The 72089-nt window shown below is 38.4% G+C and overlaps 1 pseudogene; it reads right to left on the bottom strand.

Annotated features, from left to right (window-relative positions):
* Nucleotides 1–49939: 49939 nt before the first annotated feature.
* On the bottom strand, nucleotides 49940–71341 carry LOC134381612 (protein FAM204A-like; annotated as a pseudogene).
* Nucleotides 71342–72089: the final 748 nt, after the last annotated feature.

The following is a 72089-nucleotide window of genomic DNA, read 5'->3' as shown; positions in this document are numbered from 1 at the left end:
TTTATAATTTCAAGTTACTCACTCACCTGATGGGGGCTGTTCTAGGAGGCGCATGACCTCAGATAAGGCTGCACGGTGCTGTTGAGGCCAACCCTGTAGGTGGAGAGAGCTGGGGGTGTCTGCTGACCACAGTCTCCAATGTTGGGCAGTAAGTCCTTCTATGAAGGGAGGTTTGTGTGGGGCATCTCTGTGTTAGTCGCAGATGCTCATTTTTCGCATATTACCTTTGCTCATATTGGTAGGATAAATTCTCAGAAGTGGAATTGCTGGGATACAGCATGAGCATTTTAAACATTTTGATATTTATTGTTAAATGACCATCCAGAAAGATTGTATGCTTTTCTCCCACAAACAGTTAATTTCATTACTAATGCATAAAAACATGACAGTTGTACTGTTTTATGTTTTAAATATCGAAATGTACCTCAAATTCTTTCAAAAAGTAAATACAATTTTTTGAAGTTTTATTGTTGTGAATTTCATTTCAAACTGCTACAGCAGGCACCTTTCTCTAAAGAGCTGTATCTTCCCAGAAGGATAAAACTCTGACTGATTTTAGGAGGCAAAGAATTTTTTTTTTGGCATTCTGAGTTGTAAACCTGCAACATTAAAGAGACTGAGCAATGGCTGGTGTCTGAGCTGACTTGAAACAGAATTTGCAAAACCCTACAGTCCTTTCCATATAACTATTTGAACATATACATGATATCCCCATTTATTAGAAAAAATTTGACAAGCTACTGTTAAGAGAGCCCAAAGGGAAATAAGCATCATTTATTGAGTGCCCACTCCATGCAAATAAATGCCCTGGGATTTTACATCCACCATCACATTTATTCTCATGGTAATCCTTTGAAGTAGTTATCTCTAACATTTTTCAGATGAGGAAAGTGAAGCTCAGAGATTCTGGCAACTTGGCAGCCTAAAAATCGTTTAGATTCCAGGGCCAGTGCAATTCTTCACATCCTGGGCTGCTGCCCCCAAAGCTGAACGTCATCATTATATAGTGCCAGCTTTAAACACTGTATTTACCTATTAACTACAGTAACAACCTTCATGAAGTGTGCTGAATGTGTGTCCTCCTACTGGACTGGGAGTGCATAGGGTTCAGCGTCAAGAATGATTTTTTTTGTATCACTTATAACATCTAGCAGTTTACACATATAAGGTATTCACTATATACTTAATAAAACAGTTCTTGAATAGCCAGAGAGACAGAACTATCTTCCCATTATTTTTCATCATTCCATTCTCTTTTGGGGTTTGGCCTGATCAGAGTGTAGCCAGGAGACAAAGACATGGCCCAGTCAATGGCCTCCCATTTCAGCTGGAACAATTTTACTCCCGAAGCTACTCAGCTTTTCTAAGAAGACCCACTGATTACAGACAGTGCCAATAAAGAAAGGGTTGGGCGGAAATAAATCTAACAAAAACCATCACCTCAATATGGAAGAATGTGGGTAAAGTCTTTATTTAGAAGAATAAATGGATTCTAATCAAGCCTTCCTATCTAACTTCCAGGGGACAGGAAATACAGAGAAAAGAGAAATATGTTGGACACCACAAAGAAGCCATAACACATCCAGAAGACAGCCTGGTTTCCTCAACAAGACAGTGTCATTCCAAAAAAGTGGGGAGGGGAGAGAAAGAGGAGGCTCTACCAGATTAAAAAAAGAGGTAATCAAGTGCAATGTGTGGTCATTAATTGGATCCTGGTCTAAGTCAGCAGTCATTTCGGGGCCAGCTGGGGAGAATTTGAACCTGGATTAGGTATGGATTTGTAAGTAGCTTTAGCTTTAGTTAGATGTATAAATGGTATTACAGTTATATAGGAAAGTGTCCTTTTAAAAAAGAGATGTATATTGTTACATTTAAGAGTGAAATGTAATATCTATCTTTAAAACTCTCTAGCAGAAAAGGTGGTGAATAAATAAAGCAAAGTGTAAACAATTGTTAAGTACAGACGCAAGCTTTTAGGTATTCATTATAGTCGTCTCTCCGCTCTATGTTTGACTTTTTCACCACGAAAAGTAAACAACCAACCAGAAAAATGAATAAGAATAGGGGTTGCTTCCTTCTCAAGACTGTTAAGAACCGATCTTTATCTCCCTCCAAAGGTGAAGTCATCGCCTGAATAGGGAACATTGAGTGAGGTCCCAGGGAGCGTCGTCAGATGAGCGGGTACCTTTCCCGAAAACTCGATTTGGCCGCAGGTGTGTGCAAAGGGTGGACGCCCTAAACCTCCCCGGGCGCCTCCCGCCCTCTGGCGCTGCGCACGTACCGGGGCCGCTGCGGACACTGTCCCCTCGCTGCCCCGAGTGCACCCAAACCACGAAAGACAGGAGTTTTGACGCTCAGTGCGTGAGCGGCCAACTGGCCTGAACTGGGAGGCGGCAGAAAAGCAACGTTTCCCTCCGCTCGTTCAAACTCTTTTCGGCGAGCCGAGGGTTGAGGAGTAGGTACCTTCCGCCTCAGCCACCTGGAGGCCGGCTGGGGGAAGCCGGTTCCAAGGCCACTACCCTCACCTGCCGCCAGGAGGGGCGGAGAGCTTGGGGGTGGGGACGGCCGCGCCCCTAGCGACTGGGCCCGGCCGCAGGTGAGGGCGGCGGGCCGGGCCGGGCCGGGCGGCTGCGCGTCTCAGCGGGCCGCTCCCCCGCGGGAGAAGTTTCTTGGCCGGGAAAGGTGCAATTGTGTGCAGCTATTTCTGGTATGTCAGGCGGGCCGGGCGGCCGTGAGCCCAGAGGGCCGCGGGAGAGGGAAAGCAGCCAGCGGGCGGAGGCGGGAAGGATGCGGCGGCGGGGGCGCATGCCCTCGGGGCGGAGCCGAGGCCCGGGCGGGGGCGCGGCGCGGGAGCGGGAGCGTTGCCCGGGCCCAGGCCCCCTGCCGGACGGTGGCATCTCCCGGCCCAGACAGTCTGACTACAGAGGCGGCCGCGGCCGGGAGCCCCGGGGAGCCGGGGGAGAGCGGACGGAAGCGGAGACTCGGCGGGCCCGGGGTGGGCGGCGGGTGGGCCGGGGCGGGGCCCCCGAGGCGAGGGCGGCGGCGGCGCTGCGACTTTTGAAGTCCCAGCTGTCGTCCGGGACGGGTGCCGCGCGCTGCCTCTCGTCGCCGCCTTCACCTTCCGCGCCCTGCTCGGGCCCCCGCGTCCCTTGGGTCGCTTTCTGGAGTTTAGACAAAACAACGTCTTCAAGTTCTTGTAGGTCCGAAACCGTAACACGCTGCAGAGCACAACAAAGGGAAAGAGAGCGGGGCGTCTCGGCCCCGGAGCACAGGCGGCGGCCCGGGACGCGTGGGGACAGCCCGCCCCTCCGCGCACCCACTGAGTCCCTCTCTCCCTGTCTTGCCCTAGTCATGGAAGGGGTGGAGGCGGCAGAGGCCGACTGCTCCGTAGCGTTCGCCGAGGCTCGGAGATGGGTGGAGGTGAGTGCCCTTTTCTGCTCTCCTTTCCGCACAGTTGGCAGCCTCGGGGCGGGCGTCGCGAGGGGACGGCGGCCCCGGCCACCCCGCGCGTGAGCTGCCTCCCGTGACCACGCGGCGCGAAGCAGCCGGCTGGTTTGCACGGGCAGTTTGGGGAACGTGGCAAGTTTTGCTTCTCTTACTTCTTACTGTCCAGCTTAGCTTAGCGCGGCTCCCCAGAGCGCCTCTGCCAGGGCGGAGGGGAGCGCTCGCCCACCGGCTTCGGGAGTCGCGGAGCCCCGAGGACCAGCCCAGCGCGGCTGCCGCGCGCCCGCGACGTCTCTGCGCGGCGCTGAGCTGTGTCCTCGGGTGCGTTTCTTTGGGGTGCCTAGAAGTGGGGAAGCCCGACACACACCTGCACAGCCAGTGTCTGGGGCGGGGGGAGGTGGTAAGATGATTTCTCTAGGACGCCACCTGAGCCCAGGGGGTGAGGGTCTGGGCATGAATTTCTTAACCTTCGACATTGATGAGACTAAGATGTCTTGGGGTCACTCACTGAAAGGTTGTTAATTTCCCAGCTGTGCCTCCCAGACGAGATCTTCTGTTCCCTTCCTTTCTGTTGAATAGGGCATGGTCTGTTCATCCACGCCTTGAGGTTTATCTGTAGAAGGTTAACACCAGGACTTCTGGCCGTTATTCTACTGAAAGAAAAAGATGACTTTTAAAATGAGACAACCCCCCGCCAACCCCCCCCCCCAAAAAAAAGCCTTTTAAGCGAATGTGAATCACGGACAACTGCTTGTTAGAAAATTGTTGCCCGCACCAGCCTTGCAATCATTTAGGAGTTATTGATGCCGCGTGCTAGTTTATTACTGTAGTTAAAAGATCGAATTAGGTTTAAAGATTATTCCACGGAATACCCCAACATATTCACCAAAGCAAAGAGTATTTAAAAATAGTTCAGTTTTCTGTAAAGAAATACACGTTCGAGGGTACTTCAAAAAGTTTGTGAAAACAGAGTTGACAGATAATACAAATCTTTCTATGAACTTTTAAAAGTGCCCTCGTATATTTTTGGGAAAAAAATAAAGAGAATAAACATTAAATGTTACATTTCTTACACTAAATGAAGGAATGTGAAATGTGAGTAGCATTACCCACTAGACAGTAGGAGGTCTAAGAAAGGGGCTCTTGGTGTCCTTTTGGACTGAAACCTTGAGTTGATCTGAAGGTGACTTAGAAAGGTGTGAGGGGAGGGGTGGGAGGTTGGGAGCAGAATTAACACTGTATTTTAAATTGAAATGAGAGTGGAAGAATTCCAGCAATGTAGTTAAGAGAAATAACTTTCCTCATTCATAAACTTTGAAAAGCCAAGGCTTCCAACAGTAATTTTCCATTAGTAGTGTTCGTTCTGCATAATTTTAGAAATTAAATTTACCATCTTTTGTTTGAGTGGTGGGGATAAAGAGGGGGAGAAGGGAAGAAATATGGGGACTTTTTTTGGTCATACTTGGCTCCTATGTGGAGTTTGTATTTGCTTTTTATTTGCTTCAGGATATTCGTGAATATTAGATGACTTCACATCCTTTTCTTTTTTAGTATGTAGATCTTGGAAGACTAGTATGCAGATTTTGGGAAACTAAAAATTCCTTGTTTGTCATAGCTTGCTTATAATTGTGTAGGGTTTCTGTGAGAAATTTGTATATTATGAACTTGGGGAAAGTGTACTGTGATAAAAGGTATCACTGAGCGTGGTAAATGTGCTCATCTTCCCACTCCCATACCGCCTTATCTAAAGGTGTTTATCAGCAGTGATTTGGTAACTCGAATGTTTTGTTCATCATTAGCAGAAAGCCGAATCTTTCTAAAGGTATAGTCATATCCTTTTAATATAGTTATTAAAATTAAAATTAAGTGATTTTTTTTTCTCATGTCACTCAGAGCAAGGCAGTATGTTTGCATTCATTGAAGATAGGTGAATAATTTACATATTCACATACTTTCAGAATACTGTGGGCATTTGAAGTGACAGCAGTGTGTTCACTGTTAGGTTTGTTTTATTTCTGCAGCTTGTGTCCACATTTATCTTTCTTGTCACCAGAGCACATATTTGAAAATGCTGTTCTTGCCAGAAGAAGCAGAATGAATGACTCTCTCTTTGCCACAGTCTCTTAATTCTAAGAACCTCTAATTTGAAGAAAAAATATTGATTCCAAAGCATATTTTATAAAGTATTTAGGCAAGTGAGGAAGATTATAGTGTAAGTCTTTCTCCTGCTTGCTAGTATTCTTGGCCATTTTGCCCTTTCTATAACTTTCCTCCAAGTATTATTGAAGCATAAATGGATCATTCGTATAGGTATATGTATGTACATATGTACACATATATGTGTTATAACATATATTACATGTATATAATATACAATATATTCTGCCACCTTTATGCTCAGCTGCAGCTTTGAGAATTCTAAGGTCAAGAAACATTGTAAAACTTTGATCGATGACCAGATTCCTTGTCAGTATGTCCTTGCCATTTCAATTTTCCATCTGTTGTTTTGAATAGCTAATGTGTTATTTTCATAACCAAAGTTAATTAAATTTATTTTTTAATGTGGGGGACAACGAGTGAGGTGAGGGCTAATGGTTGTTCTGCCAATTATTATCTTTTTATGAATTTTCTTTTTATTCATTTCAAATTGTACTTAGATACTTAAGGGTATGCATATATTAAACTGGTTTGTCTACTCAGGGGCTAATTTTGCAATTCAGAACAAATGTAGGGATGCTACCCTTTAAGATAACTCAACATAATGATATTGGATTATTATCTGGTTAGAAATGCTGTTTGAAATATTAATAATGTAGCAGGGCTAGTTTATGATTAAACATTGATTTAAAACCAAGTAATGTAATAGTTTGAAGGCAAAGGTAAAGAAGAAGCTTGATTCTAGCAAGGTCATGGAATGGTAGAAAATACACCTTGTACCCTTTAATTTTAGTCCTCTTTTTCAACACCTTTTAATTTTCTGTACCTAATAGTTGCCTCTGTGTCTCTGTTCTAGGGCATTGAAAAGTCTGGTAGTAAACAGACTAAGTACCAATGAGATTGAAAACTGGGTATGTCGCTCACTGCATTGGCTGGATACCAGTTTCCAGTCTGAGTGAACGTTGCCATCTAAGTTGACTTTTAAATACAATAATAATTTATCTGGCTGCAGTAGAACAGACTGACTTAATTCACCACCTTCCTGCTCACCTGCCCTTCCTGTTATCTCTGGCTTTGATCCTTTCAGTATCACTGTCATCCTGTAAAAGGACCTAAGAGGTGCCAACTCAAACTCATTGCCAGCTCTGGCAGCAGAATGAGTCCTTCTCCGCTCACTTCTAGTTGGTCTGTTCCTCCACCTGCCCCCATTTTTATCCTCCAGGTTTGTGCTGGTCGCCACCTTTTGACTTCCTTTGTTTGCCTTTGGTGCTAAACATTTTAAAGAATTGTACTCTGTGGGTTCCCCATTGATACTAGCAAAATCCTTCTAAATGGTTTCCCCCATTCTCCAAAAACTGCTTTCTTTTCTGCTAGTGGTTGCCAACCTGTGTTCTGGTCTGACGGAGTTTGCCTGGGGTACTGAATCCTCAGTGCATACCAGCATTGTTTGTAGGTTAAATGAAGGTCTCATGGATTTGTACTACTGCTTTTCAAACGTATGTAGAGCAGCAAAAGCATTCATTTGAAAATGTTACTAAATTCCTATATGCATTTTTGGTGATTGTATATAGTTTCAATCAACAGATACTAAACATGAGAATACTATGATGGTAAAAATTTGTTAAAAAATTGTATATTAGAAAGCAATTCTTACGCTTGCTGGTATAGCCAAATTCACTTTTTCAAAACATAAACTGGATTTTCTTAGTTCCTTATTTTTTGGGGTGTCATGAAAATATTTAAAAATTCACAATCCTAAAGGTAGCATTCATTACCCTTTACAATCTGGTCACCGCCTATATATCTATCTTTATTTGTGGTTATTTTCTCCATAAATACTTGTGTAGTTGCCAGAGAGCATAGCGATTAAGAGCACAATTTTATAATCAAGTCATTGTTCAAATCCTGGCTCTGCTGCTTAAATCCTGGAGGCCTCAGTTTTCTCCTTTTAACCTTCAATGGTGGTGTGCCAGTTAAATAAAATGCTGACTGTAAGGCAATTAGTGCTCCCTAATTGTTGCTTGTGTTTCCCCATGTACAAGATGCGGTTTTCTCACCTCCCTTCTGTTGTGCATGGAATGCCCCTTATTCCTTGTTGACCTAATGAACTCCTCCTCCTCCTTCTATATTTGAGCTAAAATCAACCTTTATGTGAAGCCTTTTCTGAACCTCCAAACCTCCATCTCCACCTATTCTTTTCTGCCCTCTGTTGCTCATGTAGAACTCTTTTTGCACTCTGTGGTATGTCTGTTCATCTTTCCACCATATTAGACTGTGAGCTAAGTGAAGGCAGGAATAGTATCTTACCTTTTGCTGGAGTATTTGGTATGGTGCCTGATCAATGCTTGCTGAATGAAAGTACAATCTTAGGGCTATAGCTTTAACAAAATTAAAAAAGTAGAATTTTATTTTTTTTTCTTCCAAATTTTATTTTATTTTGTCAATATACAATGTGGTTGATTATTGTGGCCCATTACCGAAACCTCCCTCCCTCCTCCCTCTCCCCCCTCACTCCCAACAATGTCCTTTCTGTTTACTTGTCGTATCAGCTTCAAGGAATTGTAACTGTTGTGTCTTCTCCCCCCCGCCCCCCAATTGTTTGTGTATTTATTTATTTATTTTTAGCTCCCACAAATAAGTGAGAACATCTGATATTTCTCTTTCTGTGCCTGACTTGTTTCACTTACTGTAATTCTCTCTAGGTCTGTCCATGTCATTGCAAATGGCAGTATTTCATTCTTTTTTATAGCTGAGTAGTATTCCATTGTGTAGATGTACCACATTTTCCATATCCACTCATCTGATGATGGACATTTGGGCTGGTTCCAACTCTTAGCTATTGTAAAGAGTGCTGCGATGAACATTGGGGAACAGGTATACCTTCGACTTGATGATTTCCATTCCTCTGGGTATATTCCCAGCAGTGGGATAGCTGGGTCATATGGCAGATCTATCTGCAATTGTTTGAGGAACCTCCATACCATTTTCCATAGAGGCTGCACCATTTTGCAGTCCCACCAACAATGTATGACAGTTCCTTTTTCTACGCAATCTCGCCAGCATTTATCATTCACAGTCTTTTGGATATTAGGCATCCTAACTGGGGTGAGATGGTATCTCAGTGTGGTTTTGATTTGCATTTCCTGAATGCTGAGTGATGTTGAGCATTTTTTCATATGTCTGTTGGCCATTTGTATATCTTCCTTTGAGAAATGCCTACTTAGCTCTTTTGCCCATTTTTTAATTGGGTTGCTTGTTTTTTTCTTGTAAAGTTGTTTGAGTTCCTTGTATGTTCTGGATTTTAATCCTTTGTCAGATGTATATTTTGCATATATTTTCTCCCACTCTGTTGGTTGTCTTTTAACTCTGTTAATTGTTTCTGTTGCTGTGCAGAAGCTCTTTAGTTTGATATAATCCCATTTGTTTATTTTTCCTTTGGTTGCCCGTGCTTTTGGGGTAGTATTCATGAAGTCTGTGTCCAGTCCTATCTCCTGAAGTGTTTCTCCTATGTTTTCTTTAAGAAGTTTTATTGTTTCAGGGTGTATATTTAATTCTTTAATCCATTTTGAGTTGACTTTAGTATGTGGTGAAAGGTATGGATCTAGTTTCATTCTCCTGCATATGGATATCCAGTTCTCCCAGCACCATTTGCTAAAGAGGCAGTCTCTTCCCCAGTGTATAGGCTTGGTGCCTTTGTCAAAGATCAGATGGCTGTAGGTGTGTGGGTTGATTTCTGGATTCTCTATTCTATTCCATTGATCAGTGTGTCTGTTTTTATGCCAGTACCATACTGTTTTGGTTATTATAGCTTTGTAGTATAGTTTAAAGTCAGGTAGTATTATGCCTCCAGCTTTATTTTTTTGCTCAGCACTGCTTTGGCTATGCGTGGTCTTTTGTTATTCCATATAAATGTCTGGATAGTTCTTTCCATTTCTGAGAAAAATGTCATTGGAATTTTGATGGGGATTGCATTGAATTTGTATATCACTTTGGGTAGTATGGATATTTTCACTATGTTGATTCTTCCAATCCAAGAGCATGGGATATCTTTCCATCTTCTTGTATCCTCTCTAATTTCTCTCAGCAGTGGTTTGTAGTTCTCATTGTAGAGATTTTTCACATCCTTGGTTTACTGAATTCCTAAGTATTTTATTTTTTTGGTGGCTATTGTAAATGGGCAGGCTTTCTTGATTTCCCTTTCTGCATGTTCACTATTGGAGAATAGAAATGCTACTGATTTTTGTGTGTTGATTTTGTATCCTGCTACTTTGCTGAAATCTTTTATCAACTCGAAGAGTTTTTTTGTAGAGGCTTTAGGCTGTTCGATGTATAGGATCATGTCATCTGCAAACAGGGACGGTTTGACTTCATCTTTTCCAATCTGGATGCCCTTTATTTCCTTCTTTTCTCTGATTGCTCTGGCTAATACTTCCAACACTATGTTTAATAGGCGTGGTGAGAGTGGGCATCTTTATCTAGTTCCTGTTCTTAAAGGAAAAGCTTTCAGCTTTTCCCCATTCAGGATGATATTGGCAGTCGGTTTATCATTAAAAATAGAATTTTAAAGATTAGAACTCCCTTCTTATAGTGGGCACTAGCTTCAGTATCAAAAGCTGAGTTTGTTGTAATTGTTTTGTTTGGAAACGTTGCAGGATATGTCTTCACCTGGGTGACAATTTGATTTTGCCTATTTACTCAGTATTTCCTCTTATGCTCCAGTCCTGTTCCTGAGGCATGCCACTCTACTCCTGACTTCCATCTGATGGTTTCCCTCATAGGGACTTGCTTTTAGTCATCCAGAAAATAACTGCTGTGTGCCCACTCTCCACCAGGCACTTGCTGGGTTTATTGATTCAATTCCCAAATTCTTAGCCCCTTACCTGGACCTCCAGAGAGAGGCATACCCCATGAGTAGCAGACATGCAGACAAACCCAACTGTGCCATCAGATAATTGCTATACTAGAGTTTGCATCGTGTGTGGTGATGGCATCAAAGAGGCAGCCCGAGTCTTCCTAGTGGGTTGGGGTGAGCTCACAGAGCAGGCAGCATCTGAGCCAAGGCTGAAGTGGGACTAATGCATCTGCCCACTGGGCTGGGGCATTGTGGCTTTTATTTAACCTGTTATGAGATCTTGAAGTTGCTTAAGCATAACTTCCAGGAGTCGCTCAGAGTAATTTATTCTCACTGAGGTAACTTTTACATGCAGTGAAGTGCACAGATTTTAAGTGTACAATTGCAGGAGTTTTGTCCAATGCTGTAACCAGCACCCTAATCAAGATATAGAACATTTTTTTCACTTAAAGAAATTTCCTTCTAGAAAGGCACATCAGTCTCTGCCACTTCTATAAGCAACCACTCTTCTGCTTTCTAGCACTATAGATTTCTCAGGGTAGTTTTGAACAGCCAAGAAATGTCTTAATGCCTAGTCCTTTTCTCCTATTTTTTCTTTATGCAGCATTTTACTATTTATTGAATACGATATCTTTATTTGGCAAATATGAAAGGATCCTAGGAAAGTGAGGGTTGTCAAGATATGAAGGAGTTCATAAAATCATCTTGGGAAGGAACTGATTTACACAAATATGAACCAGGGCAGGGATACTGTTGGAACAGCCTGATCCAGGAAGTGTAAACAGCTATGTCAAGGTATTTCCTGAGGAACTGGGAGGGTTCCAGTGCAGTTCCAGTCATTCTGGATCCTTCTAATGTACTGGTACACTGAAAGCTAGAAATGGCCCTCTTTCATAAAGTGGGGGAAAATACAAAGAACTTGTACCTTTAATAAAACAGAGTGTCCTTGAACCAGTTAGGGAAGTGCACCCACTGGGTCAAAGGGAATGAATGATTTTATGGTTCTTGATGCACATCCTCATGTTACCCCCTAAAAGCTCTGTGCTTAGTTGCAACCATGAGCAGGGATTGAGGGCACTGGCTTCTTCATATTCTGGCCAGAATTGAACATCGTCATTTGTGTTTTCCCTTTAAATAAGTAGATGAAAGATGCATGTTCTGCTTTTTCTCAGATTGCTAATGATATTAAACATTTATATATCCTATGACTTATTAGGTTTCCTCCAATGAGGAAGGACAAAGCTGAGACAAGGAGGGTTCTGTCCCTCTAAATGAAGCCACAAAGGGCTCAATGAAGTCATAATTGACCATTTTGAGGGAGCAGAGCACTTTGGTGTTTCTTCAGACATTTGTAAAGCACAGAAATCCTTAAAGCTTCTCCCAGGCTTAGAGGAATAGTGTCCCAAGTGTGTGGCAGGGACTATGCTGATTTATTTGGTTTTCTTTGGTTCTTGTCCTTCTGTGCAGTGCTCTAACTCTTTCTCTGGATGCCAAGGGTGCTTTGTGCTATAAGGGAACACTGTTGAGACTAACTGGCTCCTTTTCACCTCCCCCCTTCCTTTTAAAACTGCTTCTCAACATTGCAGCAAAATCAGCCCAACCCTTCTAGTCTGGAGAAAATACACGTTGTAGGTGGACTATTTCTTCTAGTTATCATCTACAGATTGAATTGTTTATGTTGTTCCTGTGCCCTGCAGTTCCTGACAGAATATTCTCAAATGCTGGTTGACTGAATGAATGTTTTATGCCCAGTCAAAAGGCTGGCTTATTTAATTGATGCTTGCAGATCTCCTTAAGCCTAACTATTGAAAATGTGTTTAAGCCTGGGGAAATGATAAATTATGCGTACCTGTGCTTACTCTTTAGTTTCTGAAGGTAATTATTGGGTGTGTTTCTTTAAAAACATGTTTGATGTACTCAAACCTCTTAATAAGGATAATAGCTGTCATATGCACAACTTTGAAACAGAGGTTTAGCACACTCAGTCTGCTGTTTTGCTCTAAAGAGATGGGCATTAGCAACTCCTACAGATGAATCACAGTGCGGCCCCGTAAACAGGCTTTCTAAAGATTGTAAAATACCCCCTGATAAGATGCTCAAAGACTGGTTCTAATTCCTGGGTAGAGAATGCTCAATTTGGTGCTTAAGTGCATTTTGGTGTTGGTACACAGCACTAGAAATTATGTCTGTCTTCAAGGACAATGGAGATTGTCACACAGGAGAGAGGTTAGAAAACTTTTGGATGGGTTCAGAGGGCAAAACACAGAGATGCTTTTGACTCAGTATTTTGAAGACCCTTCTTAAATAAAGAAACTGTCCTACACAAGAAAGAGCTGGCTTGAATAGTGAGTCAATACTAGTGAAGGTTTTACAAGAGAAGGTGAATAATTGGCAATTCAAGCAGCTATGTTTTTGAGTTTCTACCATGTGCAAGACACATGGCAAGTATATTATACCCACATGTCCTGACAATGAACAACTATTATTACCTGAAGATGTTTTTTTCAGATGAGGAAAAAGAGGGATGAAGGATAAAATAACTTGCTCAAGGAAATACTAAAACCAACCAATTTGACTCCTCAGCCTGCCCTCTTAATCACTATACTCTACTGCCTGAGAGTGACACTGGCCAGTTGATCGAGGTAAAGGATTTTATAATCCAGAAGAAAATGGTCTCTCAGTCCTCATTCCGTCTAAAACTGTAAGATTAGCTATTTTTTGTATATGATAAGTCCTTTACAAGTTTTGTTTACCAGCACAGGTTCTATCTTGTGAGAGTAGTGCCTAGAAAGTACATGATGATCAAGTATTTTATGTTATAGAATTGCCTATAAACACTCTTGAGCAATTGCATATTTTAGAGTTACATGTTCAAATATATGTATGTAAGTGAATTGATTACTGCTTAATAAACCATTTCAAGTATTACAAAAGGGGGAACATTGTTTTATTATGATACTGAGTTATACTTTGGGCTAGAGTAGGAGATAGATTATATCTAACTAGTTTATTCTAAAAGACAACTTATAAAAGTATCAATTTCCTCTCTTACATGACCTATATTGTAGTAGTTCATGCATATCAAAAATTGAACAGGACAGTGCTTTGAAATATGTCATGTTTTTATTATTATTTTAACATGCACATTGTAATATATGTCATTTCTTTTGATGAAGATACTTTCTCATTAGTGTTATTTTTGTTTTGTTTTGTTTTTGTTTTTTGGTGGCTGGCCAGTATGGGGATCCGAACCCTTGGCCTTGGAGTTATGATAGCACCTTGCTGTCCCAAGTGAGTCTCATTAGTGTTTTAAACTTATAAGAACTGAAGTTGAGAACATGATCAAAGATTTTGCCTTCTTGACTAGATTGAAATTTGATCTAGATGTGTTAAGTGGGAAAGAAATATCTGAATTTTTTGTTATACCACCATTTGATAATATTCAGAGGAAGGGAGGTCATTGCCGACCTTATTATAAACTTTGATTCTGGAATTCTTTTTTCTCCTGAGTGTTTAAAGTCTTTCATTCTACCTGAAGAAGGGGAAAATAAGCAATCCTCTTGCCTTTACTTCTTGAGCAGTGTCTGTTCAATTTGGAATTTACCCTATTGTCTGAAGAAAATATCAGTCTATCAAAAGCATCAAAACATTCAATTCAATTGCCCTCTGGGTTTTTCTCCTATTTCACTTGATGTTTCCTTTGCTGAATCTTCCTAATTATTGTCAGCAGTAAATGTTAGAGTGTCCAGGGGCTCATCTTCCCATGTCTGCTCTTCTTTGTCTACAATCTCTCCCTAGCAGATGTTATCAAGTCCATAACTTTTTATATCTTTTCTATGCTGATGACTTCTATAATTATATTCCTGGTCTCGACCTTGTCCCTAAACTCCAGACTTGTGTATATATAACTACCTCCTCAAGATTTCCCACTGTTGGCCAGATAGGCCTGTCGCACTTACTGTGTTCAGAATAAAAGTTGTAGTTCCTCCTCCCCTCCGCCCACCTATGTGCTCATCCCCCCCACATTTTCCTCCTAGCAAATGGCACTACTGTTTACCCAGTTGCTCAGGTCCTCAAATTTAAAGTCATTATTGACTCTTGCTCTTTTTTCCAAAATCACACCACACATCCAGTCTGTGGAGAAATCCACCTGGCTGTGTCTTCAAATATATCCAGAATTTGACGACTTCTTGGCACTTCCACCATCACCTCTCACTTATGCTTTTGCAACAGCCTGGACTACCTGTTTCCAGAGTAGCCTGATTCTGCTTTAAAAATGTAAGTCCGAGACTATACATCTAACTCTGCCTTCCCCTCTCCTGACGATGGCTTTCCATTACATTTAGAATACAATCAATTTTTAAACCACCATCTGTAGGGCCTTCCATGATCTCATCCCCACTTGCCTCTCTAATCTGTGCCCCCCCCAATCTGGCTTCCCATTTTCCGTCATACTGACTTCCTGCCATTCCTCAAATGTGCAAAGAAGGTTTTTATTTTAGTGTCTTTGTGTTGCTATTCCTTCTGCATGAAATGGATCCCTAACTTATTTAGGTCTCAACTTAAATGATACCTCCTTGTGCCTCCCTCCTGTCTCCCCGTAAAAATAGCCTCCCTTGTCACTCCATACTCATATTTCTTACCACTGTCATATGTGTGTGTATATATATAGTTAATCTGTTTGGCTGTTACTTTCACTAGAATTTAAGTGCCTAATGTGCAAGGACTTACTTTGTTTTCAAGCCTTGAATAGTGCCAGGTATTTAGTTGGCACTCAGTACATATTTGTTGGATAAATACATGGGTGAATGAACAAGTGTCTTTTAATTTTTTATGCTTGAAATCTTTTTACCCTGAGACTTGACTATTTCCTGGCTATGCTTTACTCAACAAGAGAAGCTGGGTTTGTTGTATTAGGTTTTTTATTTTTTTCTGTTTTCTTCAAGTTCAGTTTCAGATTGAGCAAGTTCCAAGCATGCTCTTGAAAAAGCAAGTTTAAAACATGAGAAATTGACTTTGTTCAACCAATTCTAAAGATGCCTGAAAGTAAGCAACTATCATAAGATAAACACCCAAGAAAATTTGAAGATGAGCCTTCTTAGCTGAATATCCCATGCTGAGGACAAAACATCATCATGAAACTTTGGTATACTATTCATGAAAAAGATCTCACATCTTGCTGATTGAATTATGTCCTGCAGTTTGAGCATAGTCTGTACCCCGTCCTAACTGGAGGCACAGAAGCAGAAAATAGCTTTATCTTGTTTAGAAATAAAAGAAAATAATAAAAAAATTCATTATTTTTTAATTTTACTTTTTAAAATAGATTATTCTCACTTCTGCTCCAACTCCAACATCAGAGGCCCATCGCATGCTTTCAGAGTTCTGTACTTTATACTAGTTTTTTCAGGAATCATTCTGAAATGGTGCATAAAACTGAGGGTGGAAGCTTTCAAAAGAACTTTGTTCAGAAATGAGGGAAAAAGAAAAGCTGAAGCTCCTGGTCTCTTTCGAGACAAACTGACTTTCTCTTGTTCTTTTCTTTTTTTTAAAATTCTTCGTGGCTATCACGTGGATTAAGAGATATTGTTCTTTTTTATCTTTATAATTTTGTTTTTGTAAAGAGAGGTTCAGAGAAGTTAAGTGTCTTCCCCAGCACCACAGAGCTGATGCTGGTAGAACCAGTACTTGAGCTTTGATTTGTCTAACAAACTCAAGCTCTCAACCACTTTATTCATCTTCCTCTGTTTATTTTCCTTTCTTATAGCCCTGCCTGCTCTTTTGGCACCTACACACGAGGTTATGCTACAGGCTGTTCCATATATGTGCCTCAGTCTTCCTCATCTTTCTTATTTCTTATTTTCTTCATAATTTGAGCTAAGTTAAAAAGCGTAGAAAAGTGCTTAGACTTAATAGGGAATGTAGTGTACATACTCTCAAATAACTAGTTTCCTGATGTTGGGATGGAACAGGGGCTTAGAGATCATTCCATGTGTGTGTGGTGAGGAAGGGAATGGTGAGGATACTTGCTGTCCTGGCTCCTTGTGGGGTTGTCATAGGCAGCATAGGAATAAATGTGAACATGTAGGACAGCAAATCTGCAGGAAGTTTGAGGATGAGGAAGCTACTAGAAAAGGTCCTTCTTGACCTGAACCAGAAAGATGGTGGGTGGAAAGTAATGTGGAGGACATTTGAATTGGGTAGGGGTGGTGCTAGCATGAGCAAGGACCCATTGGATCGTCCTATTGGCAGGACAATAAAGCAAGTAGTGGTAACTTAGTGTGGAAGGTGCTGATTTGAAGATAATGAGAATTACAAGACCAAATCATGGATAAACATTTTGTATTTTTTTAAAATGCCATATCAAATGATGCTTGAACCCATGGAACAGGATGGACCAGTGGAGGGGAAAGACCATATTGTATAAGAGGACCGGGCCTTGGAAATGTGTTCTGTTAAGAAGACAGGAAGAAGGGGAGATGGTGGTCAAAAAGCTAGGCAGAAAACCAAGAATGTGTCAGGGGTGGTAAGAGAAGCACTGGTTTCATGAAAGATATGTAGAGAGGAAGAGATTTACCGACAGTGTTCAGGACTGGGTGAAGCGATCAAAGGAAAAGAAAATGGGAGCAAGATCGTTGAATCTGGCAAGAGAGTAGTCTCTCACTTGGTGAAAGATTGCTTTGGAGTGTTGGTGTTGGAGCCAAACCAAGCTTCAGAAAATCTTTCTGGAAAGTTAGGATACAGGTAGGCACTCCATTGAGAGAAGAGGTAGGAAGAGCTATCTGAGAAATAAACATTCTTTCAAACAAGCTATTTATTTCTATTAACGGAATCATCTCTACTACCCTCAACCTATCTTATTGGATATATTAGAAGTACAAACCCTTAATATTTAAGGGAATTATACTCTAAGACAGCTCTGAATGAATCATTGTGGTCTGCTGTATAAAGTACTGAGTTTCAAGTACACTTTTCTATTTTAGAAAACTGTGACCTTAATACACTGACGATTGTCTGGAAGTCACATTAATCTTCTTCTGACATTTTTCTTAAACAGGGAAAGATATCCCTCCTGTTCCTGGGGATTTTTAGCTTACAATAATTTGGTGAAGATATTTTGTTTTTAAGATTTAGAATGAATGTATATGAACGGGTTTAATTTAGTGCCTCTAAGGAGCTTAAAGTCATAGAAAGGAAATGAATCCTTTCTAGATTTTAAGTATAGATCTACATAGGTGCCATCTAACTGAAAGTGTACACATTCAGCATGTTGTTTCTTTGTTTCTTTTCTGTGTTCTAGCATGATGCAATGGCAAGAGTGGCAAGGTTTGGGATGATACTATGTAGGCATAGCTCCTACAGGACAGATCCCAGAATGAAATGTGTGAGCACAGACAAGTCATGTAGTGTCCCTAAGCCTAAATTCCTACAACTGTAAAATAAAGATTGCAAAGTAATGATAAGGTTTAGGAAGAAGGAAAAAAAAAAAAAAAAAGGATGTGAAGTGCATGTAGGTACTCAACAAATGGTAAGTGCCCATATTAGTATCATTATTCTACTTGACTATGTAATCAGAAGAGAGATTATTAAATGACTTTTTTCTTTTCTAGAATGGCTAATTTTCAAGGTTATTTGTGTGTGTGTGTGTGTGTGTGTGTGTGTGTGTGTGTGTGTCCGTGTCCCCCACAATGAATTTAGATAACTTGCTGTTTATTCTGACCTTTGATTTGTGAATATGGATTTTCATTAAGTACTTTCTATATTGTTCATAGGCTGTGATAAAAACTTTTTATCTATGAGAATTCGAGGTTGGAATGAACAAATGCCTTTTTGTTCATTTTGTTTCTAGACACTTCTGTCATCTTCTTCTCCTCAGAGAGCCTTGTGTTCATTTTAGCTTTTCTTTGCCATTGATTCTTTTACGTTGATGAACTTATAATTAAAACCTAAGGCTAGTTGACTTGCCTGAGACATTTTACATTGAAGGAAAAGAATTCCGTATTTATCACACTATCAAAAACACTGTTGGGCCGACCCTGTGGCGCACTCGGGAGAGTGCGGTGCTGGGAGCGCAGCGACGCTCCCGCCGCGGGTTTGGATCCTATATAGGCCAGTGCACTCACTGGCTGAGTGCCGGTCACGAAAAGGACAATAACAACAACAACAACAACAACAAAAAACAAAAAAAAAAAACACTGTCATATGTTCTTGTACTCAATACTACTATCTATTTGAAGTTTCTGGTTAGAGTTACGTATATAGATTCCATGTATTTAGTTTCTTTTTTCAAATAAATTGTTTTTTCCATGTCTTTATATGTTACTGCATAAAGACATATGTCTTTATCCAGCTATTCTTTGTTCTTCATGCATCTTTTTTCTTCTTTAAATTACTTTCCATATTTTCTGTGTGTGTGTCTTTGAGCCATCTTATTAATTTAGCTCTTCTGTATTCAACTTGGAAGAGGCAATTATAGCATCTTTCCAAGAAAGAGATTTAATTTTAATGATGTCTTACTAAAAATGAGACTAATGAGCTATATTAGAAAAGAGAAGCTTTTATAGTTTCCATGAAGGAAAGGAAATACATTTTTAGGTGTTTTATTCAAAGGATAAAGTTTGTACAACTGTCTGTTTTTAAGCCAATTTGCAAACATTTTAAGACTTGGAAAATGCTTGAAAGGTATAACTTGCCAAATTGCCGATATTTTTGAAATTTGGACTAAGTTCTGGTAAAAGAATGTGGTTGAAGCCACACTGCAATTTACAGTAATCCTTTCTGTGTAAGGAAATGATCTACTTGGCTTAATAAATGCCAGATGAGTTTCTGGCTCCTTGATTATTACCAAGTTATTTAAAATTCAGGTTTCATTATTCAATATAGTAACGGCACCCATCTCTCTGTGCTTGTGATGGCCAGTACTATGTTAAAATACTTTATAAAACTGAAACATTTTGGGAGAAAATTGCATTTTGGGCAGGCCATTTTGGGGCACAAGCTTATGATTTGGATAGTGCCTCAGCATTTGGCATGATCTGGGACTAAACAGTGTCAAGCATCCCCTGCTTGTGGCTGGTCTAAGCCTTAAAGGAGATCAAGTTGAAGATCCATAAGAAATTGTTAGTGCCACAAAGGAGAACTTTCTTGGAAGCCCACCTCAATATTTCTACATTTCTAATTGATTACTCCTATCTGTAAGAGAGTCTGAAAAATGTTTTTGGCTGGGTGTGTCACTACTTCCAACAATATGGGCTTTCGTTACTGAGGAAGAAGAGTTGGGTTGACAATGAAGTCTCTGCCATGCTTGTTTTCTGATTGTTCCTTTTCATAGCATTTTGCTTTGTTATGATTGCAATCTGTTGCCTTAGCTCTTTGAGAATATTATAATATTATAGATTTTTTTTGTCTTCCTACATTGTCTGTTTCTTTCAAATTTTCTTTTCTTTTTTTTCTCCCCCTTTTGGCATTGGTTTCTTAAGTTGGATGGGTCTTTTAAACTTCTGGTGATGCTTTCTGCATTCTCTGCTAATCTCTGTATATTCAGCCATGTTGCTCACTACCTCATCTCTGCTGAAGAACCTGTTGCTTCTATACTGAGTCTATTCTGGGAGAACTTTCATGCTTTGCTTCTGTAGTATTCCTTTGCAGGTCCTGAAGTTTAAACTTCATTCTGCTTGGTCAGGTATCACTCCTTCATCTATTTTCCATCTTCTGAAAGTTTATTGGGCACTTTCTTCTACAGTTTTTTTTCTTTTCTGAGTCTCTTTGTCCTTGTGGGTTAATTCCTATGCTGTCATTTTGGTGAGGTTTAGAGAGGCAATGAAGAGAAATGTGTAGCCAGTTCATTGTGTCTAACCAGAAGTCCAGTGCATGTGTGTGTGTGTGTATTTTATTTTATTTCATGTTTAGGTAGAAAATTATTTTCTCAACATAGAAATGAAGGAAAACATCACAAGTTAATTTTAAAGTCAATGGATAAGGAACATATTTAACACAAAGATTAACATCCTTAATGAGAAAAGAACTCAAATGAATTAGAAAAATCTAAGCAGAAATTCGGTGAAGGACATGAGCAGGTAAGTTATATACCCCATTGAAACACACGTGGCTAATAAGTACATTCTAAGATGTTGGGGGGTGGGGGGGGAGGAAGAAGGGGGCCCCCATCTCCGGACCCTCAGGAACTTCTGACTCTGCCTCTGTTGCCAGCCTGCTTGTTTTGGCAGTGGGCAGGGCCGAGGCCCATGGCCTGCTGTTGTCTTAGTACCTGGGTGGGTGGAGGGGACTTCTATTTTATTTATTTAATTAATTTATTTTTTGGCGGTTGGCCAGTACTTATTTTAGATGTACATAATTGGAGAGAAGAGTAGAAAAACATGGATTGAATAAGCGTTACGGTTATTGCTGAGCCATAAGTTCATAATTCTTGCCACCTTATTAAAACGAAAAAACAGTCCTACCTTATTATAAAATTGAGAGGGTTTATATAAATCTTAAATCTACACAATGTAATGAGGCAAAATTTACATCATGAGAAAGGGCTAGTGAATATGGGACAAGCAGAAAATGAACATAAGAAAGATAAACTGAAGCCATAGATGAGTTAGAATTCTTGCCATATATTCCAGTATCTGGACTAATGATAGGTCATAAACTTAATCTTTCTGGCAGTTGATTCAGACATAGTCACAGCCCCCTCCATGCCTCTCACAGCCTGGCTTTTACCCACACTCTACCATTCGCCTGCAGGGAAGAGTATAGGAGAAAATGAGCAGTGCCCATATAATATGTACTCAATAAATGAGATTTTCTTTTCCTTAAACTTCTGAAAAAACTTGCCCCTTCAAGGGAAAAAAGGAAGCTAACATATATTGCTTATATAAAATGTCTAAGTTTCAGTCACATCGTTTTGTTGTTTCTTTTTCTCCTCTTCATCTTCTATCTCAAAATCTCTGATACATGCTTAGTTATGCTTATTTCTCGAATATTTCCTTAGGCCCTTTTTTGGGTTAAAAAAAAAATCTGAATCTTTGCAAGTATCTGCTATCTGACAGGTGGATGATTTCTTAACTGACTGTAGAAGTTTTACTTTGCAGATTTTATCCCTCTGAAGTGTATAGAGTTTGTTCCACAGTCTTCTCATTTCCAACATTGTAGCTGCAAAGTCTGTAGTAACTGGTTCTTCTTATCTCTGAGCTTGTTATATTTTTTTCTTGTACTAATTTCCTTCATCAGAAAATGTCAGGTTTTATCTGACTCAGTGACATTTTATTCTTTTTGTCTAATTATAATCTCACTTTTTTTTTTTGCAGTTCCTTTTGTTTGCATTTAGATCTTCTGCAGCTCTCCCTGAAGTCTCCTCATGATTCCTGTCTCTTTGTAGTTTTACTCTGTGGTTGATGTTTCTTTGAGGCCTTTAATCTTGGTAGTGCTGATGCTTTAATTCATCTGCTGAGTGTTTTTGTTCATGGATTATATATAATTTTTTTGTTTTAAAAGATTTTTTTCTTTCAGTATTGACTTGAATTTCCTGAGCTTCTTGTTTTTGCTCAAGTTGTTACCAGAAGCTCTAATTCATTAGGAATTTTTCTTGTTTGTTCTTTCTTTGGCAGCCAGACCCCTAGGTATGTGATCATTTTTCCTTGTTTCATGATTGCAACTGAGGTTCAGCTTCTGAGCTACCTTGTATGGTGGAGGCTTGCTGGTTTTTATCCATGTGGCAGGCAGTGAATCTGCAGGCAAGTCCTTGTTCCATCTTTAGACACCAGCAGGACATTTCTCTGCTCTGAGGTTTCATTATGCTCTTCTCCCTTTGTGTGGAGGGGAAACACCCCTACCTGCTCTCATCCTGGAGGCTGTGGAAGCTGATATTTTTGTTCCATTAGAGATCCAGGTCTACCTGTGGGTCACTTATTTCCAGAAACCACCGTGGTCAGATCCTTACCCTGGAGCACTTCTACTCTTGGTTCCCTGGTTCTCTCTTGCTGTAGGGGAGATAGTCCTACAACAGCTCTCTTGTTTACTCTTTGGAAGCCTAATTCCTTGTCTGGAACTGTGGGACCAGGGGAGGTGTATGGCTTGTATTTGAAATTGGGAGAGGAAGGAAGACTGTATTTAATATGCTACCACCTCTCATTATGTTTAAAAAATGCTTTAGGCTTTCTATCAATATTATCATGTTTTTCACCATTTATCCAGCAATTCAGACTGGTTATTCACCTTTGAAATATGTTTTTAAAAATATTTTAACTTCAGCATTTTTCAGTGCATAAAGATGTTTTCACATTTTGAAATGTGACATTTTCTCTTAAATTATGACTCTGTAATAAATATATGCATATTTGGTGTACGAAAGGGTTGTCATAGTTACAGTTTCTGAGATGACATGATTAGCCTGTGGTTAGTAGACTGTAGAAGGTTTATAGTTAGAGCCAGTGGAGAGAAAGCCTAACCAACAAGTTTCATTTGGATGTGAAATGAGTGGCTCTTGGAAAGGTTACATCAATTCTGTTGGCTATGAAAAAGCTTAGTTCAGGACTGGCAGACTGGCAGCCTCTCTGAGGACACCATCCTGTGAAAAGGATTAGACTTCAGGATTCTTCTTCTCTCTTCTATTGTTGAGTCAACAATCCAAGCATGAGCTAGGCATTATTCTTTAATATTACACTGTTCTGTGTGCCGCTTCCACCCCCCACCCAAAGATATGTTGAAGTTTTAACCCCCAGGACCTCAGAATGTGACTTATTTGGAAATAGAGTATTTATAGTGGTAATGAAGTTAAAATGAGGTTATTAGAGTAGGCCCTATTACAGTATGATTTGTGCCCTTATAAAAAGAGTAAATTTGGACACATAGGCAGACATGCTTAGAGGGAAGATGGCCACATGAAGATGCAGAATTGGAGTGATGTATCCTCAAGCCAAGCAATGCCAAAGACTGCCAGCAATTCACCAGAAAGTAGGAAGAGGCAAGAAAGGATCCTTCCCCTACAGGTTTCAGGGATAGCATGGCCCTGCTGACACTTTGATTTCAGACTTCTAGATTTCAGAACTGTGAAATAATAAATTTCTAATGTTCTAAATCACTCAGTTTGTGGTACTTTGTTACAGCAGTCCTAGCAAATTAACACTCACCATCACTGACACTGTCTGATTTGGTAGTTTTTTCCAATCTCATGGGTGTAAAGTACCTCATGCATGGGTGTGTGTGTACATGTGTGTTTTATTGACACCAGCAGTCAATTTAATGGTGCAGCAAAAGAATACCTCAAACATAGTACTCAAAGTCCCAGACTATAGTCTTTGAGCAAAACAAGAACTCTCAGATTTTATCATCTAGATTCCTATTTGGTAGAAGAGAAGAAGAATCCTAACCCACACAGTGAATTAGATTCTCCTTAAGAGTGACACAGTATCCTTCAAGGATTATCTCATGTTGTTTTAATATGGGTTTCTCTAAATAAGTGAAGGGTGAGCATCTCTTCATATACCTCTTTGGGTTTCCCCTTCAATGAATGTCTTTCTCATATCCTTTTTTCCTTTGATTACTGCATTTCTTATCCATGTGTAGAAGTTGTTTGTATATTTTAAATGTAATCCCTTGTTATATTTAGATGTTCCAAATGTCTTCTCTAAGGCCTTCACCTACATATAGCTTTTGTTCTGTGATATCTCTTCTTGAACAGAAATTCTTTACTTTGATGTTACATTCATTCATTTTCATTTTATGGTTAAGAATTTTGTGGTTCCTTAATCATAAAGAGATTCTTCTGTATATCTTCTAACACCTTTATAATTTTACATTAATATTAGGTAGTTAAGTAATTTGGATTATGTTTGTATGTGGTATAAGGTAATAGTCAACCTTTCTCAGCACTGTTTTTTCTCTTTACTTTTCCTGGTATCATATACTGAATAATTCATTCTTTCCCTCTTTACTGCTTTTTTTAAAAATCAGGGTTTATGTATACATACATAGTCTGTTTTTGAGTTCTCTGTTATTTGTATATTTGTCTATTGCTACATCAGTATCACTGTTTTTATTGACTGCTGCTACTCTGTATGGTTTCTTATTCAGTTACATGTTCTAATGCTTTATATAGAAAAATGTTACTGGGCCGAGCCCGTGGCGCACTCGGGAGAGTGCTGCGTTGGGAGCGCGGCGAATATATAGGAATGGCCGGTGCACTCACCGGCTGAGTGCCGGTCACGAAAAAGACAAAAAAAAAAAAAAAAAAAAACGAAAAATGTTACTGAAGTTTATCTTCTATTCAGGAACTTCATTCTCTTATTAGTTCTAAGAATTGATTGATTTTTCTCTATAGATGATAAAATCATCTCTAAATAATCACAGTTTTATCTCTTCCAGTCTCATATTTTTTTCTTGTCTTACTACATTGGTCAAGATCTTCAACATTCTTTGTCATCTTTGGCTTGCTTCTATCTTAATAGGAATGCATGAAAGTTTTCTATTTTCAAATATTCTGTGCTATAGTTTTTTTGTATATATATTTCAAAGTATCAATTTAAGGGCACTTTCTTCTATTCCTGGTTTTGAGACTGTCAATCAGATGTTGAACTACATCACATGAATTTTTGGCATCTATTAATATTAGTGAGTTTTTTGGAATAAACTCTTTGTGATTACGAATTTTAAAAATATGCTTTTACTACTTGATATTTTCCTAAGATTTTTTTTTTCTCACTTATGTTCATAAATGAACTATTCCTATATTTTATTTTTGAGGCTTAGTTAGGTTTGGAATCAAGATTTTATTAGCCTCATGAAATAAATTGTTTCACTTTCTTATTCTGTCATGTGTAAAAACGTTCATGTCTGGGACATACTTCAGGGGAGTACTGATTAAAAATCTGTTTCTTCTTGCATTTATTTTAGCATTTCATATGTTTCTGGATATCCATTCTATTTAGATTCTTAATTTTAGTTAATATGTAGTTCTTAATGTTCTGTAAAACAACTTTGTGTGTTCATTTAAAAAATGCTCATTGAGTACTTACTATATTCTGACTATGTAGGTGCTGGGGACACATCAACAAACAAGTAGAGAATAGTCACTAGCCTTGTGGGAAATACTTGCATTATGGAGGGGGAGATTAAAAAAATAAACAAGCACCTTAGCTGACATTGTATTAGGTCTTTGTTTATGATCTTATTTTACTCTGTATTTTGCTCATTGTAGTTTATCTTTCAAAATAATTTTTTATTTTTATTTTTTTTAAAAGATGACTGGTAAGGGGATCTCACCCCTTCACTTGGTGTTGTCAGCACCACACTCGCCCAGTGAGCTAACTGGCCATCCTATATAGGATCCAAACCCGTGGCCTTGGTGTTATCAGCACTGCACTCTCCCAAGTGAGCCACGGGCCGGCCCGTCAAAATAATTTTTTAAAAATCGCATCAAGTTTCTATTTAGCGGTATGTTTATCTTATTGATCATTTCAAAGAGCCAATTTTGGTTTAATTTACTTCTTTTTTGGTATGTGTGCCTTTCTTTTTAATGTCAATCTTCTTTCTTGTTTCTTGGTTTTTACTATTGCATCTTCCAACTTCTCGATTGGCTAGCTGGCAGGGGCGCAGGGTTTCCAGTTACTGTACAGGAAAACTTGCTGCATCTTGTCCCTTCTCTCCTCTCAGGGTCTTTTCTTTATTCCTTTTGCTTTCCTTAGATCCCTCTGCTCACCAGTAGTAGGGGCATCTTGGTCTCAGGAGGTTATAGAATAGGTCATCTGCTGTACCATGAGTAGAAGGCACTTTTGTTCCTAAATGTCACTCCATTAGTTTGTCATGGTTGCTCTCCTTAGAAACCTTTTCTCTTGAGTCTTTGAGATTTTGTTTCTGAGTCCCCCTCCTGAGTAATAGGAGGAAGGGTGCTTTTTACCTTGTCAGGAGTTTTGGTGGGAGGTAGGGTTGACTGATAACAGGTACTTTGGCAATGGAATTTAGAATGTTGGTAAGGGAGTATGTAGTCATCAGGAGTGGAAATAGTAAGATAATGCAGGGCCACAGACATTTTTGCAAATGTATAATTTCACATTTAGTCTTCTCACTGTTTGCTTTAGGTCCCTTGTTCTAAGAAGTTCTGATAGTTCTTTCTAGTAGTAATTCTTGGGGCTGGCTTGTTACCTCAGCTGGTTAGAGTGTGGCCTTGAAACACTAAGGTAAAGGGTTCCCCAGACCTGCCAGCCACCAAAAAAAAAAAAAGAATATCTAGTAGTAATTCTTCCTTCTACATATTATCCTACTACTTTATTTTTACATCTATTGTACATATCCATCTCCTTTAAAATAGTGATTTTTGCATAGCTTTGTCTCCCATCCTAATGTGAAAACACTTAAAGGGCTGAGGCTGGTTTTTTCTTTTTTGTGTTTCCCATAGTACTGTGTACGTACAGCAGGTGCCAAAGGAAGGTTCAAGTGTGTTAAACGAAATATTGTCAAACATTACTTGTAGACAGAGAAAATAGCTTCCTGACATTGGAAAGCCAAGAATAAAATTCACATCTATGAAAGTGCTTTGTAAACTGCTGAATGTTGCTATGAGCAAGTTAGTAAACTTCTCTGTGCTTTAGCTTTCTTATTGCAAAGTGTTAGTAAAACCTGCTTCGTGGGGTTTGGAGGATGAAATGAGGCAAGTAAAAAGCTGTTTAAATTGGAGCAATAAAGAAATGTAAAATGTGGACATCCAGAGGAAAAGGGCCAAAATCCAGAAAAGGTAGCTAAGTCACTATTGAAATGCATGTAAGAATGAACAGTCACTGGTAGGTAACTAGACATGGCTTCCAACTAGTGCCACCGGTTTCTGGTTTCTCTTCCTTATCTCATTGGTTGAGTATAGGAGACATGAGAAATGTCCCCTGTTGCTTTCTGTTGCTTCGTCCCCCATGGATTTGTTACCCCACTTCCCCTGGGTGATGGAGACACAAAGGATTACTCAAAGCCCGTCTCTTCTGAGAAGTGACAAGCCCTGAAGCGGTTAACTTCCCTTGGAAATGCTCAAGTGAGAGGCATCCCTTCCTTGGGAAATTAACCCTGAATTGGTGTTCTCTTCCTGCATTTATTTTCCAGACCAGGAAGTTACAGGAAGAGAACATAGGTGGGGTTATAGTTTAACAATATAGGCTGGTAACTTTCAGTGAAACAAGCCAGATGACATTCCAGTAAGGCAATTAAGTGGTCCTATCAACAAAAGCTTGATCTTAGCAATCATTCCTTCTTACTGCAATTTCTCAGTATCCTTACATTTCAATCAGTAACTAGTCTGCCCTTGAGCCAGCAACCTTGCTATGCCACAAATCTTTATCTCACACCAGAGACTTTATAGCCTGAGGAAAATTTCCAGTCCTCCGCAAGGTCAGTATTTGAAACTGCAAGGCTTTGGAAAACCAAGCCCTGTGAAATACACTTGCTTTAAGAATCATCAGTCCTCACCTGAAGTAAATTAAAAGGACTTGCCATGCTAAATGATACTAACTTTGCTTTAACAAAATGCTTTTTGTCTTAACTGTGCCAACCTGATCTATAGCTTTTGCTTTTGCTTTTAAATAAATAAAATGGAGGGAGATGTAGAGGATTCTTAAAGCAAATGTACTTCACAGGGCCTGGTTTACCAAAGCCTTGCAGTTTCAAATATTGACCTTGCAGAGGACTGGAAATTTTCCTCAGGCTATAAGTCTCTGGTGTAAGATAAAAGATTTGTGGCACAGCAAGGTTGCTGGCTCAAGGACAGACTAGTGACTGATTGTTATGTAAAGATACTGAGAAAATACAGTAAGAAGGAATGTTTGCTAAGATCAAGCTTTTGTTAGCCTTACTGGAATGTCATCTGGCTAGTTTCACTGAAAGTTACCAGCCTATATTGTCAAACTATAACCCCACCTATGTTCTCTTCCTGTAACTTCCTGGTCTGGAAAATAAATGCAGGAAGAGAACCCCAATTTGGGGTTAATTTCCTGAGGAAAGAATGCCTCTCTCAGTTCCAGTGGGAGATTAACCACTTTGGGGTCTCTCACTGCTCAGAAGAGATGGATTTTGAGTAATCCTTTGCATCTCCATCACCCAGGGGAAGTGGGGTGACAAATCCTTGGGGGGCAAAGCAGCAGTCCCTTGCACCAGAACCCTGATGTTCGGAGGGCCTCTGCATGAGAAACTGGGGTTCTTGTCTCCTCCTGTGCTTTATTTTAATTTTATTCATATTCTGACAACTTTATTGAGGTATAATTTGCATGCCATAAAATCCTTTGCTTTATTAAAGATTCTTAAGTATTCCCCTGCACTGTCTTGATTTTTTTTGCATTTGAATGGTTCAACTAGTTTTATAGTTGAATGATATTAAATTGTAAATGTTTTATATAAGGAATTTATAACTTCAGATTCTTATTTACCTCCCATTTAAAATTTTTTCTTTTGCTTTTAAAACTTTCACTCGCTATTTTAATGTTAAGTAAAAAGTGACAGTTTAACTGAAATGCTACTCACCTTTGATGCTGACTCAGATTTACTCTGTTAAACTTTTACTTTTTATAGTTCAAAATTTTTAATTTTTTTTCTGACAATGGAGCTTTTGATTTTGTTCATTCTGTGGTATTCAAAATTCTCATGAAAGCTATTCTTTTCTCCAAAAAATGAACATAAGTACCCATTTTGCACATAATTTCCGTGGTTTCATGAAACCTATGAGTTTCATTTAGTGGGGTAAAAACTGTCTCTAGCACAGATGTCATGTCGTTTTCACTTTGAAACAGTTTCTCAAAGTGCCAAGAGTTTTTCTGTGTGGTACTCCTGGAATTTTTAGAAACTGGTCATTTAACCAGCAGTATAATTTTCAGCTGCTTTTTTGCTTTCTTATTTACCTTTACATTCTTGAAATATTAGACAGTTTTTACAAATACTCTGTGAAGGCCGTCAAGGAGATAATGATTAACCCGTGCAAGAGAACTGTGGGAGCAAAGATGCTGATTTAACTGTCCTAGGTTCATGTATCTCGTATTGGTGGTTTGGGCATATAAAGTACTTTCCTTTTTGTTCTCATATGATCCTTCCAGAACTATGGTGTGTTAGGAATGGCAAATAAGTTCTCATTTTACAGATGAGGAAACTGAAATCCACTTAAGGGATTTATATACAGCTTCTAAATGGTAGAGCTGAGAGCCTCAAATTTTTAATCCTATTTTATGGATTAAATATATATTCCCATGGGTTGGTCTAGTTGCTATAATTAAAAGTAAAAAGTTTTTTCATATTCAGTTTAATTCAGTGAGTATTTAGTGACTTTTCTGGCATGTGCCTAAGAGAAAGGAGAAAAATACATCCTTGTGAAGATACCGTCTGGCCGTGGAGAACAAAACCAAGCCCTGACTCTGTTTATATGAAGGGGAACTTTTATTAGTTCTTTTAATTATCCCACAACTATTTTTTCCTTCTGAAGTTTTCTGACTTTGATTAATGTTGAGAGTTTAAAAAACTTGTAGCATTTTTTAGCTAAATAATGTCTTTAAAGTGACCAATGTGCCAAGTTTTTATTTCTTTTGATGCTGATGGTGTTAGGAGAAATGTTGAAATAATATTCTCATAAGCCTGCTTTGTTCTTGAAGTAATACCTTGTCCTTGAAATTATGTTTGCTTGCTCCACTAGTCTGGCTATTAATCACTGCTTGTATTTTTGGCTTTTGTAACAAGAGCTCGCTTATCCGCACAGACTGCTAGCTTAGTGAATGCTGAGAAAAAGAAAAAAAATATGCAAAAGCCCAGGAAGTGTCTGCTTATAAGAACTGTGTGAGATCTGAGCTCAGGGTCCAGATTTTTCAGGCATTAGCCTGTCTGGACCCGCTAGCATAACAAACTCCTGACTCTCTAGCCTTCCACGTGATGGTTGCTTTCTTGCCGAGTCCATTTCCACAACAGTGGTAACTGAGATGACTAAAGTTATGTAGGGGACAGGAATATTGAAGATTACTAATGAGTTTTTGAAATGTTCTTCATAACTGTTTATGAGGGTACTTCAAAAGTTCATTGAAAAATAGAACCAAAAGATAGTGTGAATCTTTCCATGGACTTTTTGAAGTATCCATGTATATTGATTATGACAAATGTATTATGTTTGTTCAAATTGCTAAATATAAGACTTAGATATCTAAGAATTTTCACTGACATATCTATATTTTAAATTCAGATTTGTAAAATAGTCATATATTTTTTTCAAGTTCAGGCATGATTTTATCCCTTTTATATTACACGCTTCTTTAATCCAATTATAATTTTAAGTGTAGTTTTGGAATTTGAATGCATTTTAAACTATCATTTTAAGAAATCTGGAATTAAAATAGTGTACATAAGAATACTGAAGTTACTAAAATAAAGCCCTGATGTTTTTATTTACCTCTCTTGGTTAATATTTTGGTTGGGACTAGTCCTACCAGTCTTAGCATGGCTGGGGTCAAATGCTATCTGTAAGATAAAATGGGCTTAGATTTACTTTTAATTGTCTTTAAGCTAAGCAGTTACAAAATGTTATGCTGAGGGACACAGGATAATGACATTGCTTACTACTGAAAGTTAACAACAACAAAAGATTATTTTTTTCTGAGGGATAATTAAAAAAATGACATAAATTTGTTGTACTATAAATTTAATTGTTACCTGTTTTTTTCTTTAAGAATCCAAATAGTACCTCCAAATGTTGAAATAAAAACCTTGTAAGTTTCAAATTGTGTGAAGCATTAGTATTAATAGTGAATATTGGTATGTTTTAGTGTTGGGCCATTTCTGGTCTTTATGTCAAATGTTTCAGATACAAAACACCTCTGTACCATTTCTCATAGTATTGGAAAGATTTGCATGAATAAAATTTTTTATATAAAATAAATCAGTAACATAATGATTATGGGAAACATTAATATCTTTGTCCCCATGTATTCAAGTCTAGAACTTAACATTTGCCAAATGAAAATTTTTTTTTTTTTTTTTTTTTTGTGACCGCCACACGTCACTGCACCGGCCATCCTTATATGGGATCCGAACCCACGGTGGGAGCACTGCTGGGCTCTCAGCACCGCACTCTCCCGAGTGCGCCACGGGGTCGGCCCCCAAATGAAAATTTTGATTTTCTTTTTCCTAACTCTGCATGATTCATCTGGAATCAAATAACAAGGTTGATTTTAATTTAGATAGCTTCTGGTTCTTAAAGGGATATTTCTTTTTAAAATTGAAACATAATTGATTATACATATTTGTGGGGCACAGAGTTGGGTATCAATACCTCTGTACAATATGTGATGATCAAATCAGGATAATTAGCATACTCAACTTTACAAAATGTGATAATTCTTTGTGACCTTTAACCAATTTCTTGCTAACCTTCCTATCCCTTCCCCTTTCCCACCTCTAATAACCACAGTTCTGTTCTCTCATTTTGAAAGTTTAGTGTATTACATATGGTCAGGAATGGGGAAACTGTCTTTAAAATGATAAATTATCAAGAGAAAAGAGCTCTTTTCCTGTGCTTTCAAAAATTCAGTAATAAAATAAAATCTTCTTAAAAATCTTTAAAAAAAAAAAAGTTCAGTGCATTATTATGATTGTTTCTCTCTTTTTTTTCTTTCTCTTGAAAGGATATTTCCAAATATCCTTGTAAGACAACAGCAGATATATGTGTAGTCCCATGATTCTGCTCATAATTTTTTGGGAAAAATTTGTTTTGTAATTGAGGTTATTAGCTGCAAAAGTATTGTTTTCAATTAGAAAAATAATTTATGTGCCTATTTGTTTTCAGTTACTATGGAAATCTAAAAGTAATTTATGACTTTTAATTCTTATCAAATTTGACACATTGATAGAGAAGAATTAGTTCATTTACTTTACTTTGAAGATATATATCTATTCTTTAGGGATGACTGTTTTCTAGACTGTTAAAAACTAGTCTTCTTTCTAGAATTTTCCTTGATTCTCTTCCCTGTGCTAAGATTCTTTTTCCAGTGCTGCTTTGTGTGATACTTTCTCTCTGTTCTCCAATAGTGCCTCAGATTTTTTCTTTATTTTTATATTATGTAAATGGGATTTTGGGATAGAGAAAGGTGAATGAATGTTAAGAAGTATATCAGTGAATTCTTAAGTATAGTTTTTAATCTAAAAAGTTACCTTGATTTTAATTTTGTTTTTTCAGGTTGGCTAAGTGAACATAGAGATGTGGCCTCTTCTAAAGTTGGGCTCTTTGCTCACTATAAAACTACAAAGAAAAGTTTTCTAGTCTTTTAGGTCCACCTTATTATATTTGAGCATTTAGAAATATGTGGATTTTGTATTTATTGACTTCATTAATCCTCATGCTTTACACATTCTGCATTTGTTTGTGTAAGATCTGTGAAAGGTAATATTTCTGTAGCCAGCTTGCCAAGCCTTATTTATATGATCATCCTTGAGGGGCCCTAAAGCTGGTAAAAATGCACTTTCTATTATCTAGTTTAAATTATATAATGCTATGAGGGTCAGTATGTGTGCATGTGTATAGAATAAAATTGTTTTAGTACTGTTTATTTTTGAGAAAATAAAATGACTGCTATCAGTTATACTGAATGCTTCATAGTTAGTTTTAAGTTTGTTTTCATGCTCTTACTCTTGGTTGGAATATCCTATTAGATTTTTTGTTGGGGTGGGGGACAGCTGGCCAGTACAGGGATCTGAACTCTTGACTGTAGTGTTCTCAGCACCACACTCTCTCAAGTGAGCTAACAGGCTAGCTCCTATTAGATTTTTAAGTAATTTCTTTAGAAATTTAAATCATTCAGAAAATTTTCAAATATTTTTATTGAGGAAAAATTTTAGAAACAATTAATGTTCAGAAACAAATCTGTTCTGATAGTTTATTCTTTTCTTTCTTTTTTATTTTTAATTTTTTTTAATTAAAAAAAAATTTTTTTTTTGTGACCGGTAAGGGATCGCAACCCTCAGCACGGTGTCATCCGCACCACGCTCAGCCAGTGAGTGCACTGGCCATCCCTATATTGGATCTAAACCCGTGGCCTCGGCGCTACCAGCGCCGCACTCTCCCGAGTGAGCCACGGGGCCGGCCCTTTTCTTTCTTTTTTAAAGGCTTTTTAATATAATGAACTTTTGGAAGTAGTAATTTAGATTTTTTTTAAACTTTATATGAGAAAAGAACAGATTTACTTTTGGATTCTTATTTTGTAAATTATTAAAGTTTTAGTCTGAGTGAATTAATGAACTTGATTGTGTTCTAATTCAGAGGAAATTTCTGTCTCCTTGGTCTACATTTTATGTGTTCTATAACTGCTCAATATTGGAGTCTAGGGACAATGGGATAAATATATTAGGGATTTCTACAAGTGTTGGTACTTAAGTAAATATGTGTTTTCTATTTAAGATCCTATTTTCTAGGTTAGGAAAAGGAAAGTGTTAGAGGATATTCAGAAGAAAAATTACAAAGTATTAGGATTTCCCTTCTCTCCCAAGTAATGTTTGGCATTACTAATGTTTTCTGATTTCAGATGGAATCAAAGAAAACTTTTTAACATGGCAAATTTTTTTTGTTTTGTAATTGTGTTGATATAAACCATGATTTCAACTTACCCCAAGAAACATTTTAAAAATTAACAATAAACTGGTTTAATTTGGAAATTGGATGTTACTATGACTTTTGTAACTGTAATCTTTTTCTTGCAAGTGAGATTTCCCTGATGCCTTAATTCTTTATGTTAGGATTTAGCAATTTGAAAAAGTGGAAATCTTCCTAAAGTGTTCTCATTTCTTCTCTAGTCTACAATGAGAGGGATGGGGGATGATGAACTTTAATTTGGGCTTGTTGAATATGTAGCCAATGTGGAGATACCCACCAAGTGATAGGTTTTGGAAGTGTGAATCATAGAGGTGTGGCTTGGGCTGGAGATAAGGATTTAGGACTTCTAAGCAGTGAATAAGTAAGAGTGAATAAGTAAGGAGGAATGTTTTGAATGAGAGGAATGGCCTGAATTCATAGCTCTGGGGAACAGTTGTGATTAAGAGGTAGGCACAGAAAGAGGCACCCAGAAGGGTGTTTCAAGAGATAATTGGAATAATCTGTAAGAGAAAGTTGTTACCAAAACCAAGTGAGTGGTCAGCAGTTGTTAACCTGGAATCTATTGACCCATTTGGTCCAGGGGGGTTTCTGAACACTCTGCAGAGAGAGAGAGAGAGAGAGAGAGAGAGAGAGAGAGAGAGTGTGTGTGTGTGTGTGTGTGTGTGTGTGTGTGTGTGTGTGTGTGTGTGTGTAGGGGGGTTTCTGAACACTCTGCAGTGTGTGTGTGTGTGTGTGTGTGTGTGAGAGAGAGAGAGAGAGACAGAGGGTTCATAGCATTCATCAGATTTCCAAAAATGTTTGCGACCTGCAAATAGTTAAACGTTGAAATAGACAATATTAAATTAAGATTTTTCAGAAAAGTGAAAAAAATCTGTATTTAATGTGCACAGTAGGAGTTCATTAGTAGTTTAGAGCAATTACAGAGTGAAGATGGAAAAAAATTGGACTCACCGAGAAGTATATCGGAGATGCAGAGGTAAGGATAGAGAGTATAGAATTCTGTCTCAGGAAGCCTGGATGATAAGGTGAGGAGCGATCGCATGATAGAGGGGGGATAAGATTAAGAAAAGCACAGCAAGACCCTGCCTGGCCTCATCTGTCGCAGCCAGTTGCCATACTATCTGCTTTGTGCTTGAGTCTTTTAGTTTGCGAAAGCTGCTCTTGTAAACTCTATAGGCTGCCTGCGTGGGCTGGCATGATTGCCTCCATACCTTCTGCCTGCAAAAAGGTACTGAGCTCTGTGACTACAGGGACCTATTTTCCTCTTTTATTTTTGGTGGTCTTTCCCAATAGCACTTTTTGTTGTACTCTGCATGTAGTAAAGACTTAAGGTGGCTAAATGGCAGAGGTTTCAGGTTATGGGATAGGGACATGATCTGGTGGAAACAGTGGTCCCAGTGCCAAGGGTGTAGAGATCATCTCTGATCCTAGGTCTCCCTTACACTTGTGCCTGCATATTCTCATGTCCCGGGGGACATTGCAGGTTGCTGTGTGCTACAGGCTTGACTTGCTAACCTTGTCCTTTTATAGGCCTTAATAGGAGAGAAAGGCCTTAAAAATATGTCCAGGAGTAGTAGGGAAGTATGGAATATATATATATATACGTACATATATCTTCCCCTTTTTTGGGCCTCTTGATAGGAGGGAAGTTTGATTAGATGGGAAGACATTATGGGAATCAGAAAAGTAGACCGAAGCAGGGGAAGCTGAGATTTTGTAGCTTTTTAAACACATCCTGATGTCCTTAAATTAAAGTTGCAGAATATCTCTTGTGGCTTATTCCTATTGCTGCTTTTATTTTCTGACACTGTGAAGTACTTTCCTGCCTCTCTGTGTCCCCTCCTTACCCAAGCCAATTAATAGCAAAAATTTATTCTTGTTCCTTCTAGCCTTTATGAAGCTGCCAAGTGTCACTGTGCTACTAATATCAGGTAATGGTGAAAATATTTGATTAGAGACTAAGTGAGAGCTAATTTCCCACCAATTTTCACATCTTATAATAGAAACTTGTCGAAAAATGAATCTATAGTTTGTTAACTTTGTGGTAAAGACATTTTGGACCCTGCCCTTCTCCAGCTCTTTGCCAAGGAGTGAAATATATCAAATCAGCCTTGAGCTCAAGTTCCTTAACAGCTTACCTTCGTTACCTTCTTTCTGTAAAGGCTGTGTCATCTTGAGTTGTCACTGCTTGTTGATAAAGTATGTTTCAACTGTACACAGTAAAGGACAAAAATATCCAAATGGCTTTGAGAAATCTGAATACTTAGGACATTCTGCATATTCCATACATTGCTTAATTAAAAAAAATACAATAGAAACATAGTATATGCACTTTTCTGTGGTTTTCTTTCTTAATATTATATAGCTTGAGTGCCATTATATATTGCCACATAAAGGGTTTTGTTTTAAATTTTTTTTTTAGTTGCATTGTATGGATGAACTAGAATTTCTTTAACCCATAGTTAGATATTTTTGGTAGATATTTAAGTTTTTTCCCTAATATTTGTAATTATAAGCAATGCTTCAGTGAATAACATTAGGCTTAGGTTATTTTGCACGTGTGCAGTTATACTGTGGGATAATTCAGCTGAATTGCTGGTTTTCCTCTCTAGAGGCTCAACCAATTATACTCCCATCAGCTCCCCATGAAAAGATCTGTTACCCCTCTACTTGTTCTTTGTCAATTAGAAAGATGAAGATGGTATCTTGTAGTTTTGATTTTGTATTTTTCTGATAGTTGATCATCTCTTAAAATTTTTACGTGAAATTTGTGTCTTTTCTGTTAACTCTTTATATCCCTTCCTCCTCTTTTTTAGAAGCTCTTTATTATAGAAATCACCTCTTTCCCTAATATGTGAGTTGTATTTTATTTTATTTTTTTAGGTTTGTGTTGTGTTTTTTTTTTCTATGAAGAAACTTTAAAAATTTTTATCTAGTTGAGTTTATTAATCTTTTATGATTTCTAGGATTTGTATCACAAAGAACTTTCTCGTTCCTAGAGTATAAAAAATCTCCTAGTTTCTTGTGGATTTACTTTAAAATCATTGATCTACCTATAATTAACTTAAGGGTAAGGCATGGTCTATGGATCTAGCTTTATTTTTCCCTCAGATGGCTACTCAGTTGAATTCACCTTTTGGTTTTTTTTGCATGATCTACCTGTGGCAGATATAATTTGTCCACCTGATACCCATTTTCTTCTCTTCCCTATTTGAACCCTCGCATTTATGAGAATGTTAGTAAATTCTGATAAAACTATGTCTTCCCAGACACTCTTGCTACTGGGGGTAGCCATGTGTCACAGAGGATTACTGAGTCTAGCTTCCTAGAGAGCCATTACCTCACTGGCAAAGAGGGACAGACTACTGGCATAACTCTTTGGTCTTACCCTTTCCCTCTTTTCCCGCATAAATGAGGGTATAGGGTGAAGTGCAGCAACCACTTTGCAACCCTGAAATGACAAAGCATGATGATGAAGACCAGCAGGCTCAGAATGGAAAGAACCTGGGACATTGATGACATTTTTGGGCTGGCTTACAGCTGTGGATTTCCTGCTACTTGGAACAAAATCAATCATTATCTTTAAGTCACTTTTAACTAGGTTTTCTGTTGCTTGCTTCCCTTATGTGTCCATATATGATCTACCTACCACCTTTATTGTATAAGAAGTTCTTTTATAAGCTATAATATGAAAGGTAATTTTTTTCCTGATTATAAAGGAAATATATGCCTATTGAGGAAAATCCAGAAAACAATGAAAAGGAAATAGAGAATAATAACAACTTGTAATCTTGTAACTGTTATAACCAGTTCTGTGTGTATATTTTAATGCTTTGACATCTTTTTCTGTGATATCAATGTATTAAATATACTAAAGAACTCACTCGTAAGTCAAAGTAACAGGAATTTAAATGGTATTCCTAGTTTCCTCTTTGGTTCTTAGGCAATTTTAAACTTTCAATTGGATTTTTTTCAGAATTAGAAACTTTCCAGCAAAATGATCTATTCGTTATTGAATTGTAATTTCATAAATTTGAATGCATGACTTAATGTCTTAAAATTTGTTTGCAAATTTTAACAGAATAGAAGAAAATGACTTTAACAAAACTTATATTTTTGTTGTTTTTATATCATTTTGGGAATCTAAACCCTCAATCTTGGTGTTATAACACCGTGATCTAACCAACTGAGCTAACAGGCCAGCCTACATTTTTATTCTTAAAGAAAATAATATTTAAATTTGGAAATACTATTGTGGATCAGTGTTTCTGACTTCCAAAAGTATATTGATAGATCTCAATTTTAGAAACACCTACTCATTCTGTAAAATATCTTCCAATTTGAATGAACATTGCAAAAGTATTGCTTATGCCTTGATAATTTGTAAAAAGTTTAGAAGGATTATCATCAAATGAAAGTATGGTGTTAAGAAATTTCCTAGCATTTCCTAGCATCAAGGAAATTGTTTTGGATTACACTTTCAGGCCCATCGCAATGGATGCCATGAATTTGAAAGAAAAACTTAATTGAAGTAAAAACACTTGTGGAAAAAGTTCCAGTTTCTGGCAGCAGAGGTCAGAATGCTTCTGTGTGTATGTTTGTAGGCAAACTCAAAGCAAAAGGTGAAATAAAATGGAAGAATGCAACTTAATGGAAGGACTGAATTGTTAGTTTTATTCCTAATAAAAAGGTGTGTTGGCCTTCCCCAAATTGTACTTGAGGGTTGGAGTGTACACAAAATTCTGTTGAAATACGATGGCATCTCAAACCATATGTGTTGTTTTTCATACTTGAGTATTAGTAAGAAGGTTTTTGAAAAGCAGAGAAAACCTGATTGAAGGAAATAAAAAAAATATTCATTTGAACAAAATTCTACTTAGAGTAATGGAATAGTTTTATCCAATCTTTGAAAAATAGGAATAAAAATTAATTGTAAAGAAAACACAGGTGATAATTTATTGAAGTTACTGAATTAAATCTGCCAGCAACAGCAAGTAGTTTCAGTGAGTATATTGTTTCAGAGTTAGTTTCAACTGCCTATCTCTGTTGTTTATAATTTTATCTTCACATTCAATTATAACAAGAATCTTTAAACATATTTGTACTATGTATTTCCTTTCAAAAATCTTTTGTAAACCAAATTTAAGCTAGGTCCCATGATTATAGAATGGGTATTTTCACAAAATAATATTTAAAGAAACTTGTTTAAGGAATTGGGCTTTATTTTCACTTTTTATTTCTCCTCATCTTAGCATTCTTTTTAATTCCAAGAGAAAACTGGATACACTCTTTTGGAGTGTGGTATTAGTGGAATTCTGAGCCAATAAGACAAATCCTAAGACATCTTTGTTGCTACAGGCAAAGCTCTGAAGTGGTGGGTGAGCTTTCTGAGAGAGAGCTCTGTATCTAAATGTTACCCAATCGTTCATTGTTGGAATGCGATTTTTTGAACAAAGAATGGCAGTTATTAACTTAGTTGAAGAAATTGGTCAATTAGCCATGATGCTTGTAAAACATAAAATTGAAGAACATTTTATAAATTGACCTCCCTGTTTGTAAATTTTTCCTTCTTGTAAAACACACACACACACTTCATTTACACAGTGATTTTTAACTTAGCAGAAGCCAAATAATTAGAATACAAGGGGAAATTTTGTAAATGTTCTCTAGAACTGCACACATTTGTAAAATAGTTCATATGCAAATCAAGTTACTCATGAATATACTCATATATATGGAAGGAATCCTTCAAAAAGTTTGTGGAAAAATAGAATTAAAAGATAATCTTTTCACAAACTTTTTGAGGTACCCTTGTATGCATATGTGTGATGTTAAATGTAGTCAACATTCCTGTTGAAAGTATCCTCAGCATCCTGCCTGAAGCATAGTAGATGCTGAGTTAATGTTGGTTGAATAAAGTTATGTATAACATATTAATTTTATGTATGTGTCTTTCTCCAGAATGAATATTTGGCTGACTTGATAAATTAACAGTGCCCCTTCCTACTCATTAATCTTTATGGTTGTTAATATACTTACAGTAAACAAAGATTTTTTAGTGCTTGCCCTTCTGTATCTAAGTTATACACAAAGACACCAGGCACTCCAATGTGGCTTCTTTACATTGATATGAATACCACTGAGCGTCTTTCAGCATAAGGAAATGGACGTTCCCAGTGATTTAGCAGGTAATGTAACACCAAGGTGGGAAGCAAGCAAGAATTTGTTAGGTGTTGATTCTCTTTTGAATTCTGTGAATGTCTCTCTCTTTGTGTCAATCCACACCTGAAGATTAGGTTTGTTCTGCTCTGGATAAAACATTCCTTATTTAATGCATTCCACAGCAGTTACCAATTGAATGTGAAATTCAAACCTCCTTTCACTAGCTAACAAAGATGAGAAAGTATTGCATTATTAACAAAGCTTTTGGTCACTAAAAGGAGTGCTAGGTAAATGAGTTGACGACCCTCCCCCATTGTTTTTTAAACAAAAACAGTGACTCGGGGGTAGTACCTTTATGTAATAAGGTGGTAATTCTTTGATTGCACATAAGGCTCTCTATCAAATGTTTAAAACTGTAGCCTGGAATTACAACTTTATGTCTATAATTGAAGCTTTTAGTAGTATGAAAGCTCTGAAGTTTTACTTTTGGATCAAATCCTGGTAGTACAACTTTTATTTTTGTGCCTGAAATAAGAACAGCTTACCTTTCTTTCTTAGAAAATGCTTTTAAGACTTTATTTATGCTATGGAATGAGCTCAAGTAACCCCCCCAGCCCCCAATTCATTCTTCACAATTTTATTTAATTTGGAAGAGAAATAGCTAATTAAGCACTAACAAAGACTGGCATATTTGGAGTGATGGCATGGCTGCTGGCCAGAGACATGGACCATGGAAAGTCCTCTACAAAAATCTACTCTAATATTTGGACTAGTTAGAGTTTCGTATACTTAATGGTTTTTTAAAATTGCGATTATTCTCTGGGAAAGTTAACCTTCAATTTCTTACCAATATCTGTAGTCAGAATGTGAATGGACCAGAGATATGTTGTATATTGCTATTTATAAGCTACGTTATGTTCAGAATTTCATTCCTTCAACAAATATTTGAGGACCTACTATATGCCAGTGACTTTTCTAGGTGTTTGAGATATATTAGTGAAAAAAAATCACAAAAACATGCAGAATAGCTGTTAAATTTATTACATAATCCAGCCAAATTTACTGAATATGCTGAAAATCTTATAGTGGAAATAAGCAATATTTCTTTTATTTTTATTAAAAAAAATTTTTTTTTGCATTCAAAGATGTGGAGTAGTGGGAGGGGCAGGTGGGAGAGGGTAGGGAAGTAGAGGTGGAGGTGGGGGAGGGGCTGGCCCACAGCCAGCTCCTTCACTGGCCTGGTCGTGGAGGGCAGGGGGGGCATGGCTAAGGCCTGCAGGCTCCCCCGACTCTGGCTTGGGAGCCTGGGGGGCTTCTGGTGGCAGCGCTGTTGTCACCTGGAATAAGCCAGATTTCTTGTGTGTCCTATAGGAAGGCTTTGCATTTATTCCTGTAACCTTTTTATTATTTTTTTATTGAAGCATAATTGATTAAACATATTTTGGGTATTGACTATCATTATCTGTGTACAATATGAGATCATCAAATCAACATTATTAGCATATTCATTATTACAACTCGTAATTATTCTTTGTGCCCCTTACCCAATTTCTCCCTAACCTCCTTCTCCCTCCCCCTTTCCCAGCTCTAGTAACCACAGATTTGTTCTCTGTGTCTGAAAGTTCAGTGTATTATTGTGGCTGTCTATCCTTCCCTCCCTCCCTCCTTCCCTCCCTCCCTTCCTTCCACTTCTGAGTGAGGACATGCACTGTTTCTCTTTCTGTGTCTGGCTTATTTCACTTAACATAATTTTCTCCAAGCTCATCCATGTTGCTGGGAATGGCAGATTTCATTCTTTTTTATGGCTGAGTAGTATTCCTTTGCATATACACAACACATTTCCCTCTTCAATCATACATTGATGGACATTTAGATCAGTTCCACATCTTGGCTGTTGTAAATAGAGCTGCAGTGAACATGGGAGTACATGTATCCCTTCGACATGATGGTTTCCATTCCTTTGTGTCTATACCCAGAAGTGGGATTGCTGGATCATGTGGTAGTTCTATCTGTACTTGTTTAAGAAACCTCCATACTGTTTTCCATAGTGGCTGTACTAATTTACAGTCCCACCAACAGTGTAGAAGAGTTCCCCTTTCTCCACATCTTTGCCAGCATTTCGAAAAGACTATCTTCAGGACCTGAAATTCTTTCTTCTTTCTCTAATGTACTGCTTAAGCTCTCAGTTGTGTTTTTTATTTCATTGAATGAATCCACCAGTTCCAGGAGTTCTGCTACATTCTTTTTAAAGAAATTAATCTCGTAAGTTTCCTCTTTCATATCCTGGATATTTTTTCTTGTTTCATTGTGTTCTCTAATTGAGTCTTCTCTTATCTCTTTGTGTTTTCTTAAGATCATTGGTTGGAATTCCTTTTCAGTCATTTCAAGGGTTTCCTGCTGTGTGGGGTCTGGTATTTGAGAATTACTGTATTCCTTTGGTGGTGTCATATTTTCTTGTTTACTCATGTTTCTAGTATCTCTATGTCGATGTCTGGTTATCTGGTACAGCAGTTGTTTCTTCTGTTACTCTGGAGTGGTCTTTGAGGAGAGAGACTTCCTTCTCTATTTGCAGGCTCCACTGGTGACTCTCCTTGTGTCAGTGCAGCCGAGTGTACAGTGGGCTGCCCACAGGATGGTCCTGGCTGCTACTGTGGTGGTGAGCTGTCCTTGTGGCAGCAGTAGCTGCGGTGGTGGCTGTGGTGGACCACCTTAGCAGAAGTGGTGTCGGTGGTGTACTCTTGCCTTCTGTTTGGGTGTTTGGAGGGCTTCCCTGGGCTTCTGCCTGGGTTCCTGGTTGTGGGAGGCTGTCTCGCCTTCTTTTTAGGTGGTGGTGGGGCTGCCTGGGGCTGGTGGCGTATCCAGGCCCTCTTGTCAGTGCCCCTGTGACCTTATTTTTGAGGAAAGTATTCAAGTGGGGCTCCACAGAGCAGAGCTCTCCAGTGGTGACCTTGGGAGATGGTGGTGAGGATAGGATTTACAGAACAAGTGGCTTTTCAGCCATGCTCCAAATCTTCTGCCACCCCTCCCCCACCCTCACCCCCTTCAATTAGACCAGCTCTAGTCCTCTCAGTTTACACATGGGAATTTAGCATACTATTTCTTTACAAATAAATGTTCTAGTCTAGGTTACAAATGGGTTGAGGAGTGTTAGAAAACGAGGAATTACTTTTTCCTGTTTGAAATTTGCCTTAAACACAAGTGGTTTAGGTGTTCCATGATTGTTTGTTGTCAGATTGATCTGTGCTCATCTATGAATTTATTTCTTTTCTTTCCAGCTTTGTAAAACTGTTCATGATACTAAACAGATGATTATCTGAAATCTGTAGCTCTCTTAGAATTGGAAGTTTGGGAAAGAACTTAGACAGCATCTGGTATTTGATCTTATTTATTATGCCCAACGCTTCCAGTGATAAAGCCCTGTTTTCCACTGTTCACAGCTGTTTCATTCTTTGTAACATACTAGGTTCTGTCTTTTAGAGGCCAGCATTCATTTTTTTCTTTCATACAGATTCCCCATCCCCCCACAATTTCATTTAGAAAATGTGTGAGTACCTTTTATATAAGAAACATTGTGCTATATTGACAAAAAAACTAGACTAGATCCATATGTTGCTCAATTTTACAAATGCTTCCATTTTACAAATATTTACTGTCTACCATATCCTAGGTGCTTTGCTAGGTGTTGAGCCTATAATGATGTGTCAAAAACTGATGTGTTTCCTGTGTCTAACTCATCCAGAGGCAATAGGATGAGAATGGCAGTTCCAGAAGCTACTACAATCTATACAGCTAGAGTTGCTGAACCTTGGAAAGGAGTGAAATGATGCATGGGTGTTTTCATCATCTTTTGCCGTGATAATGCTGTATAACAACCCCAAAGTTTAGTCTTTGGACCACCTGCATCAGAATCAATTAAAGGGCTTATTAAACTGCAGATTTCCAGCTCCCACCCTGGACTCACTGACTCAGGAATAGAGGTGGGAACCTGAAACATTAACAATTGGTCCTGGTGATTAGTAATGCTCAGTAAAGTTTAGGAGTCATTATCCTAAACTTTTGTTAATATCAGTTCAGGTAATGGCAACTATCTGATGGCTGTTTCATACTATTGACTAATTTTTTTAACTGAGGTATAATTTACAGGAAAGTTTACCCTTTTTAGTGTATTGAGCTCTGACAAATGTGTACAGTTGTGTAACTGCCACCCCAATCAAGATATAGCACAGTTTCATCACCTCCCCTACACAATTTCCTTGTGTGCGCTTTTATAGTTGGCTCTTTCCTCTCCACCTCCACCTGATCTGGCCACCACTGATCTGTTTGGGGTCCTTATAGGTATTTGTAGTTTTGTCTTTTTAGGAATGTCATATAAATGAAAACATATTATTTGTAGCCTTTCAAGTCTGGCTTTTTTCACTTAGCAAAGTGAATTTGATGCTCATCCATGTTTTGTTTATATCAGCACTTTACATCTTTTTATAGCTGAGTAGTAGTAGTACTGATATGAATGTAGCACAGTTTATCCATTTTCACATGAAGGAGATTTGGGTTGTTTCCAGTTTGGGGCAGTTATGAAGCTACTGTGAACATCCATGCATAGGCTTTTTATTTTACTTGAGTAAATACTGAGAAGTGAGATTGATGGGTTTTGTTGTAAGTATATACTTAACTTTATAAGAAATAGGCAAACTGTTTTCCACATTGTACAATTTTGCATTCCTACCAGCAATGTATGAGAGCTCCAGTTCTTCTGCACCCTTGTCAGCACTTGCTATCGTGAGTTCTTAAAATTGTAGCCATTCCTAAACATAGCAGTAGTATGTAGTAGTAGTATGTTTGTTGGTATGCAGTAGTACCTCCTTTCCTGAAGGTTTCGATGTGCATTTTCCTAATGACTAATTGTTTTATTTGAACACCTACCATCTTCTGCTGGACATGAGGCAACGGTCTTCTTCTCCAGGAATTTCTGCATGTCAGGATGAGTGAACCACAGGTATCAATACTAAATGATTCACCAAAGAGAAGGGCTCAGGTTTTGTCTGGAGTGCAGAAGTGGGGAGGAGGATGGTAGTTTGGGATTTTTATTGTGATTGACGGATGCATCCTGGATGGGGTGCCCTTTTAGCCAGTCAGGCTGGGTGGTTTACAATTTCTGTGGGTTCCAAGGGATGGTACATGTGGGCTTTCTTATCAGGTTGTTCAGATGTGGGGAAAAAGGGGGATGGAGAGGGCAAGGGCTTTGAAAGTTGTCAGATTAACATAAAAAATTGAGTTTTTCTTTTTATTATGCTAATGATGTTGGGCACATTTCCACGTGCTTCTTTGCTGTCCATATGTCTTTGATGAAGTGTCTGTTCAGATTATTTGCCCATCTTTTTAAGTTGGGTTGTTTGTTTTTGAGAGTTCTGTATTCTAGATACAAGTTATTTATTAGATATGTTTTGCAAATGTTTCTCTCCAGTGGTTTGATCCCCGCCCCCATTTTCTCAGTGCCTTTCAAAGAGTAGAAGTTTTAATTTATGATTTTTCTTCTTTTTTCTTTTAGCGATCGTGCTTTTGTTTCATATCTATGAATTTTTGCCTAACCCAAAGTCACAAAAATTTTTCTCCAGTGTTTTCTTATGGAAGTTTCACAGACTTAAATTTTACAGTGAGGTCCAAGTTTCATTTTGATTTATATTTGTTTATGGTGCAAGGTATGGATTGAGGTTTATTTTTATTTTGTGTATAGATGTCCAGTTGTGTCCCAGCACTAATTATTGTCATTCTTATTTAGGACAATCTCATACTTAAATTTTCTTTAATAGATTCCTGTTTACCTATGCCATTCTTCTCCTGTACTTTTAAGCCCAAGGGCTGTGTCTTACATATATCCATTGGCAATATGAAGTAGTAGAAAAGAATATTTTCCATGTATCCCAATTTTGACACTTGGAAATTTCTTAGTCTTTTATTTTTACAGTTTTTACCATGGAATGCAGAAAGTCTTGTGGGAAGGGCACAGGAATTGGCCAACTTTCTTCTGTAAATTGGGTTAAAATGAAGCAAAAATAGGAGGCTTAGAAATTCTGTAACATAACTAGAGAGTGGCAGAGCTGGAATTAGATAGCAGGAGTGTCTGACCCAAACCTTGTGCTTGTTATTATACATTGTCTGCTCATCACTCCCTATTTTACTTTGCTTCATTTCTTTAAGTGAAGAGCCTTAATTTTTTCACTTTATATATAGTGATTTACACTTTACGAGGAGCTTTGAATGTCAGCTATTATAATCTTAGAGACTCCTTCAAGGTTTGATCTTCTATGACATTGTGATTTGTTGGGTTAATTCTGGTAGATTCTGCCTGTCTTCAGCTATTTGTAAATTATCATGTAAAAGCAGTAATACTGGAAACATTAAGCATGTTTTCATAACTTTACCGTCATCTATCATACTGGTAATTTCCCCAGCATTTGCTAGATAACAAGAAAAGGTTTTGCCTCTCTGAGTATCCTTGGTTTAGATTTTCCATGGAATTTGCCTTCATTTCATTTTGCGTAGCAGATATTCAGTAAACATCCTGTAAACGGCAGACATGAACTTGGAGTCAACCCAGGTTTGCAGTTTCTGTCAACCCCACTGGCCTCTGGGAATGAGGCTTCTATGCCACATAGTTGAGTGTTCTTTCCCCATTCTGGCTAGAGTTGATTCATGTTTGTGTAAAGTGGAAGGAAACTAAAGCCTCATCCCACACTATTGTCTTCCAGAAGAAGGCCAAAAGGAGACCAATTAAAAGATGAAAGGCTGGCAATGCATTTTAATCCTCTCATCTGCTTGTCCTGGGTGGCCTCCAGGCCTTGTCAACAAGGGGAGGCAGTTGATCCTGTGGAATATTCACTTGGATTTGCCCTATGGAAACTAACTTATTACTCTGCTGTTCACTGTTTGTACCAAAATGGTTCTTGAAGAAATGAAACCACCGTGTATTCATCTGTTTTCTGTGGCTTATAGCAAAATACCTGAAACTGGATAATGTATAAAGAAAAGAGGTTTATTTCTTATAGTTTTAGAGGCTGGGAAGTACAAGGTCCAGGGAGCATGTCTAGTGAGGGCCTTCTTCTGGGTGGGAACTCTGTGGGGTCTCATGACATTGCAGGCAATCACATGGAGAGAATGGCAAGAGTGCTCACTTGCTCTCCTTATAAAGCCACGAGTGTCTCTCCCATGACAGCCCACCAAACCATTAACCCATTTATTACTCCACAAGTGGATTAATCGATTTATGAGGACATGGTCTTCATGATCCAGTCACCTTTTAAAGGCCCCACCTTTCAACACTACTGTAGTCTGATCTCCCACCCTCTTAACACGGTTACAAAGGGGTCCAGCTTCAGTGAATGTTGGGGGGACGTTTAATTCACAGCACCATGCTTTCAGACTTACCCTTGAATGTGTAGCTTTCTGTGGCCTGTGATGATGGCTGACAGATCCAAAAATTGAAGAGAAGGAGAAGGTGGAAAAAGCTTTTAATAGCCAGGTATATAGGACGTATCTATGGGCCACAATTATGTGTATGTATAATAATTATGTATAGGAAATAAGGGGTAATAAATAGGGAGAAAAATGGCTACTCAGTTATATTAATTCAGTGGGAAATGAAGCCCAATCAAACTAAAAATTTCCCATCTTACCTTTTTTTTTACCCCCTGTAGGAAATAAAATATATTGGAGTTGGATTTGTTGAAGGAGATTTTAGATATGACGGACTAATGGAATGTGCACAGAGGATCTAGGAAATATATGGAAACAATATCTGAAAACTAATCCTTGCAGTGAAAGAACCAGAGGAACATTAAGGAAAAGGCATTGTGCAGTCAATCATTGTCTTAGTTTGGGCTGCTATAACAGAATATCATTGATTGGGTGCTTCAAACAAGTCATTTATTTCTCATGGTTCTGGAGGCTGGTTAGCCCAGGATAAGGCACCGGAAGATCTGGTGTCTGGGGAGGGCCTGCTGCCTGGTTCAGAGGTGGCAACTTCTAGCTGTGTCTTCCCATGGCAGAAAGAGAGCTTGAGAGCTCTCTGGGGTCTCTTATAAGAGCACTGTCTTGGTCCATTTCTATTGCCTATAACAGAAATACCTGAAACTGTGTGATTTATAAGATAATAATATTTATTGCTTACAGTTTTGGAGAATGGGAAGTCCAAAGTCCAGGGAACACATCTGGTGAGGGCCTTGGTGGTGGTGTCAGTGATGGCAGAGTATCACATTGTGAAAATGGTGGAGCAGAGAGAGACTAACCTTCTCATTCACTCTCCGTTTAAAGTCATCAGAACCACTCCCATGACTACCATTAAACCATTAATAGGTTAATCCATTCACTATGGCATGGTCCTTACAATCTAATCACCTCTTCAAGGCCCACCTTTCAATTACCATAATAGGATTTCTTACCCTTTTAACACTGTCACAGTGGGGGTTAAGTTTGTAATACATAAAGCTTTGGGGGACACAATTCAATCCATAGAAGGCAGTAATTCCATTCATCAGGTTTCCATACTTATGACTTAAATTACCTGCAAAGGCCCTACCTTCTCATACCATTACGTTGGGCTAGTTTGGATTTCAACATATGAATATTGGGGGGACACAGCATTCAGTCCATGAAGTTATCCCATGGAGAAATGAGGGATGCAGCACAGATTCTGCCTGCATGAATTTATTATTGGTGACTTTTTCCAGGATATGTTTCTATAAAGTGACCACTGATTTTACGGGAGGGTTAAAACTTGACTATTTTCATCTATTTTGTCACAAATATTAGGCTATCATGTCAGATCAGAGTCTTAGGTGACTGGGGTTAAGGATGGGTAAGTTTTGCATGGAAAAGACTTGGGAAAGGTTTGGAGCACAAAGTATAATTTGGGTAATTTGGGAGAAAATCCTGGGGGAGGGAGATGAATAGTGCTTCCTGGCCATCAGAGGGCAGTGTTCATTCAACAACTGGGTATCGAACTCCATGTTTCAGAGTACCACTGAGATCTGTGGGAAAGAACAGCCTCCAGAGTGATGACTCTTTGAACTGTTTTATACTCTACCTTTCTTCCCCCTTTTACTCTACCTGGTTAACTTCAATAAAATGTGGCTTTTTTCTTTCAAATTTTTTCTTTCTCTCCACACAGTTATTCTACAGCCCTGAGTACATACCTTTATCTAGCACTTGTTATATATTTTACTTTTTTATTGAAATACTTTATTTGAAGGTATATAAAAATTAATGGCTTTTACAGTGTGACTGTGAAATATTAACTTTACTGCCTCCCAATAAAGATCTAATAATTACTTTTATAACATTAAAGTAATTAAAGTTATTTGTAAAGACAATACTAATTGAGGCTTTCTTGGCATTTATGACCAATTCCTTATAAACAAATGGCAATCTTAAGCAAAATATCAGAATAAGTACCATTAAACCAAGTTAAGGTACAAGAAACTCGTTGGCTATGCTGTACCAAATGAAAACTAAAATGGCTTTTATATTCTAGGTCTATATCAGTGTAAAAAATCCTGTGATTTCCATCATGTCTGCTTACAAATCTTGTACAAATAACAGAAAGCTCCATTTCATTCTCCTCACGAGGATAAACTCCTTCAAAAAAGATTGAAAAGACTTGGTAATTAGCTCCCAAATTCTGTGTGCGTGTTGTTTCTCCTTCTATTGATATCCTGACATTTAACACAAGCAGGAAAACCTTTTCAGTAAATTGACACCTGGAGCCTGCAAATGTATTGAAGAAGACAATGTGCAATATGTGCTGACGATACATATATCTCATATTGTTTTGGTTTCTCATCCATTCTTTTGTCAAACCCCCATGCAAATTTCTTTTTTTGAACAATCTGTGAATTTTCAGCATCCTTTTTGGCTTCTACAAAGTTGTAGCAGGCAACAGCTTTGGCAATTTTTACACTGAGCTCTCTAGTAGCCAGCTGGTTGCTGAGTTCCACATCCTTCTCCATATCCCACTCATCCACAGCCTGGTCTGTGCTCTTTTGAAGGCCTGATTTATCAATACTGTTTTCTTTTTTCTTCATACCTATCACTGACTCCAAAATATTGAGTAAGCTCCTTCCACTGGGCTTAATTTAAAGATCGTTCCATACAAGCATTCTCTTCATTCTTCAATTTATCTTTTCTAGTGCTTTCTTCTTTCCCCTCAATCTTGAGGTTGAGGTTTTATGTTTGGAATGTTTTTTATACAATTCTTAAAATATTTATTTCACATATTTAAGGAAATTCTAGAAGGGTACTCTTGGTATGAATTGACATTTGCCTCTTTCAGATTTTGGCCCATCTATAGAGAAATGTGAGATTTATTTTTCTAATTATCTGATCTTTATCTTCCTGTAAGTTAAGGCTTCATCTTCAGAATTCAATACAATATCACTTCATTTAGGCCAGGAGGCAGCAGCCCGCTCCACATCTTTTCTTAAGAAAAGTCTGCAAGAAGGTAGCTCCAGAAGGATGCCCTTTTCCTGCCTGGCTGCACAACCAGAAGTCTGCAGGCTGTGGGATAGAGCTTTACTCCAGTCCTGGTGTGGGGAGAATTTCCCCCTGGACACAGGACGTTCAGGTCTTGGGTGGGATTTCTAGCCTGTTGATACTTCCATGAACTGTAGCTATTTTCCTGGATATAGCAATCATGAACATAGTCCATTTTCCCAGTGGAGAACATCCCCACCTCTCTCACTTTGGCTGAGGCGGGAAAGAGAAACCCTATCTCACTAAAGGGCTGAGAAGGTGCTGAACCACCCCTTCTGTGGAAAGTGTGCATTGGGCCGAGAGAGCTTCTCTGGTTCAATCTGCCTAGACTGGGCCTTCGCGCATGCCCTCTTAAATTGTCATTAGGAGCCCAAGTCCATATTTTGTTTTGTTTTGTCCTTTATTTGAAAGATCTTTCAAGGCATGCTGTATTTGATGTGTATTTGTATATATCTGAGAACCAGGTTTGGCACTAATGTATTTGAATGAATAAATGAAAGCACTTGATAATTTGTCAGTGATGGTGGTTGGCAAACTTTTTCTGTAAGGGACACAATAGTAAATATTTCAGGCTTTATGAGCCATAGGTCTCTGGTACTACTACTCAACTCTCTTGCACTGTAGTAAGAAATCTCATTGTAAATCATTGGAGGCTGAGTTCAAATAAAACTTTATTTATGAACAGGTGGCAGGCTAATAGCACATGTTCTCACTCATAACTGGCTGCTAGGATGGAAGGGGTGGGGAGGGAAGAGGGAAGGAATGAAGGAAAGAAAGAAAAGACCACAACAATATGTTGAACTTTCAGAAGGAGAGAACAAACCTAAGGATACTAGAGATGGGGGGAGGGAGGGAGGGGTCTGGAGAGTGATAGTTAGGGTAAAAAGCATAAAGAAATATCATGATTTGTAAGAGTGAATGTGCTAATAATAAAAAAAATTAAAATAATTAAAAAAAACCAACCAAACAAAAAACAGGTAGCTGGCTGGGTTTGGCCCACAGGTCCTAGTATGCCCACCCCTACGTTAAGATGTGATTTTTAATAAAATTAGGTTTATCAGTTCTTTTTCTCCTGCATTACTTATGGCATAGTACTGAGCAAATGCGTAAAGTACTCAGACACTTGGTGAGTGGAAGGATGGACAGTTGTTTCCATTGGCTGAATAATAATTACAACTACTTTTTCTGATAATGCTTCAAGGAAGTTTCAGAGAATATGTAAGGGATTGTCTATATTTTGTACTTTTATTTATTTTAAATTACAGTTAAAACTTGAGATTTAATTTTAGTAAATGAAAAGTTTTGATAATTCCATTGGGAGTGTACTCTTCAAGCAAAACTGGATGATTTCTCTAAGCCAAACTGTGACTGAGAAAAGTACTTTTTACAAAGTTTAAAAAAAAATTAGCTTTGCTTAAGGTATGTGGAAATAACCAAACTATCTCACTGTTTGTAGACCAGTGACCTCATGTTTGAAGTGTTATTCATCCTTCAGTCTTTGGGTGTGTGTTGGGTAGAGAATGTTTGTTCAGTTTAGTTTCAAAATGCAGACTGCTTTATCATAAGAAAATATGCAGAATTTGTATGGCCTTGGTGTGCCTCAGTGTTGCAAGTTATTTACTGTTAAACGTAGCATGGAAATGTTAGTATTGTGCTGAGCCATTCTTGCAGCCAGCTAACTCAGGTCAGCCCGGTCACTGGCGTCATGGAGGAGCTTCAGTAATACCGCTCAGCACTTTGGCTTCTTTGCCCAGTTCCCACATTTCCTCCCAGACCTTTCCACTTTGGCCTCTGGAATAATTGTTCTCCAATGTTTTCCTATTTCCTAAGCCTTCCCTTTACCTCTTTGCCTTAAGAGGAACCCAGCCCTCTATGTCTCCTGAACCTTCCTCAGTGGAATTTGCTGTATTCCCCACACCCTATGTTCCTCAGGACTGAAAGAAGTGGCCACTTCCAGGCAGTTAACCTGGAATACTCACATGGAAATATCTGTGCCTTCTATCATTTGGTTCAACTCTCCAATGTGCCTCCTCTTCATCATTGTACTGATCTCTCATTTACTCCTCTGTACTCAGGGAAGATTTGCACTCTGACTCCTTTCCTTCCCACCCTAATCCTGCCATCATCCTGGGTGAATCCAGTGTAGACCTGGAGGGCCTATCAGGTTCTCTAACCTCCTGACTTTATGACTTCCACTTCTATTCCAACTGTTTTCTTTGATGTCCTAATACTGGATTCCTGGAGAGGCTTTGCTTTTGCATTATTAAATCCCAACATCTTACTCTGCAGCTTGCCCACCATCTTACCTTGCAGTTTCGACTGTATCTACTTAGTCAATATCTCCTTACTTTTTTCCTTCTTACCAACCTGTCTTTACTTCCTTCCTCTGTGTAGTGCAGTCTGCACAGGCTAGTTCTAAGCTGCTTTCATGACAGTATCTTCAAATTTGTCTGTTGTCCTCTCACATCTACCTGGGAAAACCCAACTGTTGACAGTCTGCTCAAGGGTTTTTGTTTTTGTTTTTTTTCCTGAAAATGTTTTTAAAATTTATTTTTAATTGCACATATTTGTGCGGTACAGTGCATTTTTTTCAATACATGTATATGATGTACAGTGATTCACGTAGGGTAGATCTGCTCAACTGTTCTTGATCTGTACTAGCTCTGCAGTGCCCAGACCCTAGTTCCGTGGAGTGCATCACAAACCAACAGACACCAGCTATTTCAGGGACATTAGTCCATTTGGTGTCTCTTAACTGAGGGGGTTGTCCTTTGATATCCATGGGGGATTGGTCCCAGGACCCCTGCAGATACTAAAATCTGCAGAGGCTAAGTCCCTGATATAAAACGGTGTGGTATTTGCATATAACCTATGTATATCTTCCCATATACTTTAAGTCATCTCTAGACTACTTATAATATCTAATATAATGTAAATGCTATGTAAATAGTTGTTATACTGTATTGTTTTTATTTGTATTGTTTTTATTGTTGTATCATTATTTTTTATTGTTTACTTTTTACCGAATATGTTTGATCTGCAGTTGATTGAGTCTGTGGTTGGTTGAATCCACAGACACAGACATCCAGTTCCTCTGTATTTACACATGACCCGCAGGAATGCCACAATTCCCTAAATTATTTTGTAGTTACTTTAGGGTCCAGTGTGCTTGCTTACAACATGTTCCTTCAGGGTTATCTAGTCAAGTTTTAGCTCTTTCAAACTGGAGGTTTACTTCATTCCAGTTACCAAATGGCTGTGCATTCTCAACCAATGTCTTCCTGGAGAAGAACCTGTCTCAGAGACTTATTTAAAGGCTTTTATAGAAGTGATTATACTGGGGACCTTCGATCTTATTTTGCCTTTGGATGGAAAAAGAAGGCTTGTAGGCAGATGTGAAGCAATTCAGAAGCATCTTGTTTGCCTTAGACAAGGCAGAGGTCATACGGCACTATGCATACTCCCATGTAAATCAGTCTGCTCATTTGGGGATTTAGAGTATGTTGTTATAGAAACAGTAACTTTGCTAAGTTCCTCACGGTGAGATGCCGGGAAGTTGGCATGTATGGGTTTCACTTAATAACTATAACTGTAATTTTGGGTCAAGTGTGTGGGTAGTTGTATTATCTGGCCTTTATTCTGTAATACAATTAATACAATGGCCTGGAGTAACAGCTTAGGGTTCAAAAAAGTAACATTAGTATTCGTGATATAAACTATCATCATTCTCATCAGCAAAAGCACTTATTAAACAACCGCATTGAGAAATGTACAAATACAGGTGAGTAAATAATGAAGGCAATTTTAAGGCTTTTGTATAGCACTGACACTTGTTCTGTTATTAGCCTGCTTCTGGAATATGGCCTCTCATTGTGCATCCATTAAGGAATTCATCAAAATTTCATGTCGCCCATGTGGTCTCCATTGTCTGAGGCTGCCATCTGGCTCTGCTTCAGGCTGGGGTGATAATTATTTCATGTGGTACTCACGGTCCTCCTGCCTACCTTTACTGAATCTTTCCTCTAGGTCCTCTATCTTCTGACTCCGTCCTCTATTCCAGGATGTAGGGTAGCTGTCATTATTCTCTGTTGGGGAGGAAAATATTAGTTAATGCTGGTTTGAGGCCTTTCCTTCTCCCCTCCAGGCATTTGTTAGGTCTTTCATTTCCTGCCAGATCTCCGAGTGTTTTTCCACAGCCTCCATACCATCTGTCTGCTCGGGGACTCTTGTTTCTGAATCGTGGCCGAGGAGCATGGGTGGGCAGGCAGAGGGGCACCGAGGCTGGTGTGCTCTCCCACCTCCTCCTGCTTTCCACGGCTGTCTTCTGTGGATGGCAAGCAGCTCCTTGTTCCTTTTTTAAGTAAGGTCAAAATCTTTTTCCAGAATCGAGCTCTCTAACCTCTGAACCTGAATGAAAGCTTCTCTGTATTTCTTGAGCAGCAGTTTCTCTTTTCTCTTAACTGCTTTGCCTTTTAGTAGAATTTGAGATTAAAAAAAAATCAATCACAAATGCCTGTTGTATATGTTATATGGTGGGGGAAGGCAGGAAAAAATGTGTGAAAACTTTATGGAGATTCCTGACCTCAATAATGTTTCAATCGAGGACAGAAGAGATGACCAAATAATGGTGACATGAGGCAGAATGGTGTCACTAGTGACTTAGTTGCTTGGAAAATCAATGTCACCAAAGATGTGGAGGGAGAAGGGCTCTTTCTGAGACAGTAGTGTTTGGGGAAGACAGTGGAGAGATGTCATTTGAGTTGTTAAGATGGAGGAATGGAGTCTTGAGGATATTGAGTCTTGTGTGTCGGTGGATTTGTGTGTAAGAATTGAGGGGTGAAAGGTTGAAAGTAGGTAGGAAGGCCTTACAGTATAGGCTGCATGGACCTGTGGAAGGTTTGCAGCAGTGGCTTTTTTTGTGAGAAAGACTGTTTTGCTTTTGCTTTTTAAGGAATGATAGGCAGGCACTGAAGAGCAGAGTAGAGACGCGTGAGATGAAGGGAGAGCCATCAGTAGGAGGATATTGAAGGGTTACGTCTACCAGAGGAGACGCCTAGAACTGGGGTGGAGAAAATTACGTGGATTTGGAGGGACAAGGAAGGTTCATTCTGGTGTTTTGAGTCTGGGCAGCTGGGAGAATGTTGGTGTCTTGATTTCAGTAGAGAAGTGAGGTGTGGTAGTTCAGTCTTGGGTGAGAGGGACAGGTCTGTCCTACACGCTGGGCTGAGGCGAGGGGAGGGTGCTCAAGGTGAAATGCTCACCTGGAGCTGTGGCTGTGAGGCTGGAGTGCAGCCTTGGGGCAGGGCCAGAGCTGTGCATTTAGGACTGTCTGCCTAAATTTGTACCTGAATGAACAAAGTTTATAAGGCGGGAGGAAGAGCATCTAGCAGGTGAACTCAGGAGGAATTTGAAGAGGGAGTGGTTGGCGCATCAAACTTCATAGTTTCGAGGAGGGTGAAGTAATCATCTCTGAGGAGCTTCCAGACTAACCCATACCCTGCTGCTCCCACACGCTCTGCCACACCCAACTGCTCCCTGCTGTGGAGGCTTCTCATTTTGCATAAACATCCAGGCAGGGGTCTTCAATTTATTATGGTTGGTTGTCTACCTCTTTTAACTCCCTTCTGAACTGTACTTCTAGGCTTAGCAGAATCCAGGTATAACCTAAACTCAGAGAACCCATATTCACGAGCTCCCTGGTGCCCTATTCAATGAGAGAAATCATTGAGAGCATTGAGAGGAATCTTAGAAGCCTCGCTCCATCAAAGTGAATTTACATATTTGGTTTCTGAACATTTTCCATGTCAGGAATTTACTTTCTCTAAAAATACACATCATTCCATTTTGGAATTTTTTTAACCATACCATAGAAAGTTGTTCCATGTGGTGGGTCCAAAATCTATAGTTAAATCTATAGTTAAACACATTATATAATTTAATCTGTAAAATTTTCCACAAAAAGTCTCAATCAGAGTGTTCCAAAATCAGTTTTGTAGAAACTCTTGTAGATTTAGTAAAGATGACAGACTAGTGGTGTTATGTCAGAATCTTTTTCTTTTCACCAAATGTAACTTGATATCATGTTTTTGACTTTGAAAAGAGCTGTTTTCGTTGTATTTTTATTTGCCTAGATCTAGCCATTAAAAATAGGGGAGGACAGTTGTCCTGAAGCTAGTTTCGACCTCTGCAGTACCAAGAATACGCCAGCAGGTGGTAGCAGAGAACAGGAACTGATTTCAGGCTTGGTTTCCTTAGCCTTCCAATAAATAACCAAAGCGTTTAGAACTGTGAGATGAGGTGAGGATTTAGTACAAGTTCTTTTTCTTATAAGGAAATAGTTTCATAGGAACCCTAGATACCTGTTCAAAATTTTAAAAAAGCCCTGTTGGTTGAGTCAGGACTTAGTAGATTTCTCAAATTCTTTCCACTGAGACAGTGTTTATCAGAGACCATTCTTAGTAAGATAGTAAATGTACTTCTGGAAAAGGTGGACTTCTAGGTGTCAGTGTAGGCCATTTGAATCAGGATCTCTTAGAAAAAGGCCTAGAACCTGAATTTTTTTTTTAATAGTTCCGTAGGTGAGTCTTCAACACACTGCATTCCAAGTTGACAAGTGAGTTCTTTTCTACAGGGCAGGCATTAGGCTAGGCCTTGAAGATACAAAGGAAAAAGCCATGTGTTCTGAACTGATATGCCTGCTGGGGCCAGACAAGTGGTGTATATGAGACAGGGTGGGCGTAAGCCAAGGAAAAGCATAGGGACTGTCATTCTCCTGAGAGTGTGTTCTCTGCATAGCAGCCAGTCATTAACTCAGGGGCAGCCAGTTGTGGCTATGAGGTCACATATGCCCAGCATGGCCAGACTGTTTCTTTTTTAAAGCGAAGCTGGCAATCCACATCTTTGATATTTCCCAACTTCAACATACTGTGTGCGCCAAACCAAACCTGACTGCAGACTGGAATCAGCCTGTGAGCTGTTCTACCTCCCTTATGAATTTAGGTCAGTAGGGGAGCCAGGAATGCAAAGACACTTTTGCCATGTAGTGATATGAACGTCATGGACAGACGTGAGGAGATGGTGCAGTCGGGGCAGAGTGTGCCATCCACACTGTTGGACTTCCTGAAAGTGAGTTCACCAATATTTTTTGGAAAAAACAAACTCATTCATTTGTATGGGCAGTCTTCCTTCCTTTTGTCATCCTGCAAGGGAGCACGCTTATTGGTCTTTCATATGTCTCAATACACCAGAATAGTGTTTAAAACAATTATTCTCAGTGCTTCAACTTTTGTAACCTTTAAACAAATTCCAATAAATAAAAGTAGAATGATTACATGGTCAAGAACAATTGGTCAAGGATAAACTAATAAGTAGATGCATTGTGGAGCCATCAGCATATCCACTTTTTAGATAAATAAACCAGAAACTTTGTTGAGATCTATTAAGGCCCCAGAAAGAATTTAGTAGAAACTTTGTTCTTGCAAGTTCGTTGAGGAAAACTGATTTCTTCACAATTCTTTTGTTGGAAGTATAATTAACTCACAATAGGGAGTTAGTGGGAAGTTCTATAAGCCATTTACTATGGCCTTCTTTGTTACACTTGAAGTATGTTTTCTGCTTTGAAACCATATAATTAAAGTGAATTACAAAAAAAGACAATAAACTCACTTGAGAAAACCTAGTGCTGAGGAATTGTTTAGGTATAATGCGAAGATACTATACTTAAAAACAGAAAGATAGATGCAAATATATAAAATTATGATTGTATAATTTACAATAATAATTTAATATTAAATCATTATATATATTTTATCATTTTCAACATATTGACTTTTTTATTATCCTCAAACTAACATACTGTAATGAATTGATTTTACCACATGATGATAGTACTTGGACACTAAAGATCTGAATCACAAAAATCTAAAGTCAGTGAAAAAACAAGTTATTTGGGCTTATATAGGAACCAAACACAAACTCATAATTTATTTATTTAAATATTAAATATTAAAATATTTCTGGGTGTGAGGTAGAGGGACTGGGAATTCTGCTTTGCAAATTAAGGCCTATTCCAGTGAAAATATATGTCTTTTTTGTGTGGGGGACAGGCATTTAGAGTACAGGAATTATTTAAATAGAGTAACTTACATTGAACTTCTTTTGTATATGGGGTATGAGATGGTATGAAATGACATTCGTAACCATCTTTTTAACAGTTATCTTTATTGAATTTGAATAAAATGCACAACTTCTAAGTGTACAGTTCAATGACTTTTTAAATAACAGATTTATTGAGATGTAATTCACATACCAGACAATTCACATTTTAAGGTGACCAATTTATTGGTTTTTGGTATATTCACAGAATTGTTCAGACATTACCACTATCTAATTTTAGAACATTTTTATCACCGAAAGAAACCCTGTAACTTTTAGCACCCCCTCCTCATTCTCTCCTTTCACTATCCCCTGACAGCTACCTGTTTATTTACTTTGTTTTATTGGATTTGCCTATTCCGGGCATTTCATATAAATGGCACCATATAATATGTGGTCTTTTATGTCTGGTTTCTTTCACTTTGCATAATGTTTTCAAGGTTCATTCATGTTGTAGCATGTATCAATACTTTATTCTTTATTGCTCAGTAATATTCCATTGCATGGCTATACTATATTCTGTTTATTTTATTCATCAGTTGATGAACATTGGGTTTTTTTCTCTTTTTGGCTAGTATGAATAATGCTGTTATGAACCTATACAAGTTTTTGTGCGGAGGTATGTTTTCATTTAACTTGGGTATATCCTAGGAATAGAAGCATAGCTATCTCTTTGCTTTCTAGAAATTCATTGTTGGATTGAAGGAAGGTTGACAAATGGGTACCAAAACTACATTGTTGTTGGTTTACAGTAGGAATCCATCAAGAATCATTTTAGGAATTCCTCTGTAACAGAGTATCTCAACTCCATCCTGTAATACTAGACTTACACTGGATAGTAAACTATATCATAGGTACCAAGAGTGTAACTATCATTTTGAAGTTCATATAAAATAAGTAGTGACTCTCACCTGAAATATAGACACTCTATTTCTCAAAACGAAGGTTTCCCACAGTGATGACTCTCTCTGTAATTCACAGGCAGGTAGGCAGGTAATTGTTGAGACTTGCTCATGTGTGTGAAAGACATTTCTGCAAACAACATCATTTGACTCTTGAGAACCCATGATTATATTAAGCATTTGAACTATATTTAAAATATCCTGATAATGGATGTGAACATCTATTTGTGTCTTGTCTGCTAGTTATTTAAAAACTCCTTGATCTAGAGAAAAAAATAGTTTGGGCACTAGACTAAGCTTTTGCTAGACTTTTTTCTCTTGAGATATTTTCCTTAGTGTCTGCAACACATAAATTGGAGTATGAACCTATATTTATAGACAAAATGTAATTTACTCTTTAGAAGTAGTTTCTGTGATTGTTAATGGAATAAAGTATAGCTGTAAAATGAGCACATGTTTGGGCTGGCCTGTGGCTCACTTGGGAGAGTGTGGTGCTGATAACACCAAGGCCACGGGTTCGGATCCCTGTATAGGGATGGCCAGTAGGCTCACTTGGGAGAGCGTGGTGCTGACAACACCAAGTCAAAGGTTAAGATCCCCTTACCAGTCATCTTTATATAGGGATAGAAGGAAAAAAAAAAAAAAAAAAAAAAAGAGCACATGTTTGTGTGTGATGTTTTCAGTGAACTGAACTGGCTGCTAATAGTGCTCAGGTTGTCATGGATTTTGTTATCTTGATGAAACCTTGCACATAAATTGTCAGCCCTGGAGCAAAAATAATTTGAGACTGTAAACTAAAAGTTGGTTATGGAAGAGGGAAGTAAGTTGCTTCTCCTGGTCTTGAAATGATATTTAAACTTATTCTTGTTTTTTTTTTTTTTTTGCTCTCAAAATGTGATTGTAGCTGACATTTGGCTTAATGATGATTGAGTGAGAATTTTGAGTGTTTATAAAGATGGCTTTTAATTATCTGGAGATACAGCCTGGAGCTTTGCATCTTGCTTTCTGTTTTCCCTCTCTTCCCTCCTGGCGGTGTGAAGACTTGTTGGCCCTTTTTCAAGAGAAGGTGAAGTGGGAGGTGTAATTTACATGGCTCATTTTGAGATGAAGGTCTTAACGGGGGCAGAGGGGCAGGAAGAATGTTTAGATTTTTGACCACTGTCCGACTTTTGGATTCCGCTTAGAATTTATTGATCTGTGCAATTCTGATCACCACTATCTTAGAAGTCGGTGAGTTGGCTTTGGTTTTGCTACCAAATGATATTAGTATACTGCAGAATATTATGTAGTACAATGCCAAATCTTAATAGAGGCTAGTGACTTGAGCATTATGCCCCTTAAAGGAATGTAATTTGCTGAATATACAATATAAGTTAACCAAGAGCATGCTGTAATTCAGAGGGTTAACCACATTTTAGAGAGATGCCTAGGCTTAAAATACTATTTTGACCACACATTTCATAACAGGGTTAGACTTTTAAAGAGGAATTCCCAAGAATTGCTTCATCTTGACTTTACATATTTCTGGTGCCACACACCATGTCAGGTGTGTGTATTGTAGGTTGTCATTAAATGATTTTTTGAATGAATGAATAAATGAGTGCTTTCTTTGTATCTGAGTTAAAATTAAGACAAATTATTTAAACGGACAGTTAAATTCTAACATATTCTTTAACCTGGAAAAACTTTCATGTAGCAAGTCTATAGTGGTGACAATCTTTCAACTTTGAAGGTTTCATCCAACAATATTCCCTTTTATAAAGGTGTATATCACTAGTGTGACATGTTTCCATGGACTATATGGTTTTATTCTTGAGCTATTGACAAAACTAGGATGGGTTCTCTCCTGTGCAGTAGAAGGTTTCTTTAACATGAGGGTACTTCAAAAAGTTCATGGAAAGATTCAAATTATCTTTTTATTCTTCCATGAGCTTTTTGAAATACTCTCATAAAGTGATTTCAGGAACAGGGGCAAGTTCTTCCTTCAAAACACAACCAACCCCCCTTTCTCCCCAATATACACCTGAAATGTAACCATCAGTTTTGTCTTTCTTTGTCTTGTTCTTCCTTCCAAGTGCAATTATTTATAGAAAGAGTAGAAATTTGATTTAACTGAAGTGATGAGTACGTGTAAGCCGTATTCAGCTGGTGAGAGGTTGGGTAAGATAGTCCTGCCCTTGAGAGTATGCAGTGTAGACTGGGATAGCTAGGGCATAAGAGGTAGAAATTACATTTTAGAGTTTACTCATGACTTTCGCAGACACTCTCATTTGATGCTCAATGCTCTGTTACATAGGGAACTACTTACTGACCTAGGTCTCAGCTCAAGTAAGCTTACTGTGACTGTTTCCTCGTGTATAAACTGGAGGTAAGAGCTCCTGCCACATAGGGTTGCTGTGAGGATTAAGAGAGATTTTGCCCAAAGGAGACAGAGTAAGTGCTGGCTGTCATAATCTGGGTTCCTGTTTTACAGCTGAGGAAACTGAGGCCTTTAGAAGTCAGGAGACTTAATCTTCATTACCCAAGGAGTCTGGGACTCCCATCTCTGCTTCTCTGAATCCAAGTTCTTTTTTGAAGGGGGTCGTGGGGTAGCACACTATGAGAGTAGTTTAGAAAGGGCAGAGCCCATCCTTTTGTGAACAACTGGCTTCTCTAACATCATGAATGACCTTTTCAGTAATTTCACTCTGGGAAAGGAAAGAGGTAGGAGATAGACATTTGTTCTGTTTAAATTATGTTCAGTTTTTACCTAATGTGTTTACTGTGTGTCATCATCTTTGCATTTATGTTCTTGGCGTGTGTAGCCAATGAGATCTGTCAAAGTTATTGCATCATACATAATGATATAGACATCTCATGGAATTTATTATAAAAATTGGACCTGTTTTGTGGAGTCATGGGGATCATATAATGGTTACTTCAAAAATGAAGTTTAATGAAGGAAAGGAGAGAGGGGTGTTTTTAATTTATTGACAGCTTGAGAGACTGACAGAAAAGCCTTCCAGCTACTTGATGTGTACCTGCCTGGGGCTTCTCCCTGTGGAAACAATGCCCTATATATGCAATCTCATCTTAAAGTCATTATATGAGAACACTCAGTTATCTCCTTGAATGAAAAATTAAAGCAGACTTATCTTTTGTGAGTTGTTTCATGATGTGGTTCCTGTGTACCAACCACAGTGGCTTCTAATGTTTAATGTTCCTTCGTTTTGTTGTTTTTTGCATTACTTATGTCAGAATGATTGCACGAAAGCATGTGTCTTAAATATCGTGATCTGGTAGCTGATCAGTCAATTAGTATGTAACTTAATTTGGAAACAGCTGTAGCCCAGTTAAAGCTCACAGCCTAGTTTTTGTAGGAAAACATCGATTTCCACCCCCCCCCCCAAGCCCCTTTGAAAACAAGCTCAAACAGATACTGTTTTTGCATGGTGATTTTCACAAAAATATGATAGAGCGTGCTTTTGGGATTCTAGACGCCTGTTAAATGGCTGCTAAAAAGGAATTGAAAAATTTAAATGAGAAGAGTGCCTGCTGACTTGCATTAGTGGGTATTTTGCTGATAAACAGTCTGGTATGAAGTGGTCTTTGAGAAGTTCCCAGAATGTTTGGGATTTAAGTCACGTGGATTATGTGGTCAGAATTGGAACTGAGGGATGGAGCTTTGTGGAAACTCATCGCTTATGTTGGTGGGAAATCTTATTCAGCGAAAGGATTAAAATAAAACCATAAACAAAATAGTGAAGGGTGTGAAGATAATTCCCATTTGTTTATTAATACATTTCTTAGCAAAAGAAATGGTTTCTTTGAAATTTGTGAACTTGAAATTTATTGCTTATATACGTAGCTAATAGATATTGTCTTCCACAAAAGTCTGCCTTTTAACAATTTCTTATCAAGGGCTTCTCTGGAGGCTGCAGGTGGTAAGACAGGTTTGGCAGCCGTGTTTGTGTGGAGTGTGCCCTGGGCATGCTGCTCTGCCATTGATATGCACTGGTGGACTAATTACAACTTCACAGGGAGCGTCTTGCTCAAGATGCTCGGTCCTGTCACTTGGTAGCTTCCTTTCAACAGGGTGGCTGCTCAGCACACAGAGACACATGGCTGGAAGAAGCTCTAGCCTAGACTATAGTGTGCAGCCTTTTTTTCTAGAGGAGTCAAATATTTTTACACATCATTTATATATTGTGAGGAAGATAGGGCATATATTGCTTTCCCTTTAAAAATTAGGGGACTGTGTGGTGACTTAATCAGAGGTGTATAGTGTGAGATAGGCCCAGGATTAAACCCCAGTACTCCTGATCTAATTATTTCAGTCTCCTCTGATTATTTCGGGTGGCAATGATTTTATTTGCCTGCATTAGGAAAGTAGGGAAAAGAGCAAGCAAGAGGAAAAATAATTTTTATAGGATAGGTGTGGCTGTTCGACTACATAGTGATCACTCCTGTTTGTGTTGACTGATAACTTAAGTGGGAAACACTAGGTCTCTGGTTCCTATGAATCACAACCTCATTACCTAAAATATGTCACACCTTAAATAACTTGCTAATGAGTAAGGTTCAAAATTATTGAACAACTAAAGAGAAATGTGAGATTAGAACTACTAGATAAAGTTTTTCTCAAAATTCTGAAATTTCTTTCAGGATTCTGAATTCTTAACAAAGATTACATTCGTATTTTAAAATATGATTTTTTAAAAAACAAACTGCCTGCACTATGTTTTGAGGTCCTTGATAGATCTTTATAATTTTTGCAATGTTTTCAGGATATAGAAAATAATTTAATAGAGTTTTATGTGGTAACAGTTTCTTCCATTAAATAAAGGATGTTACATCTGGCAAAACATATTTGTTTGCTAAGATGAAACTTCTTTATTATACAGATGGACAGTAACAGCTAATAATTATAAGTAACGTTTGTGAATGATTCTGAGTCAGGCAAGTGCTAAGTGTGTCATATGCAGTATCTTATTTAATTCTCAGGGTAACCCTGTGAGATGGGTACTTTTAATCTGTAGTTCACAGATGCGAAAACTAAGAGGTTAATCTATTTGTCCAGAGTTACAGGTAGGAAGTGGCAGAACAGGGGTTCTCACACACGCATACTGGCCCCAGGGCCCCGACCTGGCCTCACCTGGTGGAAATGTAGAGGTCATGCAGTGACCTCAAGAAATGTAGCTGAGGTAGCCTATATAGACTGCAGATCCCTACTATAAATATATGGTTTTTTTTTTTTTTTTTTTTGGTGTAAAACTCTTAGGAATTATTTTTTTGTTTTAGTTCTTTTTTTAAAATTTTTTTATTTTTTAAAGTTTTTTCTTAATTTTATTTTGTCGATATACAATGTGGTTGATTATTGTGGCCCATTACCAAAACCCTCCTCCCTCCTCCCTCTCCCCCCTCCTTCCCAACAATGTCCTTTCTGTTTGCTTGTCCTATCAACTTCAAGGAATTGTAGTTGTTATGTCTTCTCCCCCCCCCACCCTGGTTTGTGTGTGTGTGTGTGTGTGTGTGTGTGTGTGTGTGTGTGTGTGTGTGTGAATTTATTTATTTATTTTTAGCTCCCACCAATAAGTGAGAACATGTGGTATTTCTCTTTCTGTGCCTGACTCGTTTCACTTAATATAATTCTCTCAAGGTCCATCCATGTTGTTGCAAATGGCAGTTTTCATTCGTTTTTATAGCTGAGTAGTATTCCATTGTGTAGATGTACCACATTTTCCATATCCACTCATCCGATGATGGACATTTGGGCTGGTTCCAACTCTTGGCTATTGTAGAGTGCTGCAATGAACATTGGGGAACAGGTATACCTTCGACTTGATGATTTCCATTCCTCTGGGTATATTCCCAGCAGTGGGATAGCTGGGTCATATGGTAGATCTATCTGCAATTGTTTGAGGAACCTCCATACCATTTTCCATAGAGGCTGCACCATTTTGCAGTCCCACCAACAATGTATGAGAGTTCCTTTTTCTCCGCAACCTCGCCAGCATTTATCGTTCAGAGTCTTTTGGATTTTAGCAATCCTAACTGGGGTGAGATGGTATCTCAGTGTAGTTTTGATTTGCATTTCCCAGATGCTGAGTGATGTTGAGCATTTTTTCATATGTCTGTTGGCCATTTGTATATCTTCCTTAGAGAAATGCCTACTTAGCTCTCTTGCCCATTTTTTAATTGGGTTGCTTGTTTTTTCCTTGTAAAGTTGTTTGAGTTCCTCGTATGTTCTGGATATGAATGCTTTGTCAGATGTATATTTTGCATATATTTTCTCCCACTCTGTTGGTTGTCTTTTAACTCTGTTAATTGTTTCTGTTGCTGTGCAGAAGCTCTTTAGTTTGATATAATCCCATTTATTTTTCCTTTGGTTGCCCGTGCTTTTGGGGTTGTATTCATGAAGTTTGTGTCCAGTCCTATTTCCTGAAGTGTCTCTCCTATGTTTTCTTTAAGAAGTTTAATTGTTTCTGGGTGTATATTTAATTCTTTAATCCATTTTGAGTTGAGTTTAGTGTATGGTGAAAGGTATGGGTCTAGTTTCATTCTCCTGCATATGGATATCCAGTTCTCCCAGCACCATTTGCTAAAGAGGCAGTCTCTTCCCCAGTGTATAGGCTTGGTGCCTTTGTCAAAGATCAGATGGCTGTAGGTGTGTGGGTTGATTTCTGGATTCTCTATTCTATTCCATTGATCAGTGTGTCTGTTTTTATGCCAGTACCATATTGTTTTGGGTATTATAGCTTTGTAGTATAGTTTAAAGTCAGGTAGTGTTATGCCTCCAGCTTTATTCTTTTTGCTCAGTGTTGCCTTGGCTCTGTGTGGTCTTTTGTTATTCCATATAAATGTCTGGATAGTTCTTTCCATTTCTGAGAAAAATGTCATTTGAATTTTGATGGGGATTGTGTTGAATTTGTATATCACTTTGGGTAGTATGGACATTTTCACTATGTTGATTCTTCCAATCCAGGAGCATGGGATATCTTTCCATCTTCTTGTATCCTCTCTAATTTCTCTCAGCAGTGGTTTGTAGTTCTCATTATAGAGATTTTTCACATCCTTGGTTAACTCAATTCCTAAGTATTTTATTTTTTTGGTGGCTATTGTAAATGGGCAGGCTTTCTTGATTTCCCTTTCTGCATGTTCATTATTGGTGAATAGAAATGCTACTGATTTTTGTGTGTTGATTTTTGTATCCTACTACTGTACTGAAATCATTTATCACCTCCAAGAGTTTTTTTGTAGAGGCTTTAGGCTGTTCGATATATAGGATCATGTCATCTGCAAACAGGGACAGTTTGACTTCATCTTTTCCAATCTGGATGCCCTTTATTTCCTTCTCTTCTCTGATTGCTCTGGCTAGTACTTCCAGCACTATGTTGAGTAGGAGTGGTGAGAGTGGGCATCCTTGTCTAGTTCCTGTTCTTAAAGGAAAAGCTTTCAGCTTTTCCCCATTCAGGATGATATTGGCAGTGAGTTTATCATATATGGCTTTGATTATGTTGAGATTCTTTCCTTCTATACCTAACTTATACAGGGTCTTTGTCATGAATGAGTGCTGTACTTTATCAAATGCTTTTTCAGCATCTATAGAGATGATCATATGGTCCTTGTGTTTGATTTTATTAATATGGTGTATCACATTTATTGATTTGTGTATGTTGAACCAACCTTGCATCCCTGGGATGAATCCCACTTGATCGTGGTGAATAATTTTACATATGTGTTGCTGTATTCTGTTTGCTAGTATTTTAGTGACGATTTTTGCATCTATATTCATTAAGGATATCGGCCTGTAGTTTTCTTTTTTGGTTATATCTTTACCTGGTTTTGGTATCATGATGATGTTTGCTTCATAGAATGAGTTTGGGAGATTTGCGTCCGTTTCAATCTTTTGGAATAGTTTGTAAAGAATCGGTGTCAATTCCTCTTTGAATGTTTGGTAAAATTCTGCTGTGAATCCATCTGGTCCTGGGCTTTTCTTTGTCGGGAGCTTTCTGATAACAGCTTCAATCTCCTTTATTGTTATTGGTCTGTTCAGATTTTCTACATCTTCGTGGCTCAGTTTTGGGAGCTTGTGTATGTCCAGAAATTTATCCATTTCCTCCAGATTTTCAAACTTGTTGGTGTATAGTTTTTTATAGTAGTCTTGAATGATTCCTTGTATTTCAGATGAATCAGTTGTAATATCACCTTTTTCATTTCTAATTTTTGTTATTTGAATCTTATCTCTTCTTTTTTGGGTTAGCCATGCTAATGGTTTGTCAATTTTATTTTTCTTTTCAAAAAACCAACTTTTTGATTCATTGATCTTTTGTATTGTTTTTTGGGTTTAATTTCGTTAAGTTCTGCTCTGATCTTAATGATTTCTTTCTGTCTGCTAACTTTAGGTTTGGATTGTTCTTGTTTTTCTAGATCTTTAAGGTGAAGTGTTAGTTTGTTCACTTGCCATCTTTCCATTCTTCTGAGGTGAGCATTTAATGCAATAAATTTCCCCCTTAATACTTGTTTTGCAGTATCCCACAGGTTCTGGTATGATGTATCATTATTTTCATTAGTTTCAATAAATTTTTTGATTTCCTGCTTGATTTCTTCTTGGACCCATATGTCATTTAGTAGAATGCTGTTTCATTTCCATTTGTTTGTATAGTTTCCAGAGTTTCGTTTGTTATTAATTTCTAGTTTTAATCCATTGTGGTCTGAGAAAATACATGGGATAATTCCAATTTTTTTGAATTTATTGAGACTTGATTTGTGACCTAATATGTGATCTATCCTGGAGAATGATCCATGTGCTGCTGAGAAGAATGAATATTCTGAGGTTGTTGGGTGGAATGTTCTGTAGATATCTGCCAATTCCAATTGGTCTAGAGTATTGTTTAGATCTTATGTTTCTCTGCTGATTCTTTGCCTAGATGATCTGTCCAATATTGACAGTGGGGTGTTCAGGTCCCCTGCTATTATGGTATTAGTGTCTATTTCCTTCTTTAGGTCTAATAGAGTCTGTTTTATAAATCTGGCTGCTCCAACATTGGGTGCATACATATTTATGATTGTTATGTCTTCTTGATGGATCAGTCCTTTTATCATTAAGTAGTGTCCCTCATTGTCTCTTTTTATGGTTTTTAGTTTAAAGTCTACTTTGTCAGATATAAGAATAGTTACTCCAGCTTGTTTTTCTTTTCTGTTTGCGTGGTCTATCCTTTTTCATCCTTTCACTCTTAGTCTAAGTGAGTCTTTATGGGTGAGGTGGGTCTTTTGAAGGTAGCATATTGTTGGGTCCTCCTTTTTAATCCAGTCAGCCAGTTTGTGTCTTTTGATTGGGGAATTTAAGCTTTTCACATTAAGAGTTGTTATTGAAAAGTGTTGATTTATTCCTAGCATTTTATTGATTATTGTTTGGTTGTGTAAGGTGTCTTTTGTTACTTGCTTTCTGATTTACTATTTGTTTTCTGTGTGTTGGTTCCTTAGGTTGTAGATAGCATTTTTGTTTGTTTTCTCTTCATGAATGCCATTTTTATTATACTAGTGGGTTTAGATTTTTCTTGGGTTTTTATGGCAGTGGTAGTTAGTTTTCAGGAACCAAACCCAGTACTCCCTTGAGAATTTCTTGCAAGGGTGGTCGTGTGGTGGTGAACTCCCGCAGTTTTTGTTTGTCTGAGAAATATACTATTTGCCCTTCATTTCGGAAGGATAGCCTTGCAGGGCAGAGTATTCTTGGCTGACAATCTCTGTCTTTTAGTATTTTGAATATATAATCCCATTCCTTTCTGGCTTTTAGGGTTTGTGATGAAAAGTCTGATGTTAGCCTGATTGGGGCTCCCATATAGGTGATTTGATGCTTCTCTCTTTCAGCTCTTAAGATTCTCTCTTTGTCTTTGAGTTTTGCCTATTTGACTATAACATGTCTTGGAGAAGGTCTTTTTGGGTTGAATACATTTGGAGATCGTTGAGCTTCCTGGATCTGAAGATCTGTGATTTTTCCTATACCTGGGAAGTTTTCTGCCACTATTTTGTTGAATATGTTTTCAATGGAATCTCCATTTTCCTCCCCTTCTGGAATACCCATGACTCGGATATTTGAGCACTTAAGGTTGTCTGATATCTCTCTCAGATTTTCTTCCATGCCTTTGATTCTTTTTTCTTTTCTTTTTTTGTCTGTTTGTGTTATTTCAAACAGCCCATCTTCAAGTTCAGAGGTTCTCTCTTCAACTTCGACAAGCCTGCTGGTTAAACTCTCTGTTGTGTTTTTTATTTCGCTGAATAACTTCTTCAGTTCAGCAAGTTCTGCTACATTTTTTTTCAGGGCATTGATTTCCTTGTACATTTCCTCTTTCAGGTCCTGTATACTTTTCCTCGTTTCATCGTGATATCTAGCTGAGTTTTCTTGTATCTCATTCAGTTTCCTTAGAATTATCACTCGAAATTCCTTGTCAGTCATTTCAAAGGCTTCTTGTTCTATATGATCTAGAGCTTGAGATTTATTGTCTTTGGGTGGTGTACTTTCTTGATTTTTCATATTTATGGTATCTTTTCTTTGATGTTTATTCATTGTGGCAGGGGGTTTCACAGTCCACAGGTTTGACACTATTGTCTGACTAAGATGTTGCTGGGGTTGCCAATTTGGTATGGCTACCTCAGTGACTACTCAGTTGGCCACTAGTCCCATGCGTGTGTGGTTACCTTGGGTCTTGGGCCTCTCTGGGGAGCCACCTGTCTGGTCAGCTTGGACTCTGCCGGGCTGCTGGGTGACGGGGCGGTACCTCAGGGTGTCGCTCCTGCCACTGCCGCTTCCCCCGCTGATGCTGCTGCCCATGCCGCTGCCCCCGGCTCCGTTGCTGCCGCTTCCCCCGCTCCCGCCGCTGCTGCCGCTTCCCCCACTGGTGCTGCTGGCACCGATACCGCCAGTGCCGCTTACGCCGCTGCCGGCTCCTCCGCTGCTGCCGCTGCTGCCGGTTCCTCTGCTGCTGCTGCTTAAAAGGTTATTTCTCTAGATTCTGGGACAGCTGCATCTGACATGGGCCTCAGGCTGCTTCTGGAACCGATGTTGACCACACTGAGGATCCAGGGCGAACATTGGAAATCTGTGCTGACAAGGCCTTCAGGCAGGAATACTCTATTTGCTCTTTTCTGAAGTAGGACTGCAGATTGTCTTTATTCCCAGTAGTGAGTTTGAGAGGCTTGGAAGTCTAAGATCCAGGGGCACAGCTGGTGAGGGCCTTCTTTCTGGTGGGAACTCTACAGAGTCCCATGGTGATGCACGTAATCACATAGCAAGAATAGCCTCTCCAGTGTTTTTATATTAGATAAGATACGGGCTTTTGTAGTCAAATATAGATTATTATTATCTATATATTAGCCATGCTGTCTGGGTCTAGTTTCTGAGGCTGGGAAGTCCAGTGTCCATCTGGTGGTGGTGACAGTGGCCCACAGGTCTGCCTGAAGCTCACCGCTTCTCCGGTGCGCTAAGCCCCCACCGAGAAAAATGGAGTCGTTGAACCGAGACTGGGAAAGGATAGTAGTCGAGAACTGGTTTAGTTCTACTTCTTTCACTTTAACTCTCATTGGTTAGAAACCTTTATTCAATGGCAGGCACTAGGTTCGTCCATTTTCTGTGGCTAGGAAATTCAAAGTGCATCTGGTGGTGGCAAAAGTGACCCAGCAGTCTTACATTGCAAGATGGTGGAAGCAGAGAGAGCAGAGAGAAAAAGGCACACTCTCCTCTTCTTTTAAAACCCTTGGAACCACATCTGTTTTAGTTCTTTAGGAGGGGTCTTAGGTGAATTTTTATGAATATAGAAATTGTTAATTAAAAATTTTACTTAGTCAAGATTTTTTGAGTTATTGAGGCTGGGGTAGTTAGTATATAAATTATGAATGTTTTATAATGCTCATGAGAATGACCAGAGAAACTGTTAAAACATTTAAAGAGAATTTTCATTATATGAAGTTTAGAATGGCATATTTTCATTCTGTCTCTGTTTGGCATGCACATGTGCACACACACACACAGAGAGAATCATTTGTTAATTCAACACATCTTTTTTTATCCAGGAAAATTAAAATTAATTGATCATTTTTATTTGCTGTTACCTTCTATACCCTTAGCAGTGTAGGATTATTTCTGAGGGCTATATCAGTCCATTTATGTTGCTTATAACAAAATACTTGGAACTGGGTAAGTTATAAAGAAAATGAAATTTATTGCTTACAGTTTCTGAGGCTGGAAAGTCCAAAGTCCATCTGGTGGTGGCAACAGTGACCCAGGGCGCTCACATTGCAAGATGGTGGAAGCAGAGAGAGCAGAGAGAAC

The sequence above is a fragment of the Cynocephalus volans genome, chromosome 7 (genome assembly GCF_027409185.1).
Source record: "Cynocephalus volans isolate mCynVol1 chromosome 7, mCynVol1.pri, whole genome shotgun sequence".
NCBI lineage: Eukaryota > Metazoa > Chordata > Mammalia > Dermoptera > Cynocephalidae > Cynocephalus > Cynocephalus volans.
This window is presented reverse-complemented; position numbering and strand designations above follow the sequence as displayed.